Source organism: Triticum aestivum, chromosome 7B (assembly GCF_018294505.1).
Source record: "Triticum aestivum cultivar Chinese Spring chromosome 7B, IWGSC CS RefSeq v2.1, whole genome shotgun sequence".
Classification (NCBI taxonomy): Eukaryota; Viridiplantae; Streptophyta; class Magnoliopsida; order Poales; family Poaceae; genus Triticum; species Triticum aestivum.
Window position 1 is genome coordinate 71,846,494 of NC_057813.1, and position 72,089 is coordinate 71,918,582.

Sequence of the window (72,089 nt, forward strand, 5' to 3'; positions counted from 1 at the left end):
TACTAGCAACAGTCCGCCACGCTGCTAGTAATGTTGCAACTTGGTGAAAATCAGTTCAGGGCTCCAAGTTGCTTGTTACCTTTTACGCAGATAGATGCTCGAAATCGAACGGAGCTGACGTGGGATAAAAATGTGCACGTACCTTTTGCAGCTTCACGTGGTATACATGGGGTGTCCGGGAAAAAAATAAAGTGAAGGGCTAGATCAGTAAAAGAATTAATCTTGTGTGGTAGACGACTCCTAAGATATGCTATTTTTTAATTGACAGACAAGTTCCTGCAAATGTTGTCTTTCGCGAGGAAATCTTCCGGAAATGTTACTTTTCAAAAATCCTTTCGGGAAATATTCACTCATCAACCCTATCCCCTTTCCCTGCTATGCTGGATGATTCTGTGTCGTACAGACTTTATCAACAGCATACCATTGATAACTCGGCCAGCTCGTCCTGATAAGTGATAACCGGAGGATAATATGCCGCCCGTCGCTGAGCATTTCCAAGGATCATCATCTTCTGTGTCTCATCTATGTAAAACAAAGTCAAAACTTGAGTATGAATCGCATGTGGCTCGATGCGGCGGCAGATGCATCCGGGAGTTGCATGTCATGTGTTCCAACAGACTGACCACCGCTGCCAGCAGGCCTCTGCCTAACCCGCTACTACTACCCAGGCGACAACGACCAGCAACGACATACAACAACTTAGGCGACACCGTGCATGCATGGCTAATTAAGCCTCCGCGGTTTCCACAAGACGTGGGGAGGGAGCCAGAACCATGCCGGGCCGTCCCCGGTCTCCACCGATCCCTGAAAGCGACGACGGGCGCCGGAGAGCGTGGGACAGAGGGCAGCCGACGCCTACGCGCGCCGCACGTCTCTATGAACTGGGGGTATCAGCTGCTGCTGGCTCAGTTATTCGCGCGAACGAATGATCCAGGGTAATGGGGCAGCGCGATGTCGATCGGGGTCGCCGGCCCGATGTGGCGGACGCGTACGTCGTGCGAGATCTTTCGCACAGTGACATGCGTGATCGTGGGTACCCAATTTCAGACACAAGTATGTTTGTGCAAAACTTTTCTACTACTGGTGCTCACATCGGTGGCACATTGACGTGCAGCATATGCAAATCATGCTACGTTTCCCACGATGAAATGGCTGGCACTCCTAATGACAACCGTCGATGTGTTGCTACCCATCTGTCCGGTTAACCCATGGCAGATGGACAAAAAAACACACGTCTCAGCAATTTCTCCAGGGGGAAATTACCATGAAGAGACAGAGCAACATCCAGTGCGAGCGACATCCACGGTAGACCACGACAACCAGGATGCAGCCAAAGAACGTTGTGATGCCGAAGAAGCAACAAGAGGTATACATGATCGCTGCATATCACGAAGCATTCGTTCCTGGATGTCTCCTACTCCCATGTTCTCAAGGTATAGCATTGATTTCTAACTTTTTTTTTTCTTTGCGGGGGTGCATTGCTCTCTTCTTGCATTGTCTCTTGCTAACTGTACGTGCTCGAGAGAAAGCTAGCTAGCGAACTCTTTGACAGAGAAAACATATACACTCGATTGGTCATCCTTATATACACACGCAAATTGTTAATAATGTATCTTGTGGTTGCTAGGATTTTATTCCATGAGATCTTTTCGAACAGAAGGTCTTCATTTATGACCATATGCACTGCTATACAACAAGACCACATGCCATCTTTAGATCTTTTTTTGCATCATATTGCAAATGTGCCGACTTATTCAACTCTCTGTCTCCGTCTATCCATATCTCTAAATATGTACCATGTAATGTGTCAGATAAAGTAGAATGAAAGGGCAATTGTGTGGTGCATATATCATTATGGCACCAACATCATAATTTGTTATTTATGGGTATACCTAAATCATTTGTGGCACGGTGGCATGCACAATACTAAAGCTGATATGTTTCGCATGATGAAACTAAGCATTCAACTGGCATTCCTATTAACTACCGCTAATGTACCTAGGAACTTTAAAAGTTACTAGCAGGCAGAGGCGCTGCGGCACGCCACGCCCATGGTGAAACCTGTGTGTGCATTTTCATTTAAAAAAAAATGAGAGAAGGGGTGGCAGTAGGTCTGAGGGCAAGCTGGTTGTGTAGATAACCCACTCTCACGATGCAAACAACATACTTAATGCTAACAGTATGGTTGTGCAACACAAGGTACTAACACGGCCTACATAGTTCAACGGGCATATATGCATATCTGCATCCTGGTTCATATTTACAAAACAGAAAGTGCATGGTACTATTAGAATTGATAAAGCGTTTCTACTCTCCCGAAGGAGAGCCGCGTATGTATATTTATTGAGGCAGAAATCCTTGCCGTAGAGTACAAGAGAAGGGGAGACCGAACCGGTCATTACATCGAGGGAGAGATAGATACAGATACGAGGGAGGATAGTTAAGATTACATTGAGTGAATAACTTAAACTCTAACACCCTCCCTTAATCTAAACTATCCTATGTTGAGATTTCTCTTGAACTCTTCAAAAGGCTTGACCGGCAAGGCTTTAGTGAACCCATCTGCTATTTGATCCTTGGATGGAATAAACCTTATATCCAGCTTCTTCTCTGCCACTCTTTCTTGAACAAAATGAAAATCAATTTCAATGTGTTTGGTTCTACCATGAAACACTGGGTTAGCAGAAAGATAGGTGGCTCCCAAATTATCACACCATAAACATGAAACACGATGTTGCTTAATTCCCAACTCCTTGAGTAGCGATTCTACCCAAATAATTTCAGCAGTTACATTTGCCAATGATTTGTATTCAGCTTCGGTACTTGATCTTGACACTGTGGCTTGTTTTCTGGCACTCCAAGAAATAAGGTTTGACCCAAAAAATACTGCAGATCCTCCAGTTGACTTTCTGTCATCACTACATCCTACCCAGTCAGCATCAGAGAAAGCACTGACAAGTGTAGAACTGGAACACCTGAACTGAAGTCCCAAGTTCACAGTGTGTTTGATATATCTTACAATCCTTTTGACAGATGTCCAATGAGTGGAGGTAGGAGCATGCAGATATTGACAAACCTTGTCTACAGCAAATGATATGTCTGGCCGTGTCAAAGTCAAGTACTGTACGGCTCCAACAACACTTCTATATTTTGTACTCTCCTCTTCATTAAGTGGTTCTCCCTCATATGCTGAAAGTTGTTCTAAAGAAGACAACGGTGTAGGTGAAGGTTTGCAATCCTTCATTCCCATACGAGTTAGAAGTTCAGTGGCATATTTTTCTTGATTCAGCACTATGCCGTCTTGAACCTTCTTAACTTCAATGCCTAGGAAGAAGTGAAGATCACCAAGATCCTTCAAGGCAAACTCTGAGCTCAGATCATGCAAAAGAGCATTAGTGGCACTTTGTGAGGAGCTAGCAACTATGATGTCATCAACATATATCAGCACAAAAATGACAGTATTTGCCTTGTTGTAAATGAAGAGAGATGTATCAGCTTTGGATGAAACAAAACCAAGACGTTTCAATTGTGAGCTCAACCTAGAGTACCATGCTCTAGGAGACTGTTTCAGACCATAAAGAGCTTTGTCAAGTTTGCAAACATAGTGAGGTGTTTGTTTGTTTTCATACCCTGGCGGTTGCCTCATATAGACCCCCTCTTCCAGAACACCATGCAAAAACGCATTCTGAACATCTAGCTGTCTAAGGCTCCATCCCCTGGAAACTGCAATGGCTAGCACAAGTCTTATGGTAGCATCTTTTACAACGGGACTAAAAGTATCCTCATAATCAATACCATAACGTTGCTTAAAACCTTTCGCAACGAGACGTGCCTTGTACCTATCAATGGAGCCATCTGCTTTCCTTTTGATTCTATAAACCCACTTGCAATCAATAATATTTTTACCTCTTTGACTTGGTACGAAATGCCATGTCTTATTCTTCATAAGTGCATCGTACTCTTCATCCATAACCTTTTTCCACTTAGCATCTCCAAGTGCATCACTCAATCTGGTTGGTTCTCCTGAAATACATAGCATGCCATATGGAACAGTACCATCTTTTCTTATTTTGGGATTTTTAATACCCTTTTGTAACCGGGTCATAACCCTCGAAGTAGTGACGGGCTGTGATTCTGGCTGCACAGGGAACTGCTCAATATGACCAGCCGCAGAAGATCCAGAGGATCCTTCCAATTCTGCAGATTGTGTAACTGCAGGCGATCCTGTAGCCATCGGTGTGGCCGAAACTGAAACACAGCCATCCGCAGAAGATCCCATGCTTGCTGTTGGCTGCATGCACACAGGCGGTCCCGTCGCTGCTTTTGGCTGCATGCGCGTGGGACGCCCGTTTTCCCGTGACGACGCGGAGTGGCTCGCGCTCGCTACCTCCTGGTCCGCCTGACCTGGCTGGCACCCCGATGGCGCCCGATCCAAGAGGGATCCGCGCGTGCGATCCGAGGAAAGCTGGCGCACTGGCGTGGCAGGCGCAGCCGGATCTTCCTCGTGTTCCACGCCGGCTTCTTCTTCTCCATTGACATGAAATAACAGATCGTTGTGAGCCAAATTTTCATGATTTTGATCATCTCGTGTGCTACTTTCTCCGGGCACCTGCACAGGCATAATACTAGGAGCAAGAATATTGTCAGATTGGTTAGCACAATTGTTATCACCCCCTTGATCAAAATCTGGAAGGAGAAGAATTTCTTTTCGAAGGAGAGCTCCGGCATTAGGATGAAGGGACTCGAATGGAAAAACTGATTCATCAAAGACAACATCTCTAGATATGTAAACCCTGCCAGTGGAGACATCAAGACACTTGACTCCTTTGTGCATAGGACTATAGCCTAGAAAGACACATTTTTTTGAACGAAACGCAAGCTTGCGTGTATTGTATGGCCTAAGATTTGGCCAACATGCACAGCCAAAAATACGAAGAGATGCGTAGTCTGGAGTAATACCAAAAAGTCATGTTATAGGATTCTCAAATTTGATAACTTTGCTAGGACGAATATTGATAAGATATGTGGCAGTAAGGAAAGCTTCGTCCCAAAATTTGAGAGGCATAGATGCGTTGGCTAACAATGATAGTCCTACTTCAACAACATGACGGTGTTTTCGTTCAGCAGAGCCATTCTGTTGGTGAGCATGGGGACAGGAAACATGATGTGAAATTCCAATCTTTTGAAAAAAGGAATTAAGTTTCTCATACTCACCACCCCAGTCGGTTTGCATTGCAAGAATTTTGGAGTTCAATTGGCGTTCAACAAGATTTTGGAAATTGCTAAATACTTGAAAAACATCGGACCATTTCTTTAGCAAATAAATCCAAGTGAACTTACTATAATCATCAATAAAGCTTACATAGTAAGAAAATCTACCAACTGAAGTAGGGGCTGGCCCCCACACATCTGAAAAGATAAGTTGCAGCAGAGCAGTGGATACACTAGTAGAGATGGGATAAGGCAATTGATGACTTGTAGCTTGTTGACACGCATCACAAACTGACTCAACACTAGACTCATAAGGAAGTTTATTTCTACTAAGGAGATGCTGAACAATGGTTGAAGACGGATGACCTAAACGACTATGCCACTTTGCCGAAGATGGTTTAGTGACACTCCAAGCTTGTTTATTTGACCATGATGAAGAAGATGATGATATGAGTGGGTAGAGGCCTCCCTCGCACTTTCTGTCGGGGAAACTGATCCACGAACACCTATGGGACCGGCGGACCGAGCCCCTTTCGGTTCGGCGGGGGGCGGAGGTCGCACGAAGAGCAGATCGAGGCGAAGCACACGAGCAATTTACCCAGCTTCGGAGCTCTCCGGAGAGATAATACTCCTACTGCTGCTTGTCTGATTGTATTGTTTTCTTGCTCGAGAGCGCTGAGTGCTACAGTACACACGAGCTGCTAACGAGACCTAGCGTGATTGTGTTTCTGGCTTCCGAACTGAGCCGAACCCCTTTTGCGTTGCGCATGGGCCTCCTTTTATATGCTCAAGGGGTCACCCACAGGTGGCAACGCAAACAAGGGTAAAAACGTGAAAAGAGAGGTGGTTGGTACAGCTACCTGTACAGTGTATCCTACCTAACCCTGACGGCAGGGGACAAGGGCATTAAATGCCCGTCTATGTCACCCAAACAATGCAGAAAAGGACCGTCAGGGGTGCCACCGCTTGCCACGATGGCGATCTTGTCAGCATCACATGCCACCGCGCACCGCTGGCTGCACAGCCTCCCGCCACGCGTGCCTGGAAAGGCCCCCAGGGCGACACGTTGGTGGATGCGCTGGAGCGTGGGCACAGAGTGGCCGCTTGCCGCGGTCGTTGTCTTGTCGCGCCCGGAAGCTTGTCGCTCACCGGGCCTTGCCGGGACGCGTGGTGCGTCACGGCAAGTTCCTTGAGATGCCTCGGTTGGCCTTCCCGGCAAGCTCGTCTTGCCGGGGCCTTGTCTTCTTGGCCTGAATACTTTGTTCTTGAATGGCTTCAAAGGGACCAAAGATGTCCCTGGCGGTCACCCGGCAAGCCCTTGCCGCGGGGTCCTGCAACAGCCCGTGCACAAGTTCGGGGTACTAGGGTACCCCCTACTCTAGTACACCGACAGGAGCCCCCGGGCATGGGCCACACACGGTGCCGAGCGCTGTTGGGCCAGGCCCAAAACAGGGCACGGGCACACGCGGCCTGGGCTACGCCGTATCTTACTCTGTATCCACCGCGCCCTCCCCAATGGCACGCGTCGAATGCGGCGTCATGGGAGAGATCGTGGGTGGATTCTTTATTCGGAAGGGCAAAACGTCCGCCCCCTCCCTCTTTATAAGCAGGGGAAACAGGGGCAGTTCGCCCATCTCGCCGGTTGCTTCTTCATTCTCACAAATCTCCGCCGCTCCCCTCTTCTTCCCGAAGCTGAAAGAGAGCAATGCTCCGCCCCCCATTGCCACCAGCACCACCAACGCCGTTGATCTCCCCCACCACCTCCGCCATGGCTCCAAAAGCCGACAAGGGGAAGGGCATGAAGTCGGCCGAGGCGCAGCGGCTCGCGGCGCTGCGGAAGGAGCGGGCGATCTTCTCCCCCAGCTCGACGTGAAGGAGCTAAGGGAGTACTACTACCTCTTCTGGTCGACGGAGACGCGAGCGCATCCGCGTATGAGGGTACTCCCGGCCGCCGCTTCAGAACTGGCTCCAAACGGGTACCCCTTCTTCGCACTGTTCTTCTATTGCGGGCTCTGCCCGCCCTTCTCGGAATTCTTCTGCGACATCATGAACACCTACGGGTTCCGCCTCCTTGACTTCACCCCCAACGCCGTTCTGACCATGGCAGTTTTCGCACATCTGTGCGAAAACTTTGTCGGAGTCCACCCAAATGTAGCTCTCTTCCGCCATTTCTTTATGCCCCGAGTCGAGAGAGGAGAGCCCCTTGCCGGCGGAATCGCTTGGATCTCGAGAGTCGGCAAGAAAGAAGCTTATCTGGAGGGAGAGCTTCGCAGCAAATGGGAGGAGTGGAGAGCGGAATGGTGCTGGATCGTCGAGGAGAACCCGCAGCCATTTACTGTCATGCGCCAAGCCCCAATAGTGCATGGTAACGATTGGAGCAACGTGGCCCCGGAAGACGATAGGCTGAAGATCGCCGTCACCCGAATCCTTCGCCTTAGGCTTGCCGGGCTCACTGTAGGCGCCGTTGGCGCAGATTTCCTTCACCGCCGCATCGCTCCCCTGCAGGAGAGGGGGAGACCCGCCTGGGAGTTCAAGAACTCGGCGGATATCATGAGGCTGCGCCCGGGCCTCACCTTCAACTTCACCATCCTGGAGCTGGATGCGATGCTCCTGGAGCTGTTCAAACGCGATCCTCAGCATCCATTCACGTTGCCGAGGAGCGTTGTTCCGTTGTGCATCAATTCTTCGCTCAACCGGATCCACGCGATGATGTCGTTGTGCGATTTGCACGGAATCGCCCCAACTTGGCAAGAGCCTGTGGATGACGTCGTGCGGGCATTCTTCGATGACTTGGTAGAAGTGCCGGTCCGCGCTGATGAACAGAAAAGCCTCACCCACGACACCACCGACGCGGAGCTGCAGCGCATCGCCACTAGGACGGAAGAGGCTGCGGCAGCAGCTGCCGCGGGCGAGTTCGGGTTTGTTGGAAATATGCCCTAGAGGCAATAATAAATTGATTATTATTATATTTCCTTGTTCATGATAATCGTTTATTATCCATGCTAGAATTGTATTGATAGGAAACTCAGATACATGTGTGGATACATAGACAACACCATGTCCCTAGTAAGCCTCTAGTTGACTAGCTCGTTAATCAATAGATGGTTACGGTTTCCTGACCATGGACATTGGATGTCGTTGATAACGGGATCACATCATTAGGAGAATGATATGATGGACAAGACCCAATCCTAAGCCTAGCACAAGATCATGTAGTTCGTATGCTAAAGCTTTTCTAATGTCAAGTATCATTTCCTTAGACCATGAGATTGTGCAACTCCCGGATACCGTAGGAGTGCTTTGGGTGTGCCAAACGTCACAACGTAACTGGGTGGCTATAAAGGTACACTACGGGTATCTCTGAAAGTGTCTGTTGGGTTGGCACGAATCGAGATTGGGATTTGTCACTCCGTGTAAACGGAGAGGTATCTCTGGGCCCACTCGGTAGGACATCATCATAATGTGCACAATGTGACAAAGGGGTTGATCACGGGATGATGTGTTACGGAACGAGTAAAGAGACTTGCCGGTAACGAGATTGAACAAGGTATCGGTATACCGACGATCGAATCTCGGGCAAGTACCATACCGCTAGACAAAGGGAATTGTATACGGGATTGATTGAGTCCTTGACATCGTGGTTCATCCGATAAGATCATCGTGGAACATGTGGGAGCCAACATGGGTATCCAGATCCCGCTGTTGGTTATTGACCGGAGAACATCTCGGTCATGACTACATGTCTCCCGAACCCGTAGGGTCTACACACTTAAGGTTCGATGACACTAGGGTTATAAAGGAAGTTTGTATGTGGTTACCGAATGTTGTTCGGAGTCCCGGATGAGATCCCGGACGTCACGAGGAGTTCCGGAATGGTCCGGAGGTAAAGATTTATATATAGGAAGTCCTGTTTCGGCCATCGGGACAAGTTTCGGGGTCATCGGTATTGTACCGGGACCACCGGAAGGGTCCCGGGGGCCCACCGGGTGGGGCCACCTGTCCCGGGGGGCCACATGGGCTGTAGGGGGTGCGCCTTGGCCTACATGGGCCAAGGGCACCAGCCCCTAGAGGCCCATGCGCCAAGATAAAGGAAAAAGGGAAGAGTCCTCAAAGGGGAAGGCACCTCCGAGGTGCCTTGGGGAGGATGGACTCCTCCCCATCCTTAGCCGCACCCCTTCCTTGGAGGAGGGGGCAAGGCTGCGCCCTCCCCCTCTCCCTTGGCCCTATATATAGTGGGGAAAAGGAGGAGCAATCATACCTAAGGCCTTTGGTTGCCTCCCTCTCCCTCCCGTGACACATCTCCTCTCCCGTAGGTGCTCGGCGAAGCCCTGCAGGATTGCCACGCTCCTCCACCACCACCACGCCGTTGTGCTGCTGTTGGATGGAGTCTTCCTCAACCTCTCCCTCTCTCCTTGCTGGATCAAGGCGTGGGAGACGTCACCGGGCTGTACGTGTGTTGAACGCGGAGGTGCTGTCCGTTCGGCACTTGATCATCGGTGATCTGAATCACGACGAGTACGACTCCATCAACCCCGTTCACTTGAACGCTTCTGCTTAGCGATCTACAAGGGTATGTAGATGCACTCTCCTTCTACTCGTTGCTGGTCTCTCCATAGATAGATCTTGGTGACGCGTAGGAAAATTTTGAATTTCTGCTACGTTACCCTACAGTGGCATCATGAGCTAGGTCTATTGCGTAGATTCTTTGCACGAGTAGAACACAAAGTAGTTGTGGGCATCGATATTGTTCAATATGCTTGCCGTTACTAGTCTTATCTTGATTCGGCGGCATCGTGGGATGAAGCGGCCCGGACCAACCTTACACGTACGCTTACGTGAGACCGGTTCCACCGACAAACATGCACTAGTTGCATAAGGTGGCTGGCGGGTGTCTGTCTCTCCCACTTTAGTCGGATCGGATTCGATGAAAAGGGTCCTTATGAAGGGTAAATAGCAATTGGCATATCACGTTGTGGTTCATGCGTAGGTAAGAAACGTTCTTGCTAGAAACCCATAGCAGCCACGTAAAACATGCAAACAACAATTAGAGGACGTCTAACTTGTTTTTGCAGGGTATGCTATGTGATGTGATATGGCCAAAAAGGATGTGATGAATGATATATGTGATGTATGAGATTGATCGTGTTCTTGTAATAGGAATCACGACTTGCATGTCGATGAGTATGACAACCGGCAGGAGCCATAGGAGTTGTCTTAATTTATTTGTGACCTGCGTGTCAACTTAAACGTCATGTAATTACTTTACTTTATTGCTAACCGTTAGCCATAGTAGTAGAAGTAATAGTTGGCGAGGCAACTTCATGAAGACACGATGATGGAGATCATGATGATGGAGATCATGGTGTCATGCCGGTGACGATGATGATCATGGAGCCCCGAAGATGGAGATCAAAAGGAGCAAAGTGATGATGGCCATATCATGTCACTATTTGATTGCATGTGATGTTTATCATGTTTATACATCTTATTTGCTTAGAACGACGGTAGTAAATAAGATGATCCCTTACAACAATTTCAAGAAGTGTTCTCCCCTAACTGTGCACCGTTGCGACAGTTCGCTGTTTCAAAACATCACGTGATGATCGGGTGTTTTATTCAGACGTTCAAATACAACGGGTGTTGACGAGCCTAGCATGTACAGACATGGCCTCGGAACACACGCGAAACACTTAGGGTTAACTTGACGAGCCTAGCATGTACAGACATGGCCTCGGAACACGGAGACCGAAAGGTCGAGCATGAGTCGTATAGAAGATACGATCAACATGAAGATGTTCACCGATGATGACTAGTCCGTCTCACGTGATGATCGGACACGGCCTAGTTTGACTTGGATCATGTAATCACTTAGATGACTAGAGGGATGTCTATCTGAGTGGGAGTTCATAAGATGAACTTAATTATCCTGAACATAGTCAAAAGACCTTTTGCAAATTATGTCGTAGCTCACGCTATAGTTCTACTGTGTTTAGATATGTTCCTAGAGAAAAATTAGTTGAAAGTTAATAGTAGCAATTATGCGGACTAGGTCCGTAAACTGAGGATTGTCCTCATTGCTTCATAGAAGGCTTATGTCCTTAATGCACCGCTCAGTGTGCTGAACCCCAAACGTCGTTTGTACACGTTTTGATAACTACGTGATAGTTCAGTGAAACGGTTTAGAGTTGAGGCACCAAAGACGTTTTTCGAAATGTCGCGAAACATATGAGATGTTTTGAGGGCTGAAATTGGGATTTCAGGCTCGTGCCCATGTCAAGAGGTATAAGACCTCCGATGACTTTCTTAACCTGCAAACTAAGGAGAAAAGCTCAATTGTTGAGCTTGTGCTCAGATTGTCTGAGTACAACAATCATTTGAATCAAGTGGGAGTTGATCTTCCAGATAAGACAGTGATGGTTCTCCAAAGTCATTGCCACCAAGCTGTTAGAGCTTCGTGATGAACTATAACACATCAGGGATAGATATGATGATCCTTGAGGTATTCACGATGTTTGACACCGCGAAAGTAGAAATCAAGAAGGAGCATCAATTGTTGATGGTTGGTGAAACCACTAGTTTCAAGAAGGGCAAGGGCAAGAAGGGATACTTCATGAAACGGCAAATCAGCTGCTGCTCTAGTGAAGAAACCCAAGGTAAAACCCAAACCCGAGACTAAGTGCTTCTATAATAAGGGGAACAACCACTAGAGCAGAATTACCCTAGATACTTGGTAGATAAGAAGGCTGGCAAGGTCGATAGAAGTATATTGGATATACATTGTGTTAATGTGTACTATGCTAGTACTCCTAGTAGCGCCAGGGTATTAGATACCGGTTCGGTTGCTAAGTGTTAGTAACTCGAAACAAAAGGCTACGGAATAAACGGAGACTAGCTAAAGGTGAGCTGACGATACGTGTTGGAAGTGTTTCCAAGTTTGATGTGATCTAACATCGCACGCTCCCTCTACCATCAAGATTAGTATTAAACCTGAATAAGTGCTCTTGCACCTAAAGGAATGGTTTATTGAATCTCGGTCGTAGTGATACACATTTTCATGCCAAAAGATATAAGATAGTAATGATAGTACCACTTGTGGCACTGCCATGTAAGTCATAATGGTATAAAACGCATGAAGAAGCTCCATGTTGATGGATCTTTGGACTCACTCGTTTCTGAAAAGTTTGAGACATGCGAACCATGTCTATTGGTGTATATGCATGAAGAAACTCCATGCAAATGGACCGTTTTGACTCACTTGATTTTGAATCACTTGGGACATGCAAATCATACCATATGGGCAAGATGACTGAAAAGCCTCGTTTTCAGTAAGATGGAACAAGATAGCAACTTGTTGGAAGTAATACATTTTGATGTGTACAGTCCAATGAGTGCTGAGGCGTGTAGTGGATATCGTTATGTTCTTACTTCACAGATGATTCGAGTAGACGTTGAGAATATTTACTTGATGAAACGCAGGTCTGAATTATTGAATGGTACAAGTAATTTCAGAGTGAAGTAGAAGATCATTGTGACAAGAGGATAAAATGTCTATGATATGATCATGGAGATGAATATCTGAGTTACGAGTTTTGGCACACAATTAAGACATTGTGGAAATTGTTTCGCAATTAATACCGCCTGGAACACCATAGTGTGATGGTGTGTCCGAACATCATAGTTGCACCCTATTGGATATGGTGCGTACCATGATGTCTCTTATCGAATTACCACTATCGTTCATGGGTTAAGCATTAGAGACAACCACATTCACTTTAAATAGGGCACCACGTAATTCCGATGAGATGACACCGTATGAATTATGGTTTAGAGAAACCTAAGTTGTCGTTTCTTAAAAGTTTGGGGCTGCGACGCTTATATGAAAAAGTTTCAGGTTGATAAGCTCGAACCCAAAGCGGATAAAATGCATCTTCATAGGAAACCCAAAACAGTTGGGTATACCTCCTAATTCAGATCCGAAAGCAATATGGATTGTTTCTAGAATCGGGTCCTTTCTCGAGGAAAAGTTTCTCTCGAAAAGTTGAGTGGGAGGATGGTGGAGACTTGATGAGGTTATTGAACCGTCACTTCAACAAGTGTGTAGCAGGGCACAGGAAGTTGTTCCTGTGGCACGTACACCAACAGAAGTGGAAGCTTATGATAGTGATCATGAAACTTCGGATCAAGTCACTACCAAACCTCGTGGGATGACAAGGATGCGTACTACTTCAGAGTGGTACGTAATCCTGTCTTGGAAGTCATGTTGCTAGACAACAATGAACCTACGAGCTATGGAGAAGCGATGGTGGGCCCGGATTCCGATGAATGGCTCAAGGCCATGTAATCCGAGAGAGGATCCATGTATGAAAACAAAGTGTAGACTTTGGAAGAACTGCTTGATGGTCGTAAGGCTGTTAGGTACATATGGATTTTGAAAGGAAGACACACAATGATGGTAAGTGTCACCATTAAGAAAGCTCGACTTGTCATTAAGATGTTTTCTGACAAGTTCAAGGAGTTGACTGCGATGAGACTTTCTCACTCGTAGCGATGCTAAGAGTCTGTTGGAATTATATTAGCAATTACTGCATTATTTATGAAATCTTGCAGATAGGATGTCAAAACATTGTTTCCTCGACGATTTTTGAGGAAAGGTTGTATGTAATACAACCGGAAGGTTTTGTCTATCCTGAAATATGCTAATAAGTATGCAAAGCTCCAGCAATCCTTCTGAGGACTGGAGTGAGCATCTCGGAGTTGGAATGTATGCTTTGATGATGATCAAAGATTTTGGGTGTATACAAAGTTTATGAGAAACTTGTATTTCCAAAGAAGTGAGTGGGAGCACTATAGAATTTCTGATGAGTATATGTTGTTGACATATTAATGATCGGAAATGACGTAGAATTTCTGGAAAGCATAAAGGGTTATTTGGAAAGTATTTTTCAATGGAAAAGCCTGGATTAAGCTGCTTGAGCATTGAGCATCAAGATCTATAAGGATAGATTAAAACGCTTAATGGTACTTTCAAATGAGCACATACCTTGACATGATCTTGAAGGTGTTCAAGATGGATCAGTCAAAGAAGGAGTTCTTGCCTGAGTTGTAAGGTACGAAGTTAAGACTTAAAGCTCGACCATGGCAGAATAGAGAGAAAGGACTAAGGTCGTCCCCTATGCATAAGACGTAGGCTCTACAGTATGCTATGCTGTGTACCGCACCTGAAGTGTGCCTTGCCATGAGTCAGTCAAGGGGTACAAGAGTGATTCAAGAATGGATCACGGGACAGCGGTCAAAGTTATCCTTAGTAACTAGTGGACTAAGGAATTTTCTCGATTATGGAGGTGGTAAAGGGGTTCGTCGTAAAGGGTTACGTCGATGCAAGCTTAACACCTATCCGATAGCTCTGAGTAGAGATACCGGATACGTATAATAGAATAGCTCCAAGTAGAACAGTTATTTGGAATAGCTCCAAATAGAACGTGGTAGCTGCATCTAGGAGATGACATAGAGATTTGTAAAGCACACACGGATCTGAAAGGTTCAGACCCGTTGACTATAACCTCTCTCACAAGCATAACATGATCAAACCCAGAACTCATCGAGTGTTAATCACATGGTAAATGTGAACTAGATTATTGACTCTAGTAAACTCTTTGGGTGTTAGTCACATGGGGATGTGACCTTGAGTGTTAATCACATATCGATGTGAACTAGATTATTGACTCTAGTGCAAGTGGGAGACTGTTGGAAATATGCCCTAGAGGCAATAATAAATTGATTATTATTATATTTCCTTGTTCATGATAATCGTTTATTATCCATGCTAGAATTGTATTGATAGGAAACTTAGATACATGTGTGGATACATAGACAACACCATGTCCCTAGTAAGCCTCTAGTTGACTAGCTCGTTAATCAATAGATGGTTACGGTTTCCTGACCATGGACATTGGATGTCGTTGATAACGGGATCACATCATTAGGAGAATGATATGATGGACAAGACCCAATCCTAAGCCTAGCACAAGATCATGTAGTTCGTATGCTAAAGCTTTTCTAATGTCAAGTATCATTTCCTTAGACCATGAGATTGTGCAACTCCCGGATACCGTAGGAGTGCTTTGGGTGTGCCAAACGTCACAACGTAACTGGGTGGCTATAAAGGTACACTACGGGTATCTCTGAAAGTGTCTGTTGGGTTGGCACGAATCGAGATTGGGATTTGTCACTCCGTGTAAACGGAGAGGTATCTCTGGGCCCACTCGGTAGGACATCATCATAATGTGCACAATGTGACAAAGGGGTTGATCACGGGATGATGTGTTACGGAACGAGTAAAGAGACTTGCCGGTAACGAGATTGAACAAGGTATCGGTATACCGACGATCGAATCTCGGGCAAGTACCATACCGCTAGACAAAGGGAATTGTATACGGGATTGATTGAGTCCTTGACATCGTGGTTCATCCGATAAGATCATCGTGGAACATGTGGGAGCCAACATGGGTATCCAGATCCCGCTGTTGGTTATTGACCGGAGAACATCTCGGTCATGACTACATGTCTCCCGAACCCGTAGGGTCTACACACTTAAGGTTCGATGACGCTAGGGTTATAAAGGAAGTTTGTATGTGGTTACCGAATGTTGTTCGGAGTCCCGGATGAGATCCCGGACGTCACGAGGAGTTCCGGAATGGTCCGGAGGTAAAGATTTATATATAGGAAGTCCTGTTTCGGCCATCGGGACAAGTTTCGGGGTCATCGGTATTGTACCGGGACCACCGGAAGGGTCCCGGGGGCCCACCGGGTGGGGCCACCTGTCCCGGGGGGCCACATGGGCTGTAGGGGGTGCGCCTTGGCCTACATGGGCCAAGGGCACCAGCCCCTAGAGGCCCATGCGCCAAGATAAAGGAAAAAGGGAAGAGTCCTCAAAGGGGAAGGCACCTCCGAGGTGCCTTGGGGAGGATGGACTCCTCCCCATCCTTAGCCGCACCCCTTCCTTGGAGGAGGGGGCAAGGCTGCGCCCTCCCCCTCTCCCTTGGCCCTATATATAGTGGGGAAAAGGAGGAGCAATCATACCTAAGGCCTTTGGTTGCCTCCCTCTCCCTCCCGTGACACATCTCCTCTCCCGTAGGTGCTCGGCGAAGCCCTGCAGGATTGCCACGCTCCTCCACCACCACCACGCCGTTGTGCTGCTGTTGGATGGAGTCTTCCTCAACCTCTCCCTCTCTCCTTGCTGGATCAAGGCGTGGGAGACGTCACCGGGCTGTACGTGTGTTGAACGCGGAGGTGCTGTCCGTTCGGCACTTGATCATCGGTGATCTGAATCACGACGAGTACGACTCCATCAACCCCGTTCACTTGAACGCTTCCGCTTAGCGATCTACAAGGGTATGTAGATGCACTCTCCTTCTACTCGTTGCTGGTCTCTCCATAGATAGATCTTGGTGACGCGTAGGAAAATTTTGAATTTCTGCTACGTTACCCAACAGGGTTCACCATGGAGGAGGCGGAGGCAGCAGAGGCGGCAAGCCTTGCCGAGCGCGAGGAGTTTGCCGGCGAGGAAGAGCCTGCCGGGCCTAAAGACGAGCCGAACGAGCCCGGCGAGGGAGATCTTGTCGGGCCCGAACCTTCAGACAGCTTGCCGCAAGTGGAGCCCCTAGTTGCACCAAGAAGGCGTCTCCGCAGGGCCGGGGACGTAGCGGGGCGGCAAACGAGCCAACAGCCGCCAAGCCGTGCGACACGCTCTACCGCGGCAAGCACTGTTGCCGCGGGAGCGCCTCACGCTGCTACGGCAACTGGAGTGGGATCTTCCCGGTCCACAGCTACTGCCCCTGCCAAGCGGGCAAGGGAACCTACTCCTCCGCCTCTCCGCACCGGAGGGGAGCCGGACTTCAATCTCTCCGCGCTCAGCTCCGACGAGGAAGAAGAAGAGTAAGTTTCTTTGGTGTTCTTGTAGTTCTTCGTCTTGTATCTGACTTGCTTCAATCTGAACCCATTCCTTTTCAGGACGCTGGCCCAAAGAGCGGCGAAGAGAGCCAAGGCCCCGGCGATTGTCATCGAAGATGATCCCACCGTGTCAGCAGGGGGTGTGTCTGAGACCACCTTGACGGACCCGGCAACTACTCCCCAAAGCAGCCCCCAGCGCAGCCCCCGGCGTAAGTTTATAGTTTACTTCCTGCTGTCAGGCGCGCATGGGTGCTCTTTTCTCTACTGATATCTTGACTGTTGGATTTGTGTAGGAGCAAAGCAGCCTCACCAGGAGGGCCCGGAAGCCGCTCCCGAAGTGCCATCTGCTTCGACTACACCGCCAAGGGAGGATCCCCCGGCAAGGGAGCATTCTCCGGCAAGGGACAGTTCTCCGGCAAGGGACGGCGCCAGTGATCCTCCGGTGGTTGAGACCACGACCGCAGATCCTAGCACAGGTAACCCACTTGCCTAAAAACTTGCCCTTGGGTTTTTCTTCTTCTGACTTTCTTTTTGCATATTTGCTTGACTTCTCTTCCTTCTCCGTCCGTCAGATCCACCTGCCACGGAGCCGATGGAGACCAAGGACACCGGCGAGGAGGGCGCGCGTGGCAGTGCCGACGATGTCGTCGCCACCGAAGGGGAGGCCGGCGCTGATGAGCCCGCCGGTGAGGAGGCCGCCGAAGCTACCACCGCAGAAGCTGGCGAGGGATCCGGCGATCGTACTGACGGCCCCGAGGCCGCAGGAGCACCAGGCGCTGCACCGACCGCCGATCCCTCCGCCGCTGCTACAGCGCCAGGCTCCAAAGAGCCCCAGCCCGGCGCCTACTTGAAGGCCGGCGACGGCATCTTCATCAAGCTTCCCTGGGCGTCAAGCTCCAGGGCGCCGGTCCAAGGAGAAATCCTGGATGGAGAAGTGCTCGCCTCCGCTGGGCTGACGCTGGTCGACGCGCCAAGCAGCAGCAGCGACGAGCCTGGGGAGGAGCGGCTGCTGTGGAAGCTGATGTCGCTCTACCGCTCTCGACAAGCCAAGTTGGCTTCCCGAGAAGCGCTTGTCGCGAGGGCGGGAGTTGACATTGAGAAGCGCGCGGAGGAGCTCCGGGGCCTCAGGTAGGAAACTCTCCGGTCCTTGGCGGAGGAGCGGGAGCAACTTCTCGAGGAGCGGAAAGCCTTCCTCCTACAGAAGGCTGAGGTCGAAGAGAAGCAGCGGCTTGTCGCCGAAAATCTATTTGCGCAAGAGGGAGAGTTGGCGCAGCGCAAGGTCAACCTTGACAGCCACGAAGAGGAGCTTGCCGAGCGCGAGCAAGCAATTGGTGGGCGCTCAAGGAAGCAAAGGACGCTGCCGCAGCTGCCGAGGCCGCCAAGAAGGAGCTGGAGACGAAGGTGGCGCAGCTGGAAACCGATCTCAGGGCGAGCGGCGAGGAGCTTTCCGCGCTCAAGCGTGAGCGCGAGAAGGACGCTGCCGGTCACGGTGAGCTGCAGGGTCTTCTCGCTGAGAGGAGCAAGGAGCTCAGCGCCGCCAAGGACTCCAACGCAGATCTCAAGCTGAAGCTAGCCACGTTGACTCAAACGCTGGACGGCGCCAGGGAGCGAGAGGTGACCTTGTCGGAGAAGATCAAGGCCGACGAGGCGCTGCTGGCGAGTATTGCCGTCACCCAGAACTCATTTAGGGAGACTGTGGAGCACTGGACCGAGGGTCTGGTGTATATCACCGCAGTCATCGACGGGGAGCTGGCGCAGCTGGGGATGGAGGACTTCGGGTATTCTTCCGACGAGCATCTCCAACCCAACGCCAAGCTCAGCTTGTTCTTCAAAGGCGTGGCGACGGCCCTCCAGCGGCTCCGGGAGAAGATCCCAAAGCAGCTGGCCAACGAGTCGCGCAAGATCTGCGCGGGAGTTCTTCAGAAGGTGCTAGTGAAGGTGGCCTTCCGCAACCCAGGCCTCAACCTCACCAACGTCCTCAGGTCCTTGCCGCCCAATGCTGATCTGGAAGCGCTCAAGGCCCTTGTCGCACCCATTGTGGACAAGGTGAGCGAGATCAAGAGGGTTGAGGGCGATCGTGTAGACTAAGCCGCCCGTTTTCTCTTTCTCCTTGTCGCTGCTGGCCATATTATGAGATCAATCTGTTAGAGCTGCGACAAGTTATCTTGTAATATAACTCTATTTCTGGTATCGATTGCTATGTTATTTCCTTTACTAGATTCCTTCCTTTGTATGTTTTTACCCTACCCTTTTAGGGAACTTGTCGGCGCAGGAACCCGAGCCGCGAGCGCTGAATGCGGGACGTCAGCAGCCTGCTGGCGGTGCCGCTTCCGACAAAAAACCTTGTCGCGACTAGTTGCAGCATACTTAAGTTGTTGAGCGGACTCGAAACAAAGTAAGGGCGCAACTAGCTACGAGTTGGTTCCTCCGCGCACAGGTTTTCCATACAAAGCACGATCGTTCGAGGAAGATAACTTAAAAATTAAAACTAATTGCTCAAACTTTGGCAACTTAGCTTTTCTGTTGTTTCCTTCCCGGTAAGGCGAAACTTTCTTGAACGATGCCTGGTCCACATCATTATCTTCTCCTTTCGCCCCGGCAAACTTGTGTGCGAGGGGACCTTCCTTTCCTTTGTTGAGAAAAAGAAAGAAGAGAAAATAAAGATATGGAGCCTTTCGGCTCGTTATTGCTTACCGGGGGTAGGTGCTGCACAAAGTGTCAGATAACGCATGCAAGAAAGAATATAATGCATGAAATTGATAAGATGTGCGGAGCACATGAGCTTTACTTATGCACGGGATCTGCGCCCAGCTTTGTACAAAGGATTACATGCAACATCGGCAAGACTTGTACAAAAGGTGGTTGCCGGAACAGGTTCCGGCAACCGCGCCCTACGGGTAAAACTTACGAAGATGCTCAATGTTCCAGGAGTTGCTCACCGGAATGCCATCTTCGGTCTCAAGGCGGATAGCGCCGGGCCTAGTGACTCGTTTCACCCGGTAAGGGCCTTCCCACTTCGGCGTCAACTTGTTGAAATTCTTGGCGGACTGAACGCACCGAAGAACAAGGTCGCCTTCCTCGAAACTTCTGGCATTAACTTTGCGGCTATGGTAGCGGCGCAAAGCTTGCTGGTATCGAGCAGCTCGTACAGCAGCCTGAAGACGGTCCTCCTCAAGGAGCAGCGCATCATCTTGTCGCAGCTGCTCTTGCTCAAGCTCATCATAAGCGAGCACTTGAGGTGACCCGTATACGAGTTCCGTGGGGAGAACTGCCTCTGCTCCATAGACTAGAGCGAAAGGTGTCTGGGCAGTGGCTCGATTTGGCGTCGTCCCGATCGACCAAAGAACCACCGGCAGCTCCTCAATCCAGTTTCTTCCGCACTTGCGCAGCCTGTCGAAAGTCCTGTTCTTGAGCCCACGCAGCACTTCAGCATTTGCCCTCTCTGCTTGACCGTTGCTTCTCGGATGAGCAACAGAAGCGAAGCAGACCTTGGCGCCAAGATCTTGGACGTACTGCATGAAGGTGCGGCTCGTGAATTGTGTGCCGTTGTCGGCGATGATCCTGTTAGGGATCCCGAAACGGCAAACAATCGGCTTCAAGAACTTGACTGATGACTGTGCTGTCACCTTCCTCACTGGTTCCACTTCCGGCCACTTTGTGAACTTGTCGATTGCAACGTACAAGTACTCAAAGCCCCCGACAGCTCGGGGGAAGGGGCCGAGGATATCGAGCCCCCAGACCGAAAATGGCCAGGATAAACGGATCGTCTGGAGAGCTTGAGCTGGCTGGTGTATCTGCTTGGAATGGAACTGGCACGCTTCACACTTGGTTACTTGTGCAGTTGCATCCTGGAGGGCTGTCAGCCAAAAGAAACCTTGCCGGAAAGCTTTGCCGGCAAGTGCTCTTGCGCCAATGTGGTGACCACATATGCCTCCATGTATCTCTGCCAACAGCTTTTGTCCATCTTCCCGGTGAATACACTTCAATTTCACACCGTTGAGTCTTCTTCTGTACAGTGTGCTGTCGACAAACTGGTACATACTCGACTGCCGGGCTACTTTTTCCGCTTCTTCTTGCTCTTCGGGAAGTTCTCCTGTCTGAAGGAAATGGACAATCTCCTGTGCCCATGCTAGAGCTTGCGGCTCGACAACAAGGAATAAAGGCACATCTGCTGCTACGGGAACATCCGCTTCTACGGCAAGAACCTGTGGCCCAGCCGGAGCTTGATGTTCCCCGGCAAGCTTGCCGGAGCAAAACTTGTCGGGAGCGTCTGCTACGATGGAACAAACCCTAAGGCTTGCCGGAGCAGACGGCTGCTCAGCATCCTTGGTGTTGATCCTGACGACCTTCTTGGCGGCGGCTTTGGGGAGCTCTGCCAGAAAATAGTCACCAGAAATCAACTTCCTCTTCTTGCTCTGTCCAGTTGATGGTGTTACAGACGGTTGAGTCAGCTTGAGCACAAAGATCCCTGGTTCCACAGGTAACTTAAGTGCGGCGCACTTTGACAGGCCATCAGCAATGTCATTCTGAGCTCTTGGAACATGTTCCATCTGTAGGCCGTCAAAGTGCTCTTCTAGCTTTCTCACTTCATCAACATAAGCTTCCATCAACGGACTCTGATAATTCTTGTTCACTCGGCGGACGACAAGCTGTGAGTCACCCCTGACAATGAGCTTCTTGATCCCAAGGTCTGCCGCGATCCTGAGACCGGCAAGCAAACCTTCATACTCTGCAGCATTGTTCGTTGCTTGCTCCTTAGGAAAGTGCATCTGGACTACGTACTTGAGGTGCTCTCCGGTGGGTGCGACAAGTAGCACGCCCGCACCGGCGCCTTGCAGCGAGAAGGCACCATCAAAGTACATTAGCCACTCTTTGCTTGTCTCCTTGACGGGGATGCTCGTTTCTGGAATCTCTTCATCTTGTGTTGGTGTCCATTCTGCTATGAACTCCGCCAATGCCCTGCTTTGGATAGTTGAAGTGCTCTCAAACTTGAGGCCAAAGCTTGACAGTTCCAGTGCCCACTCGACAATCCTGCTTGTTGCTTCTGGATTTTGCAGTATCCTTTTCAGAGGAAAACGGGTGACGACTGTGATCTCACGTGCTTGGAAGTAATGGCGCAGCTTTCTCGAGGCCATGAGAAGGCCGAAAAGCAGTTTCTCCACTCCAGAGTACCTTGACCTAGCCCCCTGTAGAAGGGAACTGACAAAGTAAACTGGGCGTTGCACCATTCTTTTCTGCACCTCCTTATGCGTCTGCGCAGATCCATCTTTGTCGGGACCAGAGCTTGCCGGACCAGAGCTTGCCGGTGAAGCCCCCTACTTGTCGCTGGATGTATCTGCTGTGGTTGCTGGCTCATCATCTGCCTCCCTCTCCGCCACTAACGCAACACTAACCACTTGATTGGTTGCCGCTATATACAACAGCAACTTCTCTTGTGGCTTAGGTGCGACAAGTGTTGGAGTGAAGGACATGTATCTCTTCAAGTCCTGCAGCGCAGCCTCCGCTTCCGGAGTCAATTTCATTGGACCTGCCTTTTTCAATATTTTGAAAAACGGCAGGGCGTGCTCGGCAGATCTAGAGATAAACCTGCTGAGAGCAGCCACGCAACCGGCAAGCCTTCGTACATCCTTGACGCGCTTTGGTGCTTCAATTTGCTCAATGGCCTTGATCTTGTCGGGATTGGCTTCAATTCCCCGCTGAGACACGAAGAACCCGAGAAGCTTGCCGGAGGGGACCCCGAACACACACTTCTCGGGGTTCAGCTTGAAGTTGATCTTGCGTAGATTTGCAAATGTTTCGTCTAAATCTTGAATCAGGGTCGCCCTGTCCTTGCTCTTGACCACTATGTCATCCATGTAGGCTTCCACATTTCTGTGCATTTGCGGCTCAAAAGCGTGGTGGACTACCCTCGCAAATGTTGAACCAGCATTCTTCAAACCGAAAGGCATCCGTATGAAACAGTACGTGCCACACGGGGTGATGAATGCGGTCTTCTCCTCATCCTCTTCTGCCATGAAGATCTGATGGTATCCTGAGTATGCATCAAGAAATGAAAGCAAGTCACATCCGGCCGTGGAGTCAACAATCTGGTCAATGCGCAGCAAGGGAAATGGGTCTTTGGGACAAGCTTTATTGACATCGGTAAAGTCGATACAAAGCCTCCATTTCCCGTTAGCCTTGCGCACGACAACAGGATTGGCCAACCACGTAGGATGGAGCACTCCTCTGACAAGGCCCGCTGCTTCCAATTTCTTGATTTCTTCTGTGATGAATTCTTGGCGCTCCACTGCATGTTTCCTGACTTTTTGCTTGACGGGCCGCGCATGAGGACAGACGGCAAGGTGGTGCTCGATTACTTTCCTGGGAACACCGAGGATGTCAGACGGTTGCCATGCAAACACGTCGACGTTCACCCGCAGGAAAGCAACGAGCGCGCTTTCCTATTTAGGGTCGAGAGTGGCACTGATGGTGAAGGTACCACCAGTGCCGTCCTTCTTGGCGGACACCTTCTTGGTCTCAGGTGGAGCTGCCATTGCCTTCTTACACTTGCCGGTGGAGCTCGATGGTGCGTCCTCGACGGTAGCGCAGCACTCCGAAGAGGTGCACTTGCCGGAGTGGGCATCAGAACTCTTGCCGGACTTGGTCTTCTTCTTCCCCCCGGGGGCTTCAACGGCAAGTGATTTGCGATCTGTTGCGGCCGCTGCCTCCCGGTAGATCTTGTCGGCGCAGATAAGAGCATCCTTCTTGTCGCCAGGGACAGAGATGACGCTTATCGGGCCTGGCATCTTCAGCACGTTGTAGGCATAGTGAGATGCTGCCATGAACTTGGCGAGCGCTGGACGGCCAAGTATCCCATTGTAAGGCAATGGAAAATCAGCAACGTCAAAAGTGACCCTCTCAGTCCTGAAGTTCAATTCGCTGTCAAATGTCACCGGCAGCGTGATCTTTCCCTTCGGCTTGCTCCTTCCCGGATTGATTCCTTGAAATGTGCCGGTCTCTTCGAGCTCGCTGTCAGGGATCTGGAGTTTCTGGAGCACCGCGGAGGAGATCAAGTTCAAGCCGGCCCCGCCGTCAATTAGCATCTTAGTGACCTTAAGGTTGCGGATAGTTGGTGAAACCAACATCGGCAATCACCCGACCGCAGTTATGCGATCAGGGTGGTCCTCAATATCAAAGATGATAGGCATGCTGGACCATTTCAGAGGCCTGCGCGACTCGACGGGTGGTTCTGCCGCATTGACTTCCCGCACCCATTGTTTGAGCTGGCGGTGTGAATTATGCAGAGAAGCACCGCCGTCAACGCACAGGACCTCTGTGGCTTTCTGGAACTCCTGCTCATCGGTCTCGTCATCATCCATGTCTTCGTCGTCGTCGTCATCTTCATCCTTGTCGCGGCCGCGGGGAGGTCTGTCTCCTTGCCGCTGCTTGGCCTTGCCGCGGCGTCCTCCTCGACCGGGACGTTTCTTGCCGGATCCTCCAGCACCTTCCTGGGCTTTCTCCTTGTCGCGCCGCTCGTATTTAGCCTTTTGCTGCTCGACAAGCTGCTTGACTTTCTTGCAGCTCTGGAGGTCATGGCCCTTGGTGCGGTGGATCTTGCAGTACTGCTTGTTGGTGCCGTCCTGCTTGTCGGCGACCGCCACAGCCTCTGCGGCAATCTCCTTGCCGGAGCCACCAGCTTTGGCTTTCTTGGCGCCACCTCCGTTGCCGGACTGCTCAACAACTAGCACCTCTTTGCCTTTCTTCTTCCTGTTATTCCGCCGCCGGTTTTTCCTTGCCGGGGCAGTATCCTCACTGTCAGATCCTCCTGCTCCTATATTCTCTCCGGGGAGTCTCCTCCCTTCCTCAGCACGTGCACACTTGTCGGCCAGGGCATATAGCTCACTGACGTCTCTGATCTTGCACATCGCCATCTCCTCCCGCATCCTGCAGTTCCGCACGTTCTGATGGAACGCGCTGATTACCGCGACAAGGTGGACACCTGGGATGTTGTGCTGTACGTTGCTGAATCTCTGAATGTACTTGCGCAGGGGCTCTCCTTCCTTCTGGGCGAGCAGATGAAGGTCGCTTTCTTGGCCATGAGGCTTGTGGCCGCCTGTAAAGGCGCCGACAAACTGATGGCATAGATCCGCCCAAGAAGATATGGAGTTATCCGGCAAGTGCATGAGCCAGGATCTGACATTGGGTTTGAGTACCAGCGGGAAGTAGTTGGCAAGGATCTTGTCGTCTCGCCCCCGGCAGCTTGCACCGCGATGGTGTAGATGCTGAGGAACTCCAATGGATGCGTCTTGCCGTCGTACTTCTCCGGTACATCTGGCTTGAAATTTTTCTTACTGGGCCACTGGACTTGCCGCAGCTCACGAGTGAACGCAGGGCAACCTACCGCGTACGGCAAGTCACCTGGTTCCCCTGGCGCATGCATGTCGACAGAAGGCCCAGCGCGCTGGTCGGATTGATGCCGCGCTTCTCTTCGTCGCTCGATGCGAGTTCGAGCGTCTTCTTGCTGTCGATCGTGAAGAACTCGGCGTTGATCGCGACAAGCTCGTGGATCCGACGATGCGGTGGAGTCGCTGTCGAGGTGGATCCGGCGAGTCGGCGATCTTGGCCTTCGGGGTGGAGAGTGCATGGTGGTTGCACCCCCACCAGTTTCGTCGCCACCGGCTCGTGCATGGCAGTCCTGCCGCGGCAGCGATGTATTCGGCTGCCGCGGAGTGTCACCGTTGGCGTAGCCGATGAGACTCTGAATGGTGGCCCTCCATTCGTCGATCTTGTCCGACATCAGAGGGTAATCCAGGAGCAGTTGAGCTCGCGCCAAAGCTTCTGCTGGAGTGGTGGGCGGCAGTGGCGGACGGCGCGAGGAGCGGGATATGCTCGGACTTCTAACTATGTTAGAAGGAGCAGTATCCCATCCAGGCGACCGTGTCTCGCTCGTGCCGGCACGTTGACGTGCATGCTGGTCTTGAGCGCCCCGGGATCCACCAGCTTGATCTTGGTCCAACAAACGTATGGTACTGCGAATACCATGACGCTGTCGGTCCTGCGCCTCCTGAGATGGGCGCGGAATATGCACGGACGTCGAGTTCTGCACCGCGTTGCCCTTGGACCTGGCAGCGTCATGGGCTCCCTCGTCGATGTTCGTTCTTCCGCCGGCGTCTACCCCACCACCTGTTTGCTCCGGTGGCGGTGGGATCGATGCGGACGGAGCAGCTGCCTCCGAAGCCTTCTTCTTCGGTGGCATGTCGATGAAGAAAATGAAGATCTAGCTCGTGTGAACGCCGGATCAGGTTCACACAATCTCGACGCAACCCCTACCTGGCGCGCCAAAGATGTCGAGGAAACTGATCCACGAACACCTATGGGACCAGCGGACCGAGCCCCTTTCGGTTCGGCGGGGGGCGGAGGTCGCACGAAGAGCAGATCGAGGCGAAGCACACGAGCAGTTTACCCAGCTTCGGAGCTCTCCGGAGAGATAATACTCCTACTGCTGCTTGTCTGATTGTATTGTGTTCTTGCTCGAGAGCGCTGAGTGCTACAGTACACACGAGCTGCTAACGAGACCTAGCGTGATTGTGTTTCTAGCTACCGAACTGAGCCGAACCCCTTTTACGTTGCGCATGGGCCTCCTTTTATATGCTCAAGGGGTCACCGACAGGTGGCAACGCAAACAAGGGTAAAAACGTAAAAAGAGAGGTGGTTGGTACAGCTACCTGTACAGTGTATCCTACCTAACCCTGACGGCAGGGGACAAGGGCATTAAATGCCCGTCTGTGTCACCCAAACAGTGCAGAAAAGGACCGTCAGGGGCGCCACCGCTTGCCACGATGGCGATCTTGTCAGCATCGCATGCCACCGCGCACCGCTGGCTGCACAGCCTCCCGCCACGCGTGCCTGGAAAGGCCCCCAGGGCGACACGTTGGTGGATGCGCTGGAGCGTGGGCACAGAGTGGCCGCTTGCCGCGGTCGTTGTCTTGTCGCGCCCGGAAGCTTGTCGCTCACCGGGCCTTGCCGGGACGCGTGGTGCGTCGCGGCAAGTTCCTTGAGATGCCTCGGTTGGCCTTCCCGGCAAGCTCCTCTTGCCGGGGCCTTGTCTTCTTGGCCTAAATACTTTGTTCTTGAATGGCTTCAAAGGGACCAAAGATGTCCCTGGCGGTCACCCGGCAAGCCCTTGCCGCGGGGCGCTGCAACAGCCCGTGCACAAGTTCGGGGTACTAGGGTACCCCCTACTCTAGTACACCGACACTTTCCTCTAAGAATGACTCTCCTTGTTGCCAAATCCTTGATAACAAAAGAATAAGGATAGAATATTATGAGAACATTGTTGTCAAGAGTGAAACGATGAACTGAAACAAGATTCTTAGATGCATGAGGAACATGTAAGACATTATTTAGATGCAAGTTTTTCTCAGGGGTTTTAACAATTGAGTTACTAATGTGAGCAATTTCCATACCCGTTCCACTTGCCGTGTGCACTTGGTCACCTCCGTGGTATCTTTCTCGCATCGTCAACTTGTCAAGTTCCCCTGTGATATGCTCGGTAGCACCAGAATCTGCATACCAATTTGTGTCAATCCCGTAGGAGTTGGTGATGAGGTTGGCCTTCTTCTTTTCTTCACGGTCCTCATCATAGCGGTGCCAGCAGGCCCTTGCGCCTCCGGGGTGATATTTGTAGCAGATTTGACACTCAGGGTAATCCCCTTCATGTTGTTGCTGTTGCTGTTGTGGAGGTTGACGATGTTGGCGTTGCTGATAGCCGCCTTGCTGATAGCCACCTCCACCACCGCGAGAAGGAGAGGGGGAGGCACGATCGCCGCCGCGGCCGCGCCCTCTGTTCCCCCGCCCGCGCCCTCTACCGCGAGCCTGCCCGCGGCCTCTGTACATGGCGTTTGCAGATGATCGAAAACCTGATGGTCCGTCACCCAACATCTCCATCCTTTGATTGAAAGCTGAAATCTGAGAGAAAAGATCATCAAGGGTGATCAAATTTTTTATGGCGCCGACTGTTGCAACAATGGGATCATAGTCCCGATCAAGACCGGCGAGGATGTAGTCGACCATCTCGCCGTCGGTCACTGGACGACCAGCGGCTGCAAGCTCATCTCCGAGACTCTTCATCTTGGCAATGAAAGAGTTGCTTGACATGTTGCCCTTCTTGGTGTTTGAGATGGCAATTCTCAGATTGGTTATCCGAGATTGGGACTGTGCAGCAAACAGTGTGGTAAGAGCAGTCCACAGATCATAAGTACTTCCCTTACCAATGACCTGCGCCAAGATTTCTGGGGTGAGCGAATTCAACAGGTAGCTCAGAACCTGTTGATCTTTCGCTAGCCACGGGCCATACAGAGGATTTTGCTCCATGGTCGTGGTCTTGTCCGCCTTCGCGACCTCCACCGTGCTTGGCGGTGCGGCATCTGTACCGTCGAGGAGGCCGGTTACTTGCGCGCCTCGCAGCGCTGGCATCACCTGCGCTTTCCAGAGAAGGTAATTCCCTCTTGCGAGCTTTTCTGATGGAGGAGCTCCGAGGTTGAGGGCGACGGCGCTAGAACCAGCCATGGTGATAGGGTTTGGGTTTCTGGCGATGACAGAGTTGGGTTTCTGTTCGCTGGATAAAGAGATCGCTAGATGATGGGAAGAGACTAGGCTCTGTATACCATATTAGAATTGATGAAGCGTTTCTACTCTCCCGAAGGAGAGCTGCGTATGTATATTTATTGAGGCAGAAATCCTTGCCGTAGAGTACAAGAGAAGGGGAGACCGAACCGGTCATTACATCGAGGGAGAGATAGATACAGATACGAGGGAGGATAGTTAAGATTACATTGCGTGAATAACTTAAACTCTAACAGGTACGACTATTTGATAGAAGTATATTAGAGAGGTGGTCTACTTCTCCTTTGTAGTACCTCCACTTTCTTGGGCGATTGCTGCAGGGAACATCTCTTTTGCTGCAGGCCTGCATATAGTGACACACTTTCATCGGTCTTTTAATAAAATGGAGTCATGTATGTCACGTTAGGAAAATGCTGATTACCTCTTCTTCGACTTTGTGTCCGCAAGCTTGTTGATACCTTCTGACCTTTTCTCGTGCCTTGAGCCTATCTTATCATTCAGTGGCTTCAAGCCAATCAATTCAACGTGAATAGACAGACAATTTGTATAGAATATAACCATGGCAATTTGGATCCTTTTGATATACCTCAGCTGGTTCTGATTCAGATGGGGAAAGAGTTGCAAGTGGTCTTTCATTTTCTATGTACTTTGTTGCGTACACTTTGAAATGGTAGAAGTCGGCTCATTTGTTGTGACTGTAGCAGTTGATTTTTTGCCGTGAAGCTTCTCTATTTCAGGTGGCAAGTAATTTGCCCTTCCCTTTGCATGGGTTGCCGCACATTCTGTAGTTGTTCCAGTTATTAGTTCTCCTTGCTGCCCAAAGAAAGTAAACGCGGCAAAAGGTGGGTCCATTTGGTCTTCAGCCTCTTTGGGCTTTTCAAAGCCTTGGCATTTTAGAATATACTAGATCATGGATGGCGCGCGTTGCAGCGTCCATCCTTTTTGTCGATTAAATGATAAAAAATTGGATATTGGTTACAGAAAATTATTATAGTTTCACCACCTTTAACATTTAACATCACGTAAGACCAGCAAGTTATTGTGCACAATTCTAGCAGACATGCAAAAGCAGATATTCAGTTTTCTACTGAATTTACAATTGATGCAGCCAACGAAACATACCTCTTAGCAAAGTAAGTATCAAGTAATTCTATTTTCATAGACATTATCAACTCACACATTGTTATATTTCCTCATTGCTTCACCATGCCTTGCAAAAATAACCAGAGCTGTTCCCAGGAGTAGAAGGCAATGACATGGTGCTATGGTGTAGAGGAGACTAATTTGGTTCTTGGAAAGAACGTTCAGTGTTAACTGCTTGAGAGATTTCTTCACTATCAATTCGTCCGGACAAAACTTTATCTAATGTTATCATGATCCAAAATTTTATCTCACACCTTCAGAGAGCAGCAACATCAGTAAGCAATTAATTAGAACAGGGTTATTGATATGTCCAGAATATCATACATCTCTGACTTGCCCAACATGAAGACTGTCTTCCTGATCAAGTAGTGCTAATTCAAAAGCCTCATAAGTAAATGGAAATGGACAAGATGTATATAAGCTTTTATTTCCATCATATGCATGCAGGAAGACGCCCACCCAAACATGATTGCCCATACAGCCTTGCAAATTGTATCATGACAATTGATGCCAGATGAAGTAGGCTTAGGATGTATAAATACCTGTAAGATATAGTACAAACAAATTATAGTTGTGATGATAAAAAATAAAATCATACAATACGATAAATTTGTCATGAAAAACGTCTTACATGATATCGGCAAAGAGTTTCATTATAAGTGAATAGTGTAAAATAGTTTGCCTTCACACTATTGCTTTCACCAGCGGAAACAAATCTCGGGCGCTTAAAGCTTTCGCCGGGAACAATTTTTTGGACTTCAGGAATCCAGTGTGAGACTGTACTTGATGCACCAGAACCTATCCCGCCTTCATGACCACCACTTGGGTGACAGTTTTTATTCTTTCGCGCCATGGCTAGTTTCCAAAGCAAGGCATAAAGTATATGTAGGTAGGTCAAAATAAGGAATTAAGCAGGAAGACATATATTCCAAGGTCAAGAGCAAAGTGTGCCAGGTTAAACTTCAAGAGTGCAATATCTAGTAATCGAGAAATTGCATGAAAATACAATTCACTACAGATATATAACTGCCTGATATAAAAGGGGAGAAGAGAAATTTCATTCTTTTCGGACATCATATCATAACCACTACAGAAACCTCCACCTAAGGCGACTGTATGTTATTTATTTCCTCCAACCATTGTCTTTTGACCTCAACAAATGAATAAGAGCATGACATTCACACCAGCATGCCCGAGTATTGTCAACCTTGGCCTTCCCCTGCATAACACACGTAATGCAGAATTGGAACCTTTAGCCACTACCAAAATTACAAAACAGCAGCACACCATACAGAATTCAAATGACAACAAGTACTGACAGCACATCCGCAGACAATTTCCTTCATGCACTTTGCCAGTAAAACAGCGTTCCCTAGCGGGAGCCGTAGCCCTGGGCAATGAAGGGATCAGGAGCCGGCGCACGAGTGAGACAACAGGTTGGGCCAGGAGGAGGTGGGAGGGAGAATTTGCGTGGCGCATTGGCGCCGGGCGGTGGCGATACTGCCTGATTGCCAGGTTGTTGAACAGCCATCACGTAGCTTCCAAATCAATGGACAGCTAGGGTAGGAATAGATGTAGCAACGAAGGATCTTCATGCTCACCAATTATTCCTACATTGCTGTCGGGCGGAGTGGAAGCGTGAGAGCGCTACGCTGGGATGGAGCTCGACCGCCACGGATACCTCTCAGTTGCAGCAAATGAAGCGAGGCAGCATGGGGAGGGCGTCAGATATTTGAAGCATTGCTAAGCACTAATGCAAACTACAGTCGTAATGGCTAAAGCTGATACCAATATGAACTGCTACACTGAAACTACAGATATGAGACTCGAGAGCCAAACATAAACCATCATGGCAAAAAAAATATGCAAGAATTGTAGTCATCATTTGGGAAATACTAGCACATACATATATGTAAATGAACCAAGAATACAGTCATGGTAAGAAAGAGCGGCACAAATATCCTCTTCCTCCTTGCATCGTCGACATTACCGTCCTACCTAGGCGCTGAAAAAGATGAAAAGGAGGGAACTGAATTAGAAAGGGATACATGGCTAAGAGATAAAGGACGTGAAGAGACAGGGTTAGTATTTACCTTTTCGATGTGTACTGTTACTCTTGCGCCGACGAGGTTGCTAGTGTAGTGGTCGCCCCCGCCTCCTCCTCTCGCACCAGCGAGCCACCGTCGCTTCATCCTGTGCATCCACCTTTGTATCCTTGAGCCGTTTGCACCGCCTCCTTGTACTAATCGCCCGCCTACACCATAACTAAGGCTCTCTCGATCGGCATCGCCACCTCCTTTATTCATGGACAGACAACAAAAAGAACAGCCGGGATTAGCACTATCAATTTCAAGGAAGGAGGGAGGAGAATCAAAGTGTAGGGTTACACTTACGATGAACTGTTACTCGATGAAGACCATCGGCCTTAATCCTTGTGCCGCCGGCGGTTCTGCACTCGATCCCATTGTGCGCTAGGGCGCCTCGGCTGGACCCGAATCACCTGCCTCCGCTTGACACTGTCGACGCTCGAGCGCATCGGTTGCATCCGAATCCTTCGCTTGATCCCAGCGCACGAATGGACTCGATCCATCCCTCACCTCGGCCGTAGCGGTGCTCGAATCCGGACTGGATCGATCGGCTCCTCTCTGCGCCTCGAATCCGGAGTGGATGGATTCGATGCGGTCGCTCCGCTGCGCCTCGATCGGGATTAGATTTTTTCTTTTTGAGAAAACAGAATCGACGGGAGATGGATTTCACGCGGTCGCTACTATGCCTCGCAAGCCCACCAGTGGACCTCGCTGGAACTTAATGGGTTGGCGGCTCGTGACGGCCCAATGCACCAGAGGCGTCCGTTTCGGCCCATGGAGCAGCAGCCCAGAGGACAGCTGGGCTATATTAGCCACACTGCGAAATCGCTTTTCCACATTAAATCGGACGGCCAGGAACTCCCAGATCAATAAAACGGACGGCCGAAAACCCAAATCGCTGTGAGGGCAGAAATTAGGTGCGGTTATACTGTCCTTAATTTCAGGTGTGGGCGGGCAGTCATGGCCATGTAGGGTGGCTTGGTTGCGGGTGGTTGGCGGAGCTAGGGTGCGACAAAGGGTTGTGAGCGTCGGGGTACATCACTTTCCTAGTCCTTGTACTGGCCCATGGTAGCGGCATCCTTGACATTGTATCCTTCTGAAGGCTCCGTCGCGGCGTTCCCACTCCTTTTGTCTTGATCTGGATGAAAACTTGATCTACAAGATCGGGCGATGGTGACTATCTGCGATCGTAACCTTCTAGGAGGCACCATTTTGGACTCCTGCCCTCGTCGTTGTCCTTCTCACCTCTTCGTTGTGGATTCTCATGGTGGAGGTCTCTGTCGGCTCTAAGCGGTCTTCTTTGCACATCTGTAGTTTTCTTGGCAGTTGGTGGGGTGGAGTGTCGGTGCCCGGCACATTTGATCTTGTCTTGGGTGTGTGTGTGTTGTGTGCGGTGGTGGTGTCTGTTTGTATCAGTCTGTTCGGATGTAATGAAGTGATGGTTGCTTTATATATTACAAAGGGGGGAGAACCCTTTTTATCATTTCGCCGGGCTTTGTGCGGTAAATCGTTAGGAGCAGCAAAAAACATTTGTATCTTGTCTTGAGTGTGTGTGTTGTGTGCGGTGGGGGTGTCTGTGGATGTAATGCCGTGATGATTATTTTATTATAATATAAAGCGGGGAACATTATTTTTATCATTTCGCTTGCATTGTGGGGTAAATCAATAGGAGCAGAAAAAAGGAAAATACAGAGAAACACATGTCAACACAGGGAGAGCCGTGGCCTAGAATGGCAAACGCACATGAGCGAGCCTGCCTTAGCCAGTTTAATATAGTAGTATATATTTGTTATTATTGAGTTCCTTGTTATTTTAGAGATTTGGCCTATTCTTGACGAGGTGGAGGCAGCGACGAAATGAAGCAGTGGAGATGAGGAAGGCCAAGACGAACAACAGAGGAGGGTAAGGTCGGTGACCACACACAGAGGCGCGGGGTTAGAAGGGTGTGGTGGCCAGAGGATCGGCCAAGCCACCACTATTGGTGGCAATCATATTCAGGTCAAAGGGAAAACAATGAGGTAGTGCGTTCATATGAAGAGGCGTCGGTTGGATGGGATGGCAAGTAGATCGACATGACATAAGGATGGACAATAGTGTATGGGCCAAGGTTCCGCTGAGGGCATAGCTCAACAAGGCCAAAGGAAAAATAAACAGGACGGCCCGGAGACACGTCTGAAGTCTAATCAGGATCCGGCGGTGACGATGGAAGCGGAGGCGACAGGCGGACGGCCATCGAGCGGAGGTCGGCGATGAAGGCAGAGATGACGTCCCGGTCCTGAGGGCGGCTAAGCGGCCGCCAGAGCTCAAGTAACCAGACAGTTTGAAGAGAGCGTCAGTAGATCGGCGGAGAGGAATACGCTGGATCACGAGTCTATTGCGAATCGTCCAGAGGGTCCTCGTGAGGGCTCCGATCTCAAGCCACCTAATGTGGCGAGAAGACAGAGGGGGATGACTGGATTTCGGCAAATAGATCAGGGAAGTTGGTGTGGCACCAGTTGCAGCCCACCACTTCCCTAAAGCAGCTCCAAACGAACTGCGCGGAAACACATGAGAAGAAGATGTGATTTGAGTCTTCGGGGACACCGCAAAGCGGGCAGATGCCCGTTCCGGATCCATTCCTCTTGCGGACCTCGACCCTAGACGGGATCCGTCCACAAATCCATTGCCACATGAAGATCCGGATCTTCAAGGGCAGGCAGACAGACCAAACCACCGTGAGGGGAGGGGCGGTGGAAGGGGCGATGGCCTGGTATAGGGACTTGGTGGAGAATTGGTCAGAATGCTCAAGCCGCCATCTAACCAGGTCCGGACCCGTATCCACAGCCGGCTCGTGGAGCGCCACGCAATCAAGTATCTCACACCAAGCGGTGGACTCCAGAGGGCCAAACGGCCTCGAAAAAGCGAGGCGCCCTAAGTCAATAAGGGCCCTCTCGACAGAAATGGAAGGGCCCATGGCAATAGAGAAGAGGGAAGGAAAGCGAGCCGCGAAGGGGGAGTCGCCAGCCCAACGGTCAAACCAGAACAGAGTCGCTGCCCCAGATCCCACCGAGATGGATGTCCCAATGCGTAGGACCGGTAGAAGCTGGACAACCGACGGCCAGAACTGGGAGCCGCCAGATCCCTGGCAGAAGGAAAGTGGCTGACCACGCAAGTACTTATTCCAGATGATGTCGAGCCAGAGGCCTCCGTGCCCCTGCGAAATGCGCCAGAGCCAGCGGGATAAGAGAGAAATGTTCATGCGTGATACCGAACCCTCCTTGCTCCCGGGGCTTGCAGATGTCCGGCTAGATAATCATGTGGTACTTCTGCTTATTATTATCGCCTGCCCAGTAGAAACGCGACTGGACATGGCGATCTTGTGGTGGAACGTCTCGTGGAGGCTGTAGAAGCTCATGAGAAACAAGAGGAGGCTGGCAAGGGAAGAATTAATGAGGATCGTCCGGGCCGCCTTCGAAAGCCACCTACCCTGCTAGGGCTCACATCGCGTTTAAAGCTTAGTCATGGTTGGGCGCAGGTCCGCGAGCCTAGAATCACTAAAAGGCGTCCCCAAGTAGGTTGTGGGGAAAGATCCTAAGCGGCAGTTCAGGCGGTTGACAATGCTCAAGCAGCCCTCCGGAGAGTATCCCATCACCATCACGTCGCTCTTATCAAAGTTGATCTTGAGGCCAGACATATGTTGGAAACAGAGGAGGAGAAACTTAAGGTTGGAGATGTCCGACTCCGAGCCTTTGACCATGATGATGGTGTCGTCGGCATACTGGAGAAGGAAGATCCTGGTACCTCCAGTCAGGTGGGGGGTGATCCCACGAATATGTCCCGCCAGCTTCGCCTTGATAAGGATGTCAGCCAGTGCATCGACTACCATGTTGAACAGGAATGGGGAGAAGGGGTCGCCTTGTCTAACCCCACATAGTGTGGGGAAGTAAGGGCCAATCTCCCCATTTATATTCACGGCAGTGCGACCGTAGGACACCATCTGCATCACACGCGTGATCCAACGGTCGTCGAAGCCTTTCCGGAGCAGAACTCCCTGAAGGAAGGGCCAGCTAACAGTATCGTAGGCCTTATGGAAGTCAATTTTTAGGAAGACCGCCTTGAGCGTTTAGATCGGACCTCATGGAGAACTTCATGGAAGACTAACACCCCATCCAGAATATACCACCCCTGAATGAAGGCGGTCTGGTTGGGGTGGGTAATTCGGTCAGCGAGCCAAGCAGGGTCAACCTATTGGCGTACCCTTTCGCCAGAATCCGGAAGATCACGTTCATAATGGTGATAGGCCGGAACTGAGGATGTGCGAGGCCCCAGCTACCTTAGGGATGAGTGAAATGATCCCGTAGTTAAGGCGGCCGAGGTAATGGAGCCCATATAGAACTCGTCGAAGATGGCCATGATCTCAGGCTTAATCACATTCCAGAAGGACTGGAAGAATCAAACCGGAAGACCATCCGGGCCAGGAGCCGAGGAGGGGTTCATGCCCCTGATGGCAGCCCAGACCTCGCCCTCCGAGAAGGGGGCCGTGAGGGCCTCATTCTCCACCGCGGAGACAAGCTGGGGGCCGGTCCAACAGTTGAGGGCCAGAGATAGCCCGCCCAGAGGGGCGGGGGAGAATAGGGTCTGGTAGAAGCCGTCGACATGAGCGCGGATATCCCTCGGGGACTGCAGCAGGGCCTCGCCATCCCAGAGGAGAGGGATGGTGTTCTGTCTACGGCGGCCATTCACAATGGCCTGAAAGTACGCAATATTCACGTGCCCCTTCAGGACCAATTTCCGGGAACCACGAACGTGCCAATAAGCCTCTTCATCGGTGTAGATGACGGAGAGTTGATCTTCTAAGTCATATCGGGAAAACCACTCCTCGGGGCAAAAGGCCGGAAGAGTCCGCACGGAGGTCCAGGGCCTGAATAGCGGACAATAGGGTCTGCTTGCGCTCGCGAAGATCACGTCCCAGGTTTGCACCCCAACCCTTCATGAACCAGCGGCCCCGTTTGGCATAAAACTGCCAAACGTCAATGGCCGAGGGAGGATGGGGGTAGGGGTGGGCACGTGCCTCGGCCCAGCGCGCGCCTCCGGTCACCACAAAGCCTGTTTGGGACAGCCAGAATGTATCAAACCGGAAGCGGGGGGGGGGGGGGGGGGATCGACGGTCACCCATCGGTAGAGGACAGGAGGAGGGGAACGTGATTGGAGCTGATACGGGTGATGGCCCGAAGGGATGCCAAGGGTCAGCGGATGTCCCAATCCGGGGAAACTAGGACCCTGTCTAGGACGGACTGGGTCAGAGAGGCCTACCGATTGGTCCAGGTGAACCTGACACCAACCCTATCTATCTCACGGAGCGCAAGATCAGCAATGCAGTCGTTAAACATTTGCATCCGTGCAAAGTTGACCTGCTCATTGATCTTGTCTTCAGCGCAGTGGAGGAGGTTAAAGTCGCCCCCGACGACTAAGGGAGGGAGCGACAGAGATCTTCCGGTGGAGCTCCTCAAGGAAGGTGGCCGACCGACTATGGTCGGCCGGGCCGTAAATGATGATGACCTCCCGTCTGAAGTTAAGAGCCCGCTCAAACAATTCCATGCTCATAAAGAACTGGCCCCTATCCATGCTACCCACCTCAAAGGTGGCATCCTTGACGCCTAAAAGGATGCCACCCGAGTGGTCTGTCGTCCCACTAGAACGGAGCCATTGCCATGCAAAGAGGTGGGAGCTCAGCCAGTCAAGCTCGGCCAGGGAGAAGTCGGTGCGCATGGTTTCCTGGATGGCGACAATGTCAATGTGTTCATGTCGCATGTACTCGATCAGCTGGCGGCGACGGCCGTCATGGCCAAAGTCGTGGATGTTCTAGAATAGGGCACGCATTAAGGCGCCATCGGGGGGCTGCTTGACCCCAAGACACGGGGTACGCTTTGGGCGCGGAGGGCGATAGTATGGGAGCGTGTGCGACCACGATGCTCCACATCCACCAAGGGAGCATCGGTCCTGCGGCGATGGGCTGGGGTTGAACCCACCTTGGCCGCAGGAGGGGCGGGGGAGGAGGTCAGAGCCGCACGGGCTTCAGCCAGTCTACCGTCGAGAATCTCGCAAGCCTGAATGGCCGCGATCTGGACAAGGGGGGGGGGCGCAATCTCCCCTCTAAATATGATCGCCGAGCCAGTCGCGACCTTCGCAAGGTGACCGAGAGGGACCGATTCGAGGACAGAAAATGAGCAAGTAGCAGCAGAGGAGGGAACGACAAGAGTACCTGGCTCCAGGTTCCGGGCCGCAGCCCGAAGCTCCGCCCACACGTGGATGGGCAGGGCAGGGCTGCCCTCCAGCCGCACAGCGTCAAGCCGAGAGCTACGGCGGGAGGCAACCGCCGGGGTGAAGGAAGATCGGCCGCGATGGGAGTAGGCGGCGGAGCGTGGAAGGGGGGCTGGGAAGCCATCGGAGTTACCACCCTGGTCGCCCCCTCTGCCACAGGATCTAGGTCCAGGGAGCAGCCGAAGTCGAGAAGCGGGGTCGGTGAGGAGGGAGCGGTCGATGACGTCAAGGAGAGGGGCGGGATCTGAGCCACCTCAAGGAGTGGCGAGGGCGGGGGAGCCGCAGCCTGAGGCGGGGGGGGGGCTCCGCGAGAGCCGACGAAGGTCGGCACTGGTCAGGCGGGGAGGCCGGAGCAGCCATGTTCAACTCGACGAAGAGGGGGTCAGGGAGGAGGTCACCGCAACTGGACCAGGCGAGATCGCGGGGGGGGGGGGGGACTAGAACGGTCTCATGCCCGAGCAAAGCCGAGGCGGGGATGGCGGAGAGCGCGGAGAGGAGACCACCAGGCCCATGCTGGAAGTGTCGCTCCCATCCGATGGCTCGACCACCGGGTCCGATGGGACGGCCGGGGGCGCGGCACAATGGGAGGGGGAGCAAGGGCTGCCTGAAGGCCACGGCCACCCATGGACGTAGGTGGAGGCAACGACGACGGGGAGCGGGAGCGCGAGTCATTCGAACCCCCCTCGTCTCGGACCGGTGGGGGCGCGGGTGGTGTCGGCCGTGGTAGTCGCCGCTAGTCCCCGGATCACCCCCATGAGGGCCATCATCAGAAGCACGCGGGCGGCCCACGTGGTTAGGTGGCTCGGGTGCAATCCAGCAGTCGAAACCCTGATCATTGAAGAAGACCCGAATGGTGGCGCTGAGCTTGGAGGAGTCAAGACAATTGACCTTGACCTGGACCTCCTCCTCCTTACGGAGAGAGAGCTCGTCAACCACCACCACCTTGCCCAGAATCAGGGACATCTGGCGGATGACGAGCTCGGACCGAGCGATGTCCGGGAGTCTGGCCACGAGGATCCAGGCGGTGTCTAGGACGGCCACCGCCTTCGGGTCGAGGATGGGCTCGGTGATGCTAACGACGAGGTTGTTGAGGGCGAGGGTGATCTGGCCACTGCGGGTGGCGTATTCGTAGCTGATGGCGTCGGGGTAGACCACGGTGAAGATGTCTCCAGCGGAGGGGGTGACCACCTAGTCCCACTGGCGACGGTAGAGGTGGTTGAGCTCGGCCTCGATCATCTCAGGCGAGGCCACCCCATCCACCACTGTGACAATCACCTGGAGCATGGGAGTGGGAGGCGGGGCGTCGGGGACCTCAAGGTGGAAGAAGCCAAGCCCCTCGATGTCGTGGCCATACATCATGAGCTCAGAGGTCATCGGTCGCTCCGGGCACAGAAGAGCAGGGTGGGTTGGGTCCTTGCAGATGAAGCAGCATTGGGGGCTGGTGCAGGAGACTTGGGACTGGCCCGCCACCCTGCAGTTAAAGCACGGAAGGTGGGGGAGACCGGAGATAGGACCGGGGGCGACCGAGCCGTCCGGAGCTAGCGCGGGATTGGCAGCAGGGTTACCCCGCAACTGCCCGCGCCGCCGCTTCTTCTGGGCCGGCCCCTGGCGGCCACAGGATTGACCACCGCCGGGGGCAGTAGAGGGAGCCGGCCAGTCGAAGTGGAGGCGTGGGGGTGGACGTACTTCCGGGTCGGGGCAGCGGGTGGCGGCGCTTGGGACCTCGGCGAGGCCTAGCGAGACAACCGGGAGGGGGAGGGGCTCCGGCCGCGACGGGGCACAGGGGAGGGCGAGCGGCGGCGGGGCCGCCGGTCCCCCGGAGCAGCAAGAGGGGAACGAGATCGGCCGCGGTGGTCCGAGCAGCTCGGCAAACGCCGGTCATCCCTACGTCCGTCACGGAGCTCACGAAGCTCGCGGTGGAGCTCTTCTTCGCGACGAGAGGCGTGAGGGGACGGGCGGCGCGAGTCGTGGGAGTCGTTGGTGCGTCGCTTATGCCGTGCCTCCCCGTCATCCCATTTGTGATGCTGAACAAACGCAGAGAGATGTACATTGTAGATGCACCGCACTAAGCATTCATTCCTCGATGTCTCAGTTGCTCATCCTCCTATATATATATGCATGGATTGTTAATATTGATCTTGTGGTTGCTAGGATTCTATTCCATGAGATATTGTTTGAGCGGAAGGTCTTCACTTATGACCATATGTAATGCTACACAATAAGCCCATGATTATTTTACTCTGCTGACGGACAACTACAATAAGATATTTTACTATTATACAATAAATAAATAATATGTATTTTTAGCTCTAGTTCATATATAATTATTCCAAATAACCAATTTTTATCAAAATATAATGCATCCCATTTCTGAAGCAAGTAAGCAACGCCCATAGTGCCGTCTAGTATTACCAATTCTTTACCCCCAAAAGATTTCAAAATAGCACATAACCATCTGGGGTCCTCGCAAATTTGAAAATCCTCGAAGATGCAAGACTGATCATGGGGGCTGTTCATCTTTGACCGTAACCAAGCTTCATGGCCTTTTTCAATATAATTTAAGTTTTGTAAATTAAGAGCTGCCCAAAGACTAGATTAGAGAAATGAGTTCAAACCGTTAGAACACGAAACTATATTATCGTACCATGCCTGTTGTATTTGGGTTGTATCTATCCATATGATTATTGAGCAAGGGGGCACGTCAGAGCCACCGGCTTCCATAATCTTGCCACCCAAGTTTCCCAAACGAAGCCGCACAGTTACTTTCAACACGAGGAGCCCGAGATGAACTGGACATAGACCAACACAGATGGTCAAGAAGCAACCGATCAATACTACTACAAATGGGCATCCGCACAACCAAGGAGTGAACATCAAATTTTCTCGCCAAGATCTCCAAAAGCCCTATCTTTAACTACCAATACTATAGTAGACCCTATCTGGACATCCCATCTAGAACGTCCACCATCACTATCGAGTTGGTGTTCATCTACACAAGACAATAAGCGATTCATGTTGAAATATACTGCACCAGCATAATCATGGCGGCAAATATGACATCTATGGTACAAGAATGACAACAACATGGTCATGTTAAAAATGGAAATTGTTTACAACACATACCAATAATGGTTCTACAACACAAGCAGACATTGCTCACAAACACAAGCAAATATTTGCTCTACCACACTTGAAATATATAGTTTCTACATGCGCTTCATCATCTCCAATAGATCATACGATCATTGAGCTATGGGGGGCAGGTCAGAGCCACCGGCGTCCAAAATCATTCCACCCCTAGTTCATAAACGAAGTTGCACGGTTGCTATCAACACGAGGAGCCCATGATGGATTGGACAAAGAGATCATGATGACGGTCAAGAAGCAACCGACCAATACTACTACAAATAGGCATTTGCCCCACCAAGGAGTGAACATCAAATTTTCTCACCAAGATCTCTAGAAGCCCTATCTTAAACTAAAAAAAACACTATAATAGACCCGATATGGACATCCCACCTAGATCGTCCACCATCAACTAATCGAGTTGGCATCCATCTACACAAGACAATAATAGGTTCATGCTGAAATATATGGCACCAGTATATAATCATGGCGGCAACTAAGAATGACATCAACATGTACCAATATTGGGTCTACAACACAAGCAAACATTGCTCACAAACACAGGAAAAATATTGGCTCTACCACATTCGAAATATATAGTTTCTACATTCGCTTCATGGTCTTCTTGTCATGCCCCCTCTTCAGCAAATCAAACCCCCCTTCATCTGTTTGAAGCAACGTGAAGACCTCCTTAAATTTAGACTTCACAATCAGGATGGTGGTTGTGTGCATGATGAGGTGGTAACGTCAAATGCACGAACTGGTGATGCTGATGGAGGCAAAATTAGAGGGTTTGGACTGGGATTGAGGATGATGGATTCACATCAGGATGTAGTCAAAGAACACTGTGACGCTGAACAAGGGGCAGGACGTGTACACTATTGAAGCATCAAAGCAAGCATTCATCCCTGGACGCCTCCTACTCCCATACTCTCTCTCTCTCTCTCTCTGTCTCTCTCTCTCTCTGTGTGTCCGTCTCTCTAGCTCTCTACGGTGGTTCATTGCTTCTTTGCCTTGACTTTTTCTATCACAGTAGGGGCTTGAGAGAAAGCTGGTGAACTCCTCAATTGAAAACGTACACACTCAATTGTTCATCCTCGTATGTATATAATTGTTAACATTGTATCTCGTGGTTGCTAGGATTTTATTCCATGAGATAGTTTTTTGGTGGAAGGTCTTCACTTATGACCATCTGTGATGCTGCACAACGAGACCATGTGCCAACTCTCTCCCAAAATCATCTCCTAATTTATGCATGGTAAGGGACCACTGGTAGAAAACAGGGCTTTGGTTCAGACTGGGCCAGCCCATTAGTCCCGGTTTGTCTGGCCCTTTTGGTCTCGGTTTCAGACACGAACGGGACCAATGGGCCTCGCTCCTAGCCCACAACCATTGGTCCCGGTTCGTGGCTGCAATCGGGACCAAAGGGTGTCCATTAGTTCCGGTTCCAGCCATGAACCGGGACCAATGAGATGCCTATATATACCCCCTCACCCGCGAGCAGAGCACTCCACTGCTCTGTTTTTCTGGCCGGCCGTTGGAGAGCTTTGTGGTGCTCTAGCTCACGTCCTATGCACAATTTTGCTGGTATTTTACGATACTACACATTGTACACATTATGCATATATATATATATATAAATAGAATTTCTAGTAGAACCAATCATGCATATATATATCATCAATGTCTCACAAACCACCATATTAATTAATTCACACATACACACATGTATAGCTATATACAATTTCTCCTACATATGCATGTTGCCTTCGGAGCTAGTGGCATTAGCCTAATTGGTGCCTTCGGAGCACGATGACAATTGGAAGTGGTTTTCATGGGGGCGGTAGCGGGTAATAGAATTCTCCCTTCGGATTTATGACCTAGTCGAGCAAAAATCCCGCTATTTCCTCTTGAAGTGCTTCTACGCGCTCCGTTTCTATGAGCTTCTCCCGCACCTCTTTGAACTGTTAAGAAGGAGATCAATATGCATGTGTATTAGTTGTGTGACTAGATATCGATAATGGTGTAAAAATTGTGAATAGTGTTCTGACAAGCGTACCCATTCCTGTCTTTGAGATCTGCTCCTTTCGGACGCCATCATGCGAATGTTCTCGCAAATGCAGAATGCACACAGATCAGTCCCCTGCGCCTGCTTCAGGGCCTTTACGAGAATGGAATTTGATTAGATAAAAATTAATCAAGCATGATAATTAAAGAGATGGCAGCTAGCTAGCTAGCTAGTACTACTTAATTGCTTACCTTGGGTCGAAACCATTGAAGCTTTTGTTTCCATTCGCCGGGCGTGACGGCGATGAACCTTGCCCAAGCCCTGCCCGCCGACAAAGAAAATGAATAAAGGGGTTATTAAATAGTTCATATCATGAAATGACGAACTAAATAGGCCGAGATATATAGTTAATAATGATTGAAATTACCTGTTGACTATCCCATACAAGATGTTATAGTCTGTTTTTTCTGAGATTAGTGAGTCCAGTACTTCAACTGTTCCGGCGTCAACTTTAATGATACACAAGACCCAGTGAAATCTGCATGCACACACGTTTGCATGTCTTAATTAAGCGGCATATGTAAGCAAAAACATGTAGCTAGCTAGTAGGCAAAAACAGAGAATTTGTAGTACAAGACAGTGTGACTCACTGGAAGTTGTAAGGAAGTAGTATATCTTCATTGTATTTGAGGCGCTTCAAGTACTCTAGCATGCTGTCCTCTACGTTCTTTTGCTGATGTTGATTTATCTTCCATGTGTATTCATTAACGGTGTTTGGGTCAATGAACCCAATGCCAAAGCGTCCACCTTTTCTCATTTCATATATCTTCATCCTGCATAATACCACAGAAAAGAATATAGTGAGGATAATTACAGGTAATGATTGATCAAAAAGATCACTACAGCTAGCTTGAGACTTAAATTATAGAAAGAAATCACTTACAGACAATAGCAACTGATGATAGATTTGTCGAGTGCGTCTTGATTGTATAACTGAAACAGTTCTAAATACTCAACGGACACAGCTTTCTCATGGAAGTAATGGTCCTGCTTGACATTCACCATGAGGGACAATCGATCTGAAATCTTGGTAATGTTCATGTACCATTGATGCAATTCATACATTCTCGTTGGGAGGTTCTTGACCTTGTCTGGCGCGACCAAAGGTTGGCCCCGGACATATTTCTGTTTTATTTCATCCTCTCTAAGCAAAGGCATGGGCTCGATCTCGAGGAGTTGTCCAACAGTGATGTTGAGAACTTCAGCCTGCATTATATGCTCCTCCGTTATTACCACATTGCCCACCTCGGGAACGTGCACTGTTTTCCCACAATAATATTGGGCGCGCGTACTGTCACCTGTTGTTGGCACAACAAGCGAGGGGATCGATTGCGCCGCCTGTTCTCCCAGCTGGGGAATGGTTTTCCCGCATTTTTTGGCAGCTGCTTCTTGTTTGCTCGATCCCGATGTAGACGTGCTCGCCTCCCTTTGTAGACGTGCTCGATTTAACTTCCTGATGTGGCGCTCATAGTCTGTGTCAACAGGCTTGGGAGCTGGTGGTTGAGCCATACAAATGAAGTGGTCAATCGTTTCCTCAGGCACTTTCTCCGTTGGCGGCGGTGGCGGTCTCAGTGCAAAATGGGCTTCCACCTCGGCCTTCGATATGGCTGTGATTTCCTCCTCGGACCTGTCATAAGACCTTTGCGGAAGAGGCTTGAGGCTTGGACCATATTTATATCGCTTGCCTCCGCCTGTACTTCCTGTACTACCTCGACTCGTACCGCTATGCACCATAGCTGCGGGGTGTCTCTTCTGTGATTGCTGAGGCGGCGGAGACGGCTGATGGGGCTGAGTTGGACGAGGAGGAGTAGCCTGAGGTTGTGCCGGACTTGGAGGAGGAGTGGACGTCTAACGCTGTGGCGGACTTGGAGGAGGAGGATTGTCCTGACACTTTGCGGGACTTGGAGGAGGAGGAGTGGCCTGACACTTTGCCGGACTTGGTGGACTTGCAGGAGCGGGAGTCTGCTGACTCGGTGGCGGACTTCGACGAGGACTCGGCTGACGCGGTGTCGGTGGCCTTCGAAAGATGATGCAATCCTTTTTCCATAGGATGATACAATGTTTGGCCTCTCCGAGAAAGCGCTCGCCGTCACCTCCAGCAATGTCAAGCTGTAGCTCCGAATATGGTGGGTCCACCACCTTATCAACCAAGACACGAGCATAGCCCGCTGGAATCGGGTTGCAATCGAAGGTTGCCTCGGGGGGATTTGTAAAAGCAAAGCCGTCCGCCACCTTCATGCATATGTTCTTCATTTTGTCGTGTAGCTCGCAGTTAGTGTTCTCTGTGATGTCATCCACGGGGTATCTACCCAGCATTGCGTCGTCCGGGACGGAACCCACGCTGCTTCTCGGCATGGATGGGCCGGTGCTATCCAATGCTGGATCATCCGCTAGCTGCTGCAGCTGCTGAGACCCCCTTTGATGGGTAAGTGAGTCGATCTGCTCCTGCTGCCGCTGGAATTTGACTGCCAATTCCGCTTGACTTGCTTCTAGGCCTTGAAGGCGTTCATAGTCCCGCTTCCTCTGCTCCTCCTCCATCTTCCTCTTCTTCTCCTCCGCAATCTTCTTTCTCGCACGGGTTCTGTAGTCGGTGTTCCATTCTGAAAACCCCTCATACCACGGAATAGCGCCCTTGCCTCGTGTTCTTCCCGGGTGTTCAGGATTTCCCAGGGCACGCGTAAGCTCGTCATTCTCTCTCTTGGGCTGGAACACCCCCGATCGTGCCTCTTCTATTGCAACAAGTATCGCATCGTCGGCTCCCTTCAGACTTGCCCTCGTCGAAACATTGCCTGTCTCCGGGTCCAACTCCCCCCCATGCGCATAGAACCAAGTCCTGACCCTAGGAGGCCAGCTCTTAGTAGCCGGAGTGACACCTGCATCCTCCATCTCTTTCTCAGACTTATCCCACTTAGGCATTGCCACCGCATAGCCACCTGGCCCCAGCTTATGGAACTTATCCTTTTTTTCGGCATTCTTCTTGTTTATTCTCGATCGTTCCTTAGCTAATTCTGAATCCTTGAATTTCACGAAATTGTCCCAATGATCACGTTGGTTCTCTAGTGTTCCCTTTAATACTGGAGTCTTCCTTCCTCCCTTGATGTACTTCTTCCATTCACGATTCTTGTGGTTCTTGAATGCAATCGCCATCATCCTAAGAGCAGCCTCCTTGACTTTCTGCACATCTGCTTCTGTGAAATGATCTGATAGGGTGAAATGTTCCATGAGAGTATCCCAAAGCAAATCTTTTTGATTCTTGTCAACAAAATTAACATCTGGACGTGGCTTTGCTGGCTCTCTCCATTCTTGAAGTTTGATCAGGAGTTGGCCCTTCACAAGAACTCCACACTGATGAACGAACTTGTCCGCAATCTTCTTAGGCGCTAATGGTTTGCCAGTAGGGCTGCATGCCTCGATATTGTACTTTACGCCCGGCTTCAACTTTTTGTTCGGGCCTCGTTTCGTCATTTTTCCTGAAGATTTGCTCGATCCGGATGGCTGAAAGAACAAAGATCGATTCGTTAATATATCTTCAACTCATTTAAAACATGTGATGATCACCAGATGCCTGCTTATATAAATATATATACCTCACCGGTCTTTGTTGTTTCAGGATCAACATGTTCTTCGTCATCGTCATAATCGTAGTTCATGACTTCATCAATTTGGTCGTCGCGATCGAATATCATATCACCCTCTCCGGTGTTGTTTAGAAATTCGGAGCCGTCATAATCTTCTTCATTCTGATTATCATCTGGCCCGCGTATCATATCGAACATGGTCTGTTCTCCCTCTGTGTTGGTATTGTCTGCCATAGCTTTTGTTTAACTAATCCAAAAGAAATATAAAACAATTTAGTATTCAAATTACATCGTCTCGAATAATAGATATAATCTCGAATACATCATCTAGAATAATAGATATAATCTCGAATACATCGTCTCGAATAATATATAATATTGAATAGTACATCACTGGGTATTAACTAATAAAGATCGAATACTACAGAAGAATCTAGGACACTCGCGGTTCCTCCGGCGCGGGCGGTGGACACCCAAAGAGAAGGAACCCTCACAGGATCATAGCTGAAGTGAGATCCCCGAAGAAACTACCACGTATTGGAGAACCTGCCGCCCTCTAACGCAACTATTTAGCGATGGACGTGCTCATCCTCCTCCCTGACACGGCGACGTACCACCTCCGGCGGGGCCGGGTCCCTCCGCACCGAAACTAGCCCACGCGAACGCCACCAAACGAGATCAGGGTCGACGACGGGACACGGGGCCGGGTTCCTCATCAAGTGGTGCGCCCCTCCAGGCAGCACCTCCCACTGCCAGCCCGGCGGAGCCCAGTCCCGGACATGGGTCGGCGAGGATGCGGGCCGGGCATCGTCGAGAACAAATACTAGCTATATGCCCGCAAAAAGTAACATTTTTTTAATGATTGGATTTTGATAACTAAAATTTCTAACATTTCTATATAACACTAATTATGCTAATCTAAATAATCTAAATAACACTAAAATTTCTAACATTTCTATATAACACTAATTTCTAACATTTCTATATAACACTAATTTCTAACTGATTAAACACTAATTATATCCATCTAACATGCATTCATACATATATAATAGTGAAAAAATAATAATCTTAATAATCTAAACTAATTAAACATACAAAATACGTGTGTGTACTAATTAAACACTAATTATCTAAACTAACTAAACATACAAAATAATAATCTAAATAATCTAAACTAATTAAAGACTAATTATCTAAACTAATTAAACATGCTTGTGTGTGTGTACGGGCTCGGGGGGGGGGGCTCACAGTGCGCGACGGCGACGGCGAGGCGATGGCGAGGCGACGACGAGGCGAGGCGACGGCGAGGCGACGGCCGGGGCGGCGACGGTGGGAACGGCGCGACGGGGACGGGGACGGGCCCGGGGCGGCGACGGAGACGAGGGCGGCGACGGGGACGGGGGCGGCGACGGAGATGAGCGGCGATGGAGACGATCGAGGGCGGCGGCGACGGCGACGGAGACGGAAACGGAGGAATGAACAGAGAGGGAAAACGAAATTTTCGCACTCTAGCATATATAGAGGGCACCTTTAATACTGGTTGGAGCCACTAACCGGTACTAAAGGCCTGTTTTGGCCAGGCCAAGCGGCGGGAAGCGACCCCCTTTAGTACCGGGTGGTGGCACAAACCGGTACTAAAGCCCCCCCCTTTAGTACCGGTGTGTGCCACGACCCGGTACTAAAGGGGGTGTGCTGGCGCAGGTGCGGTGCGGCAAGTTTAGTCCCACCTTGCTAGTCGAGGGGCTATCGCACTGGTTTATAAGCCCCAGTGCGGTAGCTCTCTCGAGCTCCTCTCCTAACCAGGCCTACTGGGCCTACCTGTCCTCTTCGCCTAGTGGGCCTACTGGGCCTTCGCGGGCCTGCATCCTGGCCCAACGAAAGGTTGTGTCGCTATTTGTATGCAGGCCGCTTTGGCCCAGTAGGCGGGCTTTTTTTTTCTTAATTTTTTTGCTTTATTTTTTTGTTTTATTTATTTTTGAGTTGTTTTTTGTTGTATTTAGAGTTTCTTTTTGAATATTTTTGCTTTAGGTACAAAAAATTACAAACTTTCTGTTAGTGCCGGTAGATTTCAAATTTCAATAGTTTAAATTTTGAATTATTTGAAATTTGTGTGAATCACTAGTTTGTGAATAACTTAAGTTTGAAAAAAGTTTTTTCAATGATTCTTTTTTCTTATGTTTAATATTAGTGTGTTTTATCATTATATTCAATTTAGTAATGCTTAGGTTATTTAAAAAATGAAATGCCTTTGTAACAGTTCAGTTTTCGTCGGAAACCCTGATACTTCGAAAGAGATTGTCCATTTTGTACACGAAGTGCATCCAGTTTTTGCCGTAACCCTCTCTACTTTCTTGCACATGCTATTTGTATGAAATTATGATACCATGCCAACTTTCAACCTTTTCTGAGTTCATTTGAATTGCTTTTCAATTTCAGGGTCATTTAGCTGGAAAAAAAATCAGTAAATGCATGAAAAGAATTTGTTTTCACACAAAATTTCTTCGCGTTTCAAACGCCAAAACACATAACTACCCTAACTATTACAGACATTCCCTCCTGGGTGTGAAACACAGAAGAAAGTGATGATAGTGAAGCCGATCACATCCCAGATCTTTGGGTGTGAAACTTTTTCTTCGCGTGTGTCCCTTTGCGCCGTAACCATGGAAAATCTTCATCATTTAACGGGATGCTCGGGTCAATATTCACTGTGAATGGAGCAATTTCATCAAACTTTTCATAATCTTCTGACTTGTCTATCTTGTCATCCACTCCCACGATGTTTCTCTTTCCAGAAAGAACTATGTGCCGCTTTGGCTCATCGCACGATGCATTCGCTTCCTTATCTTTTCTTTTTCTTGGCTTTGTAGACATGTCCTTCACATAAAAAACCTGTGCCACATCATTGGCTAGGACGAATGGTCCGTCTGCATACGCAAGATTGTTGAGATCCACTGTTGTCATTCCGTACTACGGGTCTTCCGTTACCCCGCCTCGTGTCATATTGACCCATTTGCACCGAAACAAAGGGACCTTTAAACCACGTCGATAGTCAAGTTTCCATATGTCCTGTATATAACCATAATATGTTTCCTTTCCGGTCTTGGTTTCTGCATCAAAGCGGACACCACTGTTTTGGTTGGTGCTCTTCTTATCTTGGGCGATCATGTAAAATGTATTACCATTTATTCGTACCCTTTGAAAGTCATTATATTCGAAGATGGTAACTGGGACAGCAAGTATAGGTCATCTTCAATAGAGGTGTCATGCATGGTACGTGTCTGCAACCAGTTGGCGAAACTCCTGGTTTGTTCACGTGTAATCCAGTCATCAGACCGCTCCGGGTGTTTGGAGTGTAGCAAATTCTTGTGTTCATCCATATACGGAGCCACCAAGGTGGAATTCTGTAGAACTGTGTAGTATGCTTCAGTGAGAGAATGTCCATCCATACATATTATTTGTTCCCCTCCTAGCGTGCCTTTTCCATCCAGTCTGCCCTTATGCCGCGATTCAGGAACACCAATCGGGTTAAGGTCAGGAATAAAGTCAATACAAAACTCAATGACCCCCTCATTTTGATGGCCCTTGGAGATGCTTCCTTCTGGCCTAGCATATTTCTTTAAGACTCCCATGAACCTCTCAAAGGGAAACATATTGTGTAGAAATACAGGACCCAAAACGTTAATCTCTTCGCATAGGTGAACTAGGACGTGCGTCATGATGTTTAAGAAGGATGGTGGGAACACCAACTTGAAACTGACAAGACATTGCACCAAATCATTCTGTAACCTTGGTATGATTTCTGGATCGATTACCTTCTGAGAGATTGCATTGAGAAATGCACATAGCTTCACAATGGCTAATCGAACGTTTTCCGATAGAAGCCCCCTCAATGCAACCGGAAGTAGTTGCGTCATAATCACGTGGCAGTCATGAGACTTTAGGTTCTGGAACTTTTTCTCTGCCATGTTTATTATTCCCTTTATATTCAACGAGAAGCCAGACGGTACCTTAATAATGAGCAGGCATTCAAAGAAGATTTCCTTCTCTTCTTTGGTAAGAGCGTAGCTTGCATGACCCTGATGTATGCCGTCTTCTCCGTGCATACGTTGCTGGTCCTCCCGTGCCTCAGGTGTATCTTTTGTCTTCCCATACACGCCCAAGAAGCCAAGCAGGGTCACGCAAAGATTCTTCGTCACGTGCATCACGTCGATTGCGGAGCGGACCTCTAGGTCTTTCCAATATGGCAGGTCCCAAAATATAGATTTCTTCTTCCACATGGGTGCGCGTCCGTCCGCGTCCTTCGGAACAGGTTGTCCGCCAGGACCCTTTCCAAATATCACCTTCAAATCCTTGACCATATCATGTACATCAGCACCAGTACGGTGGCGAGGCTTCGTCCGGTGATCCGCCTCACCTTTGAAATGCTTGCCTTTCTTTCTTACGGGATGCCTGCTCGGAAGAAATCGACGATGTCCCAGGTACACATTCTTCTTACAACTATTCAAATATATACTGTCGGTATCATCCAAACAGTGCGTGCATCCGCGGTATCCCTTGTTTGTCTGTCCTGAAAGGTTACTGAGAGCAGGCCAATCATTGATGGTCACGAACAGCAACGCCTTTAGGTCAAATTCTTCCCCCATGTGCTCATCCCACGCACGTACACCTGTTCCATTCCACAGTTGTAAGAGTTCTTCAACTAATGGCCTTAGGTACACATCAATGTCGTTGCCGGGTTGCTTAGGGCCTTGGATGAGCACTGGCATCATAATGAACTTCCGCTTCATGCACAACCAAGGAGGAAGGTTATACAAACATAGAGTCACAGGCCAGGTGCTATGGTTGCTGCTCTGCTCCCCAAAAGGATTAATGCCATCTGCGCTTAGACCAAACCATACGCTCCTTGCGTCATCTGCAAACTCCTTCCCGTACTTTCTTTCGATTTTTCTCCACTGCGACCCGTCAGCGGGTACTCTCAACTTTCCGTCTTTCTTACGGTCTTCTCTGTGCCATCGCATCGCCTTGGCATGCTCTTTGTTTTGGAACAAACGTTTCAACCGTGGTATTATAGGAGAATACCACATCACCTTGGCAGGAATCTTCTTCCTGGGGCGCTCGCCCTCGACATCACCAGGCTCATCGCGGCTGATCTTATAGCGCAATGCACCACATACCGGGCAAGCGTTCAAATCCTCGTACTCACCGCGGTAGAGGATGCAATCATTAGGGCATGCATGTATCTTCTGCACCTCTAACCCTAGAGGGCAGACAGCCTTCTTTGCTTCGTACGTACTCTCGGGCAATTCGTTGTCCTTTGGAAGCATATCCTTTATCATTACCAGCAACTTTCCAAATCCCTTGTCAGATACACCATTCTCTGCCTTCCATTGCAGCAATTCCAGTGTGGTGCCCAGCTTTTTCTTGTCACCTACGCAATTCGGGTACAACAATTTTTTGTGATCCTCTAACATGCGCTGCAACTTCTTCTTCTCCAAATCACTTGCGCAGTTTCTCTTTGCATCGGCAATGGCCCGACCTAGATCATCAACGGGCTCATCTGATGCCTCTTCTTCAGCTTCTTCCCGCATTTCCGGCTCAGCTTCTTCCCGCATTACCGGCTCAGCTTCTTCCCCCATTGTTGTATCATCGTATTCAGGGAACCCATGGCCAGGATAGCTGTCGTCGTCCTCTTCTTCTTCATTGTCTTCCATCATAACCCCTCTTTCTCCGTGCTTGGTCCAAACATTATAGTGGGGCATGAAACCGGACTCAAACAGGTGGACGTGAATGGTTCTTGACGTAGAGTAATTGTGACCATTCTTACAGCCAGCACATGGACAAGGCATAAAACCATCCGCCCGCTTGTTTGCCTCAGCCGCAAGCAGAAAAGTATGCACGCCCTCAACGAACTGGGGAGAGCATCGGTCATCGTACATCCATTGCCGGCTCATCTTCATTACACAACACCGAATAGACCAAATTAATACAAGTTCATACATAAAGTTCATACAACACTTAAATGCAACAAACAAATAACTCTCTAGCTAAAGCATTTAAATGCAACAACAAATGCGATCAAGATCGCAACTAAGGTAACAATTGATCCAACAGCATAATGATACCAAGCCTCACTATCGATGGCATATTTTCTAATCTTTCTAATCTTCAAGCGCATTTTCTCCATCTTGATCTTGTGATCATCGACGACATCGGCAACATGCAACTCCAATTCCATCTTCTCCCCCTCAATTCTTTTCAATTTTTCTTTCAAGTACTCGTTTTCTCTTTCAACTAAATTTAACCTCTCGACAATAGGGTCGGTTGGAATTTCCGGTTCACATACCTCCTAGATAAAAATATCTATGTCAACTTGATGGGCATAATTTGTCATAAACACGAAATGCAACAAATAGTTTTAAAAGAGAATATACCACATCCGAATCATAACAAGGACGAGGGCCGACGGGGACGGATATCAAAACCATGGCACTATGTATAACAAACAACGTACGGGTAAGATAATTATTACATGATTAACTATATATCCAAATCACACAAACATCAATTTTTATATAAAATTTCATGAACAAGAGGCTCACCACAAGGTGGTGCCGGCGACGGGACGGTGCGGGCGATCGACGGTGGTTAGGACGGAGATTTAGAAGGCACTAAGTAAACCACACCTACATATGCAAACTAAGTGTTATTTTTGACCTCAAATTGCATATAAATCAAATACTAGCACATATATATATTTCCTCCCAAATTACTAAACTCACAAATTAATAACTATATAAAGCATTGCAAGAGCTAATCTAGCAATGAGAGATGAAAGGACAAAGTTGCTAACCTTTGTGATCACTTGAATGGATGGTGGCCTTCAAATCTTGAAAAATTTTGGGCAAAATGTGTGATGAGCTCGAGGGGAAGAGGAAGAACAGAGAGGAGAGGAGAGGGGAAAGGGGGAAGAACAGAGCAAGCTGGATGAAGGGTTTATATGCAGTAGGACCTATAGTACCGGTTCGTGGCACGAACCGGTACTAAAGGTGCTGGAGGGGGCCCAGACTGACAACATCCTTCCACCACCCTCATTAGTACCGGTTTGTGGCACGAACCGGTGCTAAAGGTTAGCCACGAACCGGTACTAATGAGAGCGGCCCGGCTAGCCGTTGGAACCGGCACTAATGTATACATTTGTGCCGGCTCTAATACAAACCGGCACTAATGTGCTTCACGTTTGACCCTTTTTCTACTAGTGAGACTAATAAAGTTAACCCGTGCTAGAAGCAAGGCAGCATCCACTATGATCATACAAATAGAAAAACTAATTAGCTAACATTAAGTTCAGTAATATGAGCAGAAACATAAGAGAGAAAAAGCCAACAATGGCAATGGAGGCGATAAAACTATGAAGCCATAGTTAGGCATACAATAGATAGCTTGGTTCAATTGCCTACGTGAGTGCCATTCCATATGAACTTGATGTGAATAGTTTGTGAGATAGATGACCACAAAATTATTTTTGTATAGACAATGCACTTGAGATTTGCTTTTAAAGCATATGGACAGTGAGCGATGGTTTCCCCCTTCTAATCTTGGAAGGCGAAGACCCAGATCTGTTATTCTTTGATCCCTGCCGCCTCGACAAAATTTTTAAGACCAAGAGGATTGTTGTCAGCTTGGACCTAGCATGATATGTCGTAGTAATCATTAAGCAATCACATTGGTAAGCGACACTGGAGGGCACAGTAGAACCAAATATATACATGTTGACCATATCTTAATCATGATAGATCCAGTTTTTTGAAAATATAAACAACCAAGCTTCTATCAAGCCTAAACCCACTACTGGAAGCAAAGTAAATTTCCTTGTATACAGTGACTCTACCGGCAGTTGGTTTGTTTGCCTGTGTGGGTGTTGACTTGCTTCAGAAGTCATAGATACAAATAGAAGCATAATAAGTGGTTTTAGAAAATATATCAAGTTCTAAAGATAAATAAAACTACTTTCAGTATATATAGTAGATGCCATTGCAGATAACACTCCAATACTAACACTAGAAAAGGTAATCTAGTTTTGGTCACCCATCAAAAAATTAGATAAACACCAGATGGCAAACAAAATACATGTTAAGCCTCCATCCTTGTGATTATTGTTTTTCTTGTTCCAGAGCTCCTGTACAAATAATTTACACGGTGATCCGGAAAAAGTTGAAGCAAGCATATCAATAGTGACCCTCCTAGTGAGTGAAAAAATGTAAAAATACTCATTTTCATTTAATGCAAACTATGATTCAATCTTTCTTCTTTTTCCAACAAAAATGTTAATATTCAGAAGGTAGTTGGAGACAGGGCTACACCATATGAAGGCTTTAATCTTATGGTTCAATGAATTGCATAGGCAGAGCACACAATTGATGGATTCAAACTATTTTTAAGAGATGATATGGCAAGGCTAAGAAGATGAAAATAATTAAGAAGAAAAGTTCATGGTCAACAACTTACGAAGATTTAACTGGGTAGTTCCTCATGGCAGTCATCAACCTTTGAGCCGTAGAACCGTAAGATTAAACTGAGACTCAAGCCTGCATAACCATAGGAAGAAAAGGATCATCAACAAAGAGGACAAAGTGAATCAGGAACCAGTTCCTGGTTCCTCTAAAAAATCATTATAAATGACAAACTGTGAGAAGAAAAAAGAACTGGTCTAATGACATAGATGTGTTAACCGGCAAACACTACCAAGTCAGATCAAATACTCAGCTTCTTTCTGTCCCTTTCAATATTAAGAACGATTATTAAGTAACCAGGTACATAACAAAAACAAATAATGCCTACATAGTAGCTCGTCTCTCTTAATACATCTACACTAATTTCGACGTACAATTTAGGACCAATGGAAAACCAGAAAAACACAAAAAACTCACACAACCTTGGCGCGAGGGTACCGGTCCCAATGATGTGACAAAGCAAGTAATGGTCAAGTTTGTAGAAAGCCAGGCTTTATCAGGATATAACAGAATAAAGGAAAGAACAAACATTCTCTTTAGTACAACACATCTCCATAGCCAGCGGAATGATAGCACAAGACATTTGGAAGATGTGTTCATATACAAGGTAATTAAAGGATGCAGTGTTCATACACGGTGGATATCGACCACAAAAGGATGGATAGATGTGACAAAGGGACGTGTTCACACGGTGCATCACGGTGGCATCGAATGAAAGTCCACTCTCATGGTTCATGAATCCAAACAAAATAGGGACTTGTAATCCAAGAGCTCTTGGAATCACAGCAATTTGTTGTCAATAAACAAAATTAACCACCAGTTTCCGAAATCCCACTATGTATTGGTAAACATAGGGTTGTCATATAAAAGTGTCTTCATCCCAAGGAAATCAAAAACAATATTTATGGTTGCTTGTTACGACCACATCAATAATACAACGCATACATCAAGTACTCCCAACCCTAATGGGGAAATCACACACTATCTTCCCATGAAAGGTTAAGTGTAGGTCAAAAAGAAAAGAAAAGAATTCATGGTTTCTTCAATTGTAAATTCATTTGAAAGCAAGTGGTAAACTGGTAAAGCCCAACATCCATAAGCAGCTACCAGGCGAATCAGCCCTATGACTATGGTAAATATGCACATTTCATTTTTATTTTGGTAAGCATATGGCATAAAAGTGGCACGAGTAAGAAGCATCAAAATGGCATTTCATTTTTATTTTGGTGAACATATGGCACCAAAATTGCATCAGTAAGATGCTCATTATATATTTTTTCGAGAGTATTTCCAACCCCAGTGGAATAATACCAATCTAAAGTACCACAAGCAATGGATAACAACATGAATATAGAACTGAAACTTTTGTGCATCTTCCAAATTTTGTGAATCTTGATAAGAATCATGCATAAGTAAAATAGTGAAGCACGGGGAACTTACAAAAAGATAAACAATAACCTTTCCCTCCGCCATGCTTTTTTAAGGCTGAGGAAGAGGGAGGCAGAGCAGGTCACTAAACCAACCAGCGAGGCGAGAAAAGCATGGGGCGAGATCGAGGCATACAGACCTGTTCAATAGTGTCGTGTGGTGCAGCGGCGAGGACGACGACGACATCAGCAATGGTGGTGGCATCCAGTCGGTGACAACCATGGGGGTCCCCACCAGCTAAGTGGCCAGCCTGCACTGTCTCGATGGCGCGCTCCTCTCCCCACAGCAGCGACGCGAGAAGCGCCCGCATACTGCTCCCGGCGATGGCTTACAACAACTTCCCGCATGACTTCAGCAGCTTCATCGATCTTTCCCTGCTTTCTCTTTGATGTTTGTAAGTAGATCAATCTATCTCTCTATATCCACATATATCTACAGTGGATGATCAACAATGAGATTTTCAAACCCAAGAAGTGTTACAGAAGTAACAATAAAAAGTAGCCATTTTCTCCCTTTTCTAGCAATGACACTGCTCAATGTTTGATAAGCTCAATACATGTGTCTACTGTCACCCGACATATCATTCATATATTGTCCGTTCACCCGACATATAATAAAGAAGAAAAAATAAGTGAGATAAGTGCATAACTCAAAACCAAAAACAGTAAGCAACATAAATTGTAGACATAGCCAAGAATGCTTAACTGCTAATGGCATATTGCCCAATCCATAAACAAATGAACTTCTACCACCTAAATCTAAAGTTAATCCGTTAGCCATGTGAAGTCACAGAGAAGCAGCCCTGTATCCTAAACCCACCAGTGTGTTTATTTTTTATTTCTCATATGACAGTGTCATTGCCTGAAGTACATTGCATTCCTAACATAGCATAAGCAAGGCTATAGTTGAGGAAACTAGGATATCATTGAGAATGCATAATTGCTCTAGTACATTGCATCGTCCGGAACAAGCAACAGCTACATGCATCCGATTGTGTAAAAACCTAAGACAAAGGAGATAGAATAAACAATCATCTCTTTAAGTTGAAAACACCCTACTATTTCAGTAAAAAAAGAACCTTGATCTAATCAAATAACCTAAAACCGCAAGTTAAAATACCTTGTTATTCTAGTCCAGTAAAAAAGAACATTGGGATAATCAAATAATCTCTCCTTCCTATAGATAGTAGGTATGCACCATAAAACCTCATAAATAAAAGAGCACTACTTGCAAGGAAAAACCAACGGAGACAAATCTTCTTATAATCCTCGTAGAAAGCATTACTTATAAGGAAAATCCATCAGACAAAAAAGTACCAAGCTCCTCACAATTTGAAGAGATATTCTAGAAAAGAAGAAATAATAACCCAAGAACATGAACCCACTCCACAATGGGCGACAGATAAGAATCACAAACCTATGGCACCGTGGACTGGATTTTTCCTGTTGCTGTCACCAGCGCGGTGGAGAAGATCTCCCTCTGTGCGCTCTTGGTCCAGTGCACCAAATACAAAACAATATAGTATGCAGCTAGATGCTCAAAGCAGCAACAATTTGATAGTGAAAGCAATGCATCAAATAACTCAACCCATGAGCATCTGGTGAAATAAGCATTGTCCAGTAGAACTCAGACATCAAGTTCAGAAAGGCCTATAGAACAGGATTAGGAATACATTCCACAGCTCGAAAAACCACTCATAATACACCTTAGGGAAGAAGGACCGTACAAAATCATAGCAAGGTCTTTATAACAAAAGACCAACGATTACCAGGTAGCAGTACACATAAGTGTGCAATGACCCATTGATCCTCACGGCAAACAAACACATAAATCTTACTGGCATGACCCGTTAACAATAAAATAATATCAAAAATCCTCCTCTGAAATCCTCATGAAGAACCAATAGCATTGCCGAACTATCTCTTATCCCAAAATAACAAAGTGCAACTTACTCTTAACCAGATTAAATCAAGGACCAATAACACACAATAAAAGATCAAGAACAACTTATATGCAATAAAGGTGTGAGAGAGAAGAAATCTTTACATAAGACGGTTATAAACACCGGAGCATAAATAAGCAACACCTTTAACTACAAATAAAAAGGATTGGGGGTTCAATGCATGGTGGGCTCAGATTCGCCTTTTCTCCATCATATGACCCACCCCGTCATCTCTTATCACCAGATCAATCTGTTTATAGAGTGGAGCTGTGATGGTTATCACTCAACAAGAATGACCATCCAAGGACAGAACAATAAGTATCACAAGATCAAAAAGGATTCTAGAGACAAGAGGGAGGATCCAACTTGATACCCACAGGTGTCTTGATTGCTCAAAGGCACATTTATTTCAGCCATGGTTAATCATCATTGCCCTAGCAAGAATGGCCTCCGACCGGTGGGGCACGTGACTTGACGCACATGCCATGCCCGAACACACGGTCGCTGACGGACGCGTCCCACACGCAAAGGCCCCACACGCCAGCGATCACGGGTCGAATAGACCGAGTGAGCGACGCTGCGAGCCAAACAAGCTAACCCATCGGTAGAGCGCCGGGTTTCGATCTAGCGGCCAGGATTGATCCGGAGAAAGATCCAACGGGCAGAATAGCACTAGGAAAATGATCGGACGGCCAGGAAGCCCAAATCGCTGAGGAGCCGGGGTTTTCGACCGGTCTTATGTTTCTGGATGTTCTTACAAGGGTGAAACTGCCCTGGTTATCACTCATCAGAAATGACCATCCAAGGACAGAGCCACTAAAATAAGAACACGATCAAAACAGCTCAAAGAAACGAGGGGGTATCCAACTTAATACCCACAAGTGCCTCAATTGCTCGAGAGCATGCTTATATCAGCCATAGCCGATCATCATAGCCCTGGCTATGTCCCGTACAGTAGCCGAAGCAGAGGAGCAGTAGGAAGATGCAGCTCACCGAGGGAGGTTGTAGCCGAGACAATACTCAGTGGGTGCCAGAGTTGCGGTTGAACGACGTCCAACCGGCGAGGAACCACTTCCTACACTCCTGAACCGACATAAAAAGAAGCAGGAGCTCATCATTTCCCATTGCTCCTGAAAAAATTGTAAAACAAACAAAAATTAATGCTTTGTGACTGACCAACAAGAATTAGAAAACTAATTCTTATAACCGAAGGTGCTCTGAACCCAAATCTTTTCTTCATAAATATGGAGAAACTCTCATCAACAGAGTAAGCTTGCGACATATAAAAAAATATTATAAGAAAGAACACCAGATAGAAGCTAACAAAATTAAGTTTAGAATATACCCTAGCAAATCAATAACTGTACAAGAATATTGTGGGCCAAATAGAATTCATATAGGCCACTAACTAAACTGAGAGGAACCAAACTTTTATATTTTGACCAATTCTTCCACATTAGTCTGAAGCTCTTGTTATTTTATTTATCCAAATTAAGACTGTCATTATTTAAACCGGATATTCTTAAGCCTCTATCTGATTTAAGCCCAGAACATAAAATTAGATGGCAAAAATCATGCATGGACTGAACTCTTCAGCAAAATAATATATGTCTATCCAAACCTATATGTTTTCATATTGTTTAGGATTATTTTAACTGCTTTTGACATCTTTGTGCTTGCTTGGCATTTGGATTCGGTGTACTGAATTGATACTTTTCACATATATAGTACATCTTTGTATTTACTTTACAGAAGTACCTCATTGGCTCCTATTACCAAGACCGATAAGAATTTGGGCAGCTATGAGATGGATAATTTTTTGAACTTACTGATGACAGGGAGGTTCATTTCAAGCTCAAGAAGCTTAAAGCCATCCATGTCTAGCATGTGCACATCATTGACAACAAGATCAAATATGTCTATGTTTTCCCATAGCATCCTCAGTGCGATAACAACCTAATTTGTCGCCATCACTCGACACACAACATGTTACTCTTCCAAAGTGGGTAATAATACAAGGGAAATGGTCCTATGCATTTTTCATGACAAAAATCAGATGCCTGGTGCATCTTCTATACTATAAAAAGGGCATCATAAATTCAGGTCACCCAATCAAATGAATCCATCCATCCAGAGGTAACCAATCTTTGGTTACAGGCAGCATCTGAAAGTTAGCTGACCTGGCACAATGTTCTTATATGATTGTGAGATATGTAACCAAAGATGGGTTACCTCTAACTAAAGATTGTCTACACTATATTAGGCAAATACATAAACTATATTAGCCAGACCCAGACAAAGTTGGCAGCTAATCTGGCACTACACTCCAACATACAAGAACAACAGATAAAAAGAACAATTCCATACCTAAACTCCTACCACTTGAGGACAGGGGGAAAAATGCTAACCATACAAAGGAACAAAAGGCCCTGGCTCCCAGACAAAACTGTCCTCCTCCATGACAAATAAAAGGCTAGGTACCTAAAAAGCAAGAAAGGCAACAAAATTATCTTTCGATGGAATCCAGCTAAACATCAGCGTCTCCTCAACAGGAAGGCTCAGATTCCACCTTTACAGAAGACAAGCAAAATCCAGATCACTATGTAATGTTGTTATTCAGTATTTTGGTAAAACACAACAAAGAGCTTTGTATTCAGTATTTTGCTAGCTGCTTGCCCCCTGCTTGAAATGCTTAAAGATGGACATGGATACATTACAGAAAGAGAGAGCATTAGGGTCGGAGGGGGGTTATCTAGCCCACCACCAAAGGTGCAGGGGCATCCAAACTTGTCCGCTCCAGCAAAGGTCAACTCCATCAGAGGAGAGGAGTGGCAGACAGGGGAAGCCGACGCCTACGAGGAGCCTACCCGGCCTACCTGCATGAGGAAGAAACCAAGCTCATGGCCATCTGTGAGACGGGGAAGAGCAGTGAGAAGGGGAAGAGCAAATCGAACCAAAGATGGGTCCCCACCTTGACCTTGAGGAGGAGCAGCGCCGACACTATGGTTAGATCAGAGTAGCGGCGAGCAGCATCGCGGCGCGGCGTGGCGCCGGCAGGAGGAGCTCCGCGATGAGGAGGGATCTGCCCGCTGCCGCCGCTCGGGAGCTTGGGTCTGCGCCAAGGTCCAGGCCTCCTCATCAAGTGGCCGCGGTCCCTGGTGGCGCGGTCATCGGCCACGGCGAGCGGGACGGGCGGGGCGGGGCATCGGCCACGGCGAGCGGGACGGACGGGGCGGGGCTGGCGAGGCCGCGGGGCATCGGCCACTACGAGCGGGACGGGCAAGGCGGGATGGCGGGGTCGTGGTCATCGGCCACGGCCACGGCGAGCGGGACGGCGGGGCGGGGCGGGCGAGGCGGCAGGGCGGGGAGGGCGAGCGATGCGGCGGGGCGGGGAAGGGGGCGCGAGTGCGGGGAGAGGAGGAGGCTAGGGTTCACCACGGGAGCCGGCCCTTTTATACCCACTGTGAGCGAAATGACCAAAATGCCCTCGGCGGGCAGCGTAATTACGCGCGGTGGCACGAACGAGACAGTAACTATTCATTTCAGTAGTAACTTTTTTTGATCCGACGGATGAGGTCGTTTCAGGGGTCGATTTGACGGCCCAGATCCGATCAAGACACCCGACCCAACGGCCAGGAAGCCCAAATCGCTGAGGAGCCGCAAGGATCGCTGTCATTCTTATTTCTGGATGCTCGAACGGAATTACTGCACACGACAGTTGCCGGCCAAACTCTGGACGACTAAAGAATTGAATGGTGTTGTTCACCATTGCTCTACGCATCGATGGTTTGATGTGCTGCATCGTCTAAAGATCGTCCAGAACCCGTCAGTTGTGTAGCAGCGCTCATGCTCGAAAGGAAGAACTGACCGTGGGATAAAATTGTGCATATATTAGTACCTTTTTCTGCTTCACGTGAATACACGGGGGAAAGAAAATAAATGCGCGCAAGATCAGTACAATAATATAGCTCGTGTGTGGCAGACGACTATGAAGATATACTACTTTTCCACTGACAGACAAGTTCCTGAAGATGTTGTTTTTCAGGAGGAAATCTTCCGGAAATGATATTTCTCAAAGATCCCGCCTTCGGGAAATATTCACTCATCAATCATCATCAAGAACACCCCAGTATGCTGACGATTCTGTGTCGTAGAGACTTTATCAACAACATGCTATTGATAACTTGATTGGCTCGGCCTGATAACCAGAGGATAATCTGCCGCCCGTGGCTGAACATTTGAAGGATCATCATCTGGATCGGCTTTAATTCTTTCAATATATTTTCTGTGTCTCATCTGTCTAAAACAGTTCAGACCCATATGCCTCCTTAATGTTAGCTTCAAGATTTTCACCAAAATGGCGACGAATATCATGTTGTCCGGCCATCTCAAACGGCTTTCATACAAGGAAGGAATAAACTCGATGGTGTAGTAATCCTGCATGAGACCGTCCATGAGATGCACCGAAAAAATATGAGTGAAGTAGTTTTCAAAATTGACTTCGAGAAAGCCTATGACAAGGTCAAATGGTCTTTCCTCCAACAGGCCATAAGGATGAAAGGTTTCTCCGATAAATGGCGTCAGTGGATCCAAAATTTTGTAACTGGAGGTAGTGTGGCCATCAAAGTTAATGATGATGTAGGCCATTACTTTCAGACGAAGAAATGACTACGACAGGGTGAATTCATGTCCCCAATGTTATTTAACATTATGGCTGACATGTTGGCTATTCTGATTGATCGCGCCAAGCAGGACGGCCAGATTGCAGGAGTAGTGCCACACCTTGTGGATGGTGTCCTCTCTATTCTGCAATATGTTGATGACACGATTCTCTTTATGAAACATGACATGACCAAGGCTCAAAACCTGAAACTGCTATTATCAGCGTTTGAACAGATGTCTGGTCTTAAGATTAACTTCCATAAAAGTGAATTATTTTTCTTTGGAGAAGTCATTGAGGCGGTGACCGATTATGCTGACCTGTTTGGTTGTGCACATGGCCAATTCCCGATTAAATATTTTGGAATACCGATTCATTATCGGTGTCTAACCATTGCGGAGTGGAAGCATGTAGAAGAACACCTAGAGAAACGACTGAGCAGTTGAAAAGGCAAGTTGCTCTCAGTCGGAGGACGACTGTTTCTGATAAACTCTGTCCTCACAAATGTGGTTCTCTATATGATTTCGTTCTTCCAACTTCCAAAAGGGGTCCTGCAAAGACTAGACTATTTTAGGTCCAGGATTTTTTTGGCAAGGAGATGGTGAAAAGAAAAAATATAGGTTGACCAAATGGAGCGTGGTTTGTAGGCTGAAAGACCAAGGTGACATCGGAATTCATGACCTAAAGGTCAAGAATGAGGCCCTACTTAGTAAATGGTTGTTCAAACTTCTTACTGAGGATGGTATTTGGCAAACCATGTTGCGCAATAAGTATCTAGGCCAAAAGGCGTTGTCTCAGTCATATTGGAAACCTGGAGACTCGCACTTTTGGCCTGGCCTAATGGCGGCAAAGAAACATCTCTTTCACTTTGGGTCTTTCGCGATAAATGACGGGTCGGAGATTCGTTTCTGGGAAGACATCTGGTTAGGCAACGCCAGTCTTCGAGAACAATATCCAGCCTTGTACAACATTGCTCGCAATAAAAGTAATACTATTGCGCAGGTGCTCAGCTCATCACCGCCGAATCTTTCATTCATGTGGGATTTGATTGGCACCCGACTTACGTCATGGCATAATCTCTTATCTCGTTTGGATTCGATTAACCTGACACAAGGTCGGGACGTGTTTTGCTGAAACCTTACTACATCTGGGTCTTTTACAATAGACTCTTCTACCGTGCGCCTCACGCATTCCGAGGTACCGATGAGTAATAACAAAAAAATTGGAAGGTGAAGATTCCACTTAAAGTTAAAATCTTCACGTGGTATCTTCGTAGGGGAATTGTGCTAACCAAAGACAACCTCGCACGACGCAACGGGCAAGAAAGTAAGAAGTGTTGTTTTTGTACTCATGACGAGACAATCAAACATCTCTTTTTCCAATGTAAGTTTGCGCGTTCTACATGATCAATCATCCAAATAGCGTCAAATTTGTATCCACCCACGAGTGTTGCCAATATTTTTGGTCATTGGCTGAACGGTATTTTAAATAGGTTGAAAACGCTAATAAGGGTGGGAGCGTATGCCTTATTATGGTCGCTTTGGCTATGTAGAAATGATTTGGTTTTTAATAACAAAAATGTCTCTCCACTGCAGGTTATTTTTCATTGTGTGTACTTGCTTCGTACGTGGTCTACGCTACAACAAGCGAATTACCAACCATTATTTAAGGTGGTCCATACGCAGTTGGAGCAGGTGGCTATGGAGGTTTTTGCCCAACATGGGTGGCAGCGTAATCTCCGGATCGGTCCACCGTCCATTTCGACATAGGCATAGTCTCGGTCTATAGGACTACTGTTGCCGAATTGTCAGCTTTTTTACATTCTTTTATCAGACTATTGGTATTTGGCTGTGTGCATCCTAATTATGCAGAGGTCGAGTGATAGTCTTAATGCACTGTATCTCTCAATGCTACATTTAGAGTTAATAAAAGTGTCCTTTATCAAAAAAATCTGTCTAAAACAAAGTTAAAACTTGAGTATGGATCGCATGTGCCTTGATCCGGCGGCAGATGCATCCGGGAGTTGCATTGCATGCCATGTGTTCCAACAGACTGACCGCCGCTGCCGGCCTTCGCCTAACCCAGGCGACAACGACCAGCAATGACATACAGCAACTAGCCGGAGACGACAGCGTGCATGCATGGCTAATTAAGCCTCCGCGGTTTCCACGGGGCATGGGGAGGGAGCCGGAACCATGCCGGGCCGTCGCCGGTTTCCACCGCTCCCTGAAAGCGACGGGGCTGCCTGCCGCGCCATTGCGGGAGGGCATATGCAGTGCGACGACGGGCGCCGGAGAGCGTGGGGCAGAGGGCAGCCGACGCGCGCAGCACGTCTCGATGAACTGGGGGGATCAGCTGGCTACTGGCTCAATTATTCGCGCGAACCAATGGGGCAGCACGGTGTCGATCGGGGTCGCCGGATGTAGCGGATGCGTTGTGCGGTATCTTTCGCACAGTGACATGCGTGCATGCTGAAATTCAGACACAGGGACGTGTGCCAAACTTAAAGCTTGCACACGGTCTTGTTGTGTAACATTACAGATGCATAAGTCAAGACCTTCCGCGCAAAAAATATCTCAGGGAATTAAGTCCTAGCAACCACAAGAGACATCATTAACAATCCATGTATATATATACGAGGATGCCCAATCTCGAGTGTGTATGTTTTTTCGATCGAGGAGTTCACCACCTTGCTCTCGAGCGCCTACTGTTAGCAGACAAGGCAAGAAGAGAGCAATGCCCCCCGAAAAAACAAAGTCAGTGCTACTGCTACCTTGAGAATATGGGAGGGGGAGACATCCAGGAATGAACGATTAGTGCTACACCTCAACAATGTACATACCGTGCCTCTTGTTCAGCATCACAACGTTCTTTGCCTGCATCCTGAAAAATCTCATCGTGCGCAGTGGAGGTAGCATGTACTGAACCACGCTCTCACCTGGCGTCTTGGTTAATTTCCTCTGGAAAAAACGTTGAGACGTGCGCTTTCAGTCGGTCAGCAACCAGGTGGAGCGAATCGATGAGTAGCTACACACACATCAATGGTCGTTAACAGAAACACCTGCCTAACGCTTTTGGTTTCATCATGCCAAGCGTAGCATGCTTGCCTATGGTGCATGCCACCGTGCCACCGACCTGAGCAGCGGTACTAGAAAAGTTCGGCACAAACATTGTACATATACCTTCAATGTCTAAGAAATGAGGGGTGGGCATCACTGCCTGCTGTCCTCGGACTTATAGGGGCCGGATTTGTGAAGTACATTTGTAAATACTTTAAGATGGAGCAAAAATAAAATCTGAAGGTGTCACGTGGTCTTGTTGTCACTTTCACTTTCTTCTGGCTCGACACTTGGATTTTGCCGACTCCGCTTGCAGAAAAATACCCCCACCTTTTCTCTCACTCCACTGCCCCCTCTGTCCTGGTATCTCATATCATGCATAATGGTTTACTCGCTACTCTCCGGACCGCCTAATCAATGTGGCTTCTGCCGAGCTTGCGTCTGTTTTGTCTTTGTTGCAGGATGTTACCACAAGCAATGCGCCCGACGATAGGTTCCTCACCCACGGCTCCTCGTTCACCTCAAGGTGCGCCTACTCTTTGCTCTCCTCCGACCATGAGCTTGACCTCAACGCTGGGCACATTTGGGGATCCAAGGCACCAATCAAGGTGAGGATCTTCGGCTGGCTCCTCTGCCGTGACAGGCTAAGCACGATGGCGAACTTACATCGCAAGACCATTACCTCGGCATCGTCTTGCCCTCGATGCGACTTGTCCTCTGAGGATGTGATGCACCTCGCTCTACTCTGCCCATGCGCGGGCCAGGTCTGGTCCATACTGGGACTCCAGGCCCCTAACCGCATCGACCTCATCTGGGATACTCCTACTCCGGTAGGCCTCGACATCAACATTTGGCCTACTGTCGCCCTTGCCGTCCTCTGGAAGCTCTGGGATCCCAAAAACGCTCGTGTGTTCCGTAACGAGATACACTCCCCCCTAGATACTATTCGGAACATTATCTCTAATTTTTTTGAAAGAAAAGGTAGATCTTGTTCTACCTTATGCATTCAAACAGACCGTAGCCCGATAGACTGAAGTCATTTTACATGAAGGTGGTGTAAGCATTGCACAGAGTGTGCAGCAGGCCATCGCCAAGCCTGAAAAGGAAAGCAAAAGAAGGAGGAAGAAGAGACAGAGGCTAGGGGTCTAAACTATATCTACTGTTGCAGCATCACATTAGCCCAAGAACTTAACACCTCCCTTGCATTTCCTCCTGGTGCTCTCAGCTTCCAGAGCATAAGTAGTTGAGCGATCTCAGTAAGAACCTGTCCGGTCGTTCAACAAACGCTATGAAAGACTCGTGCATTCCTGGCATGCCAAAGCACCACTGCACCAGCTGCAAAGAAAATGTGCCAAAGCGCTCCATATGTTTCCCTTGCTACCCCAGAGGCCATGAAAACTGCAGCTGTTTCAGCAGAGGTTGCCGAATCCAGGAGACCAGCCTTGGCCCAAACAACTTGGGCGGGTTTGCATCTGAGCAGGATGTGGTGCATGGTCTCGGCTGCTGGAGATATGTCGCATCCGTTGTGTTTTACAATCCTTGTCCATTGCTTCCTCACCATGTTATCCCTAGTATTGTGCCTGTTCCTGATGGCCAACCATAGAAAGACACGGTGTCGTTTGGGTATAATTCGATCCCATATATAAGGGGCCAAGGGGCAATCTATGCCTCTGAAGGTGAGCAACCTATAGAAATAGGCTGTTGACAGCTTGTTATCCAGCGCCACTGGCTTCCTAATGCCTGGCGTATTAGGGGTTGGTGAGATGCTAACCAGAAGATCATTCAGTGTGTCCAGCTCAAGCGACGCCGTGTAGGAGAGATTGGGGTGTAACTGCATCATCCAATGGCCGTTGACGTACTGTGAAGCGACAGTGCAGAATCTGGCTTTGGAGAATGTAAAAAGAGTCGGAAAGGATTGAGAAAGTCGGCCACCTTCCATCCAATGGTCAAACCAGAAAGACACTGCCTTGCCATCTCCAAGCTCACACCTTGTGGACTGAATAACTAGCTGCAAAGAGGAGTTGAAGCACCACCATATAGCACTATCTGCATTATGTACTATAAGTGGTAGTTCCGTACGGCAATATGTTGATGCGAACCATTGGTAGCACGGTACGTTGCTGGATTGTAGTATCCTCTTCATTTCCTTGCATATCATTGCCCTGTTGTGTGCTTCAAGATCACGTACTCCCAATCCTCCGTTTTGCTGTGGCATAGTCACATAATCCCATGCCACAAGACATTGTCCCCCCTCTTCCTGGTTCTTTCCCTGCCATAAAAAACCCCTTATAATCTGCTCAAGCTACTGTATAGACTGTTTTGGCCATATTAAGTAGCCCATGAAGTAGCTGGGTATCGTCGCTAGAACGACATTAATCAGAGTGAGCCGTCCTCCCCATGATAGAAAAGTGACCAACCAACCTGACAATCGTTTGTCCACTTTATTAATATCAGGCATTAGCAGTCCATGTGTAATCTTGTGTGTGGATAGGGGTAATCCCAGGTAGGTGCATGGGAAGGCAGAAGACTAACATTGTAAAACTTGCTTAATCTGTTGGCAAACTGTTGGATCCACGCAAATAGGAACAAAGGAACTCCTTTGGAAATTGTGAGGCCAGTGAAGGCTGAGAAAGAGTCAAGTATCCTTTTGATGATGCCAGCCTGTTATGTATTTCCTTGTATCAGCAAAAGTGTGTCGTCGGTGTACTGAAGAACGGGGAAGGGTCCCTCTACTCTGAGCGGGTGTTGAAGCCGACCATCTCGGCATTCTCTGTCGCACATTCATTGTAGGACATCTGCCAGTAGTATGAAGAGGTACGGTGATATCGCATCGCCTTGTCTGAGGCCACACTTGGAGTAGATCTTCTCGCCCAGCTGTCCATAAAGGAGGATTTGAGAGGAGCTGGAAGTGAAGATGTTAGAAAGCCAATGATTCCAACGACTTCCAAATCCTCTGGCCGCAAAAACCTGTTGTAAAGCATCCCAGCTGACGTTGTCAAAAGCCTTCCGAAAATTAAGTTTCAGCATGATCATAGGCTTCTTTCTCTTGGATGCTTGTTGCACTAACTCTGCTGCTAGCGCGAAGTTCTCGATAATGCATCTTCCAGGTAAGAAACCCGACTGTAGTGGATGAATCATGGCTGGAGTAAGTCATTGCAGCCATGTAGCCAGCACTTTGGTTAGCAGCTTGGGCAAGCTATGTACCAGTGAGATTGGCCGAAAATCCTTAATATCTGTTGGGCTGTCTTTCTTGCAATGTTGGCTATATTAATGCCATTTAGGTTACTGCCAAGGTCATAGAACTCCTGAAAGAAACGCAATAGATCCTCCCTCAAAAGCTCCTTGAAGCATTTGTAAAATTCATTAGTAAAACCATCAGGCCTTGGGCTCCTATTGTTAGGGCTTTTCTGAATGGCAGTAGCAACTTCAGCCCAAGTAAAAGGTTCTTCCAGAGCCCTTAGATCAGAAAAATAAGCCGTTGGCAAGGATGGGGATGACTGTCCGAGCAGTTCTTGATAATAGTCCGTTGTGTTGCGCATCTTATCCTGTTCTCCAAAGAACTGGACCCCTTCCTTAATCAGCAGGCGCACTTTACTCTTTTTGTGGTGCTGGTTAGCCGCGACATGGAAGAACCTTGTGTTTTCATCACCCAAGGTGCAATCTCTAATTTTTGCACGGCGCCTCCATGCCATAGTCTGCCAAAGTATCAGCTGTTGTGCTTTCTCACGCGCGTGATTCCTCAAAGTGAACTCTAGCTTGGATAGTTATCTCTTTTCCTCTAGTGCATCCAAAAACTGGACCACGTGTTTACAGTTGTCAAGAGTAAGTTGTATTGGCTTCTTGGCCCTGTCCCACTTCCTTACTACAGCCCTAAGTCTCCTTAACTTGAAGTTGATAAGAGAAGACGCTGAAGCAAACAGTCTATTGCCCTTTTGCCAACAAGCACTAATCAGCTCACGTGCCTCCTACATTTGCAACCAATGATTTTCGAATCTGAAGAAGGGGCACTTGGGTGCCGCTCTGCATAAATCCAATGCAATGAGTATATGATCTGATGTTACAGTCGGAAGGGCCGTGGCAGTGGTGTCCACAAAGCCCAGGTTCCAATCTGCATTGACAAGGATTCTGTCCACCTTGACGAGAGTTGGTTCTTCCGTTTTGTTAGACCAGGTGAAGCTGCAGTTGGCAATATTCACATCATCCAACGCATGTTCTCTTATCCAGGAGCTGAAAGTCTCCATGAGTGCCCAGTTTCTTCTGCCCCATGATTTTTCATGTTCGAATATGTACATGTTGAAATCCCCTAGCAAGATCCAGGGCCCAGTAATTGTAGCAGCCATCTCATTCATAGCTTCAAAAAAAGAGGTCTTCTCTGTCTTCACAAGGAGCATAGATGGCAGAGAGAACAAAGCAATCACTGTTGCTCCTCGATCGGAGCTGCATGGTGATGCAGAACTTGTTCTTGGTAATCTCAATCCCTTGTAAATCATCATCGTTCCAGGCCACAAAGATACCCCCTGAAGAGCCTGATGCTGGCATATAAACAACACTCCACAAGCCTTGTGGAAGAAAGGTCGCAACTTTTCTTCTATCCACCTCCTGCAGCTTGGACTCCTGCAAGCAAACCACACTCGATCTACTAGCCAAGAGAGCAACTTTGAGGAGCGAGCATTTGTCAGAATCACCAAGTCCTCTAACATTCCATCTAGTAATGCGCATATGGGAAAGAAAGACATCTCATTGCAAAGACATAATAGTTAGGGTGCTCATTAGAGCTTACATTGTAATGCCCCGGATCCGATGCGCTAGGTGTTCGCCAGATATTCGCCGTAGTTGCCATGCCATTTGCTTGCGTGTTGCATATTATCATGTCATCATGTGCATTGCATTGCATACGTGTTCGTCTCATGCATCCGAGCATTTTCCCCGTTGTCCGTTTTGCAACCCGGCACTCCTATGCCCTCTGGCGTCCCCCTTTTGTCTCTCATTGTGAGCGGGTGTTAAACGTTCTCGGAATGGACCGAGTCTTGCCAAGTGGCCTTGGTATACCACCGGTACACCGCCTGTCAAGTTTCGTGCCATTTGGAGTTCGTTTGATACTCCAACGGTTAACCGCGTAGCCCGAAACCCCCCTTTCTCTTTGCAGCCCAACACCCCTCCAAAGTGGCCCAAAACCCAGCAAACTCCCCTCCATGCTCTCGGTCGTTCGATCACGATCACGTGGCCGAAAACCGCTCCTCATTTGGACTCTCCTAGCTCCCTCTACCTATAAATTAGCCCCTCCCCCCGAAATTCGCGGATGAATTCTTCCCCTAACCCTAGCCTCTCTCCCTCTCAGCCGCCGGACGCGTCCGCATCGCGCCGGACATGTCCGCCGCCGCGCCCCGTCCACTCCGGAGCCGGCACGTGTCGCCGCCGCCT

The 72,089-nt window shown here is 48.6% G+C and overlaps 1 long non-coding RNA gene across 2 annotated transcripts; it reads right to left on the reverse strand.

The window, feature by feature from the left end:
• Window positions 1-29,544: 29,544 nt before the first annotated feature.
• Window positions 29,545-32,746, reverse strand: LOC123160056 (uncharacterized). Of its 2 annotated transcripts, XR_006479978.1 has the most exons (5): window positions 32,301-32,738; window positions 32,001-32,203; window positions 31,814-31,912; window positions 30,539-31,126; window positions 29,545-30,449 (listed from the first exon to the last, which is right to left on the reverse strand). It is a non-coding gene; the product is annotated as an uncharacterized lncRNA (long non-coding RNA). The 2 variants fall into 2 exon arrangements; XR_006479977.1 differs by having other exon boundaries at window positions 30,539-31,912; window positions 32,301-32,746.
• Between the last annotated feature and the right edge of the window lie 39,343 nt (window positions 32,747-72,089).